The sequence below is a fragment of the Cannabis sativa genome, chromosome 8, assembly GCF_029168945.1.
Source record: "Cannabis sativa cultivar Pink pepper isolate KNU-18-1 chromosome 8, ASM2916894v1, whole genome shotgun sequence".
NCBI lineage: Eukaryota > Viridiplantae > Streptophyta > Magnoliopsida > Rosales > Cannabaceae > Cannabis > Cannabis sativa.
In genome coordinates, this window is record NC_083608.1 from 42,583,256 (window position 1) to 42,655,344 (window position 72,089).

At 32.1% G+C, this 72,089-nt stretch overlaps 5 protein-coding genes across 9 annotated transcripts; 3 read left to right on the top strand and 2 right to left on the bottom strand.

Moving 5' to 3' along the window:
* The first annotated feature begins 7,303 nt into the window (after positions 1-7,303).
* Positions 7,304-17,812, top strand: LOC115700691 (uncharacterized). 3 transcript variants are annotated; one of them, XR_009683875.1, is made up of 9 exons: positions 7,304-7,883; positions 8,359-8,499; positions 8,584-8,697; positions 8,779-8,952; positions 9,611-9,726; positions 10,132-10,222; positions 10,389-14,214; positions 14,515-14,810; positions 15,832-17,812. XR_009683875.1 is itself a non-coding variant. In XM_030628316.2 (7 exons), the coding sequence occupies exons 1-7, from the start codon at positions 7,458-7,460 to the stop codon at positions 10,392-10,394; spliced, it is 1,068 nt and encodes a 355-aa protein (XP_030484176.2). In that variant the 5' UTR covers positions 7,304-7,457; the 3' UTR covers positions 10,395-14,353. The 3 variants fall into 3 exon arrangements, 1 of the variants encoding a protein (XP_030484176.2); XR_009683876.1 differs by lacking the exon at positions 14,515-14,810; XM_030628316.2 differs by lacking the exons at positions 14,515-14,810; positions 15,832-17,812 and having other exon boundaries at positions 10,389-14,353.
* On the bottom strand, positions 17,047-17,751 carry LOC115700282 (putative cell wall protein). The gene has a single exon (XM_030627851.2). It carries the CDS (start codon positions 17,749-17,751, stop codon positions 17,302-17,304), a length of 450 nt encoding a protein of 149 aa, XP_030483711.1. The 3' UTR covers positions 17,047-17,301.
* A 2,610-nt stretch (positions 17,813-20,422) lies between the features above and the next one.
* LOC115699343 (probable protein phosphatase 2C 52) lies at positions 20,423-26,022 on the bottom strand. Of its 2 annotated transcripts, none has more exons than XM_030626696.2 (6): positions 25,651-26,022; positions 22,611-22,961; positions 22,147-22,491; positions 21,955-22,072; positions 21,640-21,863; positions 20,423-21,204 (listed from the first exon to the last, which is right to left on the bottom strand). In XM_030626696.2, the coding sequence occupies exons 2-6, from the start codon at positions 22,869-22,871 to the stop codon at positions 20,737-20,739; spliced, it is 1,416 nt and encodes a 471-aa protein (XP_030482556.1). In that variant the 5' UTR covers positions 22,872-22,961; positions 25,651-26,022; the 3' UTR covers positions 20,423-20,736. The 2 variants fall into 2 exon arrangements, with proteins under 2 accessions (XP_030482556.1, XP_060957937.1); XM_061101954.1 differs by lacking the exon at positions 25,651-26,022 and adding an exon at positions 23,868-23,932 and having other exon boundaries at positions 22,611-23,553.
* A 19,247-nt stretch (positions 26,023-45,269) lies between these two features.
* LOC115701338 (photosystem II repair protein PSB27-H1, chloroplastic) lies at positions 45,270-45,958 on the top strand. Its single transcript, XM_030629108.2, has one exon. It carries the CDS (start codon positions 45,284-45,286, stop codon positions 45,905-45,907), a length of 624 nt encoding a protein of 207 aa, XP_030484968.2. The 5' UTR covers positions 45,270-45,283; the 3' UTR covers positions 45,908-45,958.
* A 21,149-nt stretch (positions 45,959-67,107) lies between these two features.
* Positions 67,108-71,011, top strand: LOC115699650 (uncharacterized). 2 transcript variants are annotated; one of them, XM_030627158.2, is made up of 7 exons: positions 67,162-67,557; positions 67,652-68,364; positions 68,486-68,706; positions 68,863-69,088; positions 69,776-69,861; positions 70,011-70,102; positions 70,198-71,011. In XM_030627158.2, the coding sequence occupies exons 2-7, from the start codon at positions 68,275-68,277 to the stop codon at positions 70,464-70,466; spliced, it is 984 nt and encodes a 327-aa protein (XP_030483018.2). In that variant the 5' UTR covers positions 67,162-67,557; positions 67,652-68,274; the 3' UTR covers positions 70,467-71,011. The 2 variants fall into 2 exon arrangements, with proteins under 2 accessions (XP_060957938.1, XP_030483018.2); XM_061101955.1 differs by having other exon boundaries at positions 67,108-68,364.
* The last annotated feature ends 1,078 nt before the right edge of the window (positions 71,012-72,089 follow it).

A 72,089-nucleotide genomic window follows, 5' to 3' on the forward strand; every position in this document is an offset into this window, starting at 1 on the left:
GGAGGATCTTGAGGCAACATCCAAGGAGGTACGGTCTTTGACCGATGAGAGGGAAAGTCTCCATACTTTGCTTCAAAATCAGGAGGCTAAAGTCAAAGAATTGACCGAGGGTTTGACCAAAGAGGCCAAGGAAAAGATTGCCTTCCAAGAATCCTTTGCTACTGAGTGGGAGATAATTTATAAGGAGGTCAAAGAGTACGAAACTGCTGCCTTAGAGGTCTTTTACAAATTCTAGAATGAAGTCAATTTTGACTACCTCAAGGACAAACTATATGCTGGCTTTTTCAACTATTACGACTCAAAGAAAGTTGAGGAAGAAGCAAAGAAGGCTGATGAAGACTTTTTTACCGTCCAAGATCAAGATAACCCGGCCACTCAGGATTCAGCCGTTACTGCCCAAGACTCGACCGTTCAGTTTCAAGACCCTGGGAATCCTTTGGAGCCAATCTTCAAACCTTTTTTCTATCTTGTTCGGGCCACGAGCCTTTTTATTTGGTACAATATGGCCGACCAAGCGACCTTTAAACTTGGAAAAATATTTTATTTTGCTTGAGACAACCAGCTGGTCAGGCAGCTTTTATCCCGAACACAATCTGCTTCGTTATCTTAATATAAATATTTTCCTTTAATATTGACTTTTGCTATAGCTTGTTTTTTACCAATGCCAATTATTCTACGGGTATAGGTTGTTGGAAGTTATTTTACCAGGATCTTAGATCTACTCACAAGTATGTTGATTTAACAACCTAAATATGAACTTCTAAAACGATATGAAATTAAACACATAAGAGTATCAGAAATCTTACAGTGATTGCAGCGGAATATATATGTCTCCTCCCACTCAGATCTCTAACCCTTGATTCCTTTCTGTAGCAGAGTATAATCAAGATCTGAGCCCGAAAGTCCTTCTTTGTTGTCTCTGAAATCTACACAGCCTTCCTCACTATGATTGAGGTATTACTTGATGTGTGTGGGCACTACTCTAGCACTCATACATTTCGAAACAATGTAGGTATAGAGAGAGAGAGGGTGGCGGCTCAGAGAGAATTTTCTGAGAGAAAATTCTTTCAGAATAATGCTGTGAAAAGCTTTTTTAGAGATGTTAAAAACTGAAGCCTTTGCCTTCTATTTATAGAAGACCACCAAGGGCTATGATTGACATTTTGAACTGAGAAAATCAAGGGAAAAGGAAGGTAAAGGGGGCCGGCCTAGGCAATGTGGAAACAAGGCTTGCCTCTTTTCCAACTTTCCTTTTCCTACACTTGATAGTTTCCCTTTTTGTGAAATGTTGCCAATTCCACTGTTCAACCATATTAATGATAAATCTAATTACTTAATAATTAAAAATAATTATCAAATAATATATTATCATTTATTTTATTAATAATGAAACTAATTAAAGTTTCCTAATTAATAAATATGCCCTTCAAAATCTCTATTTACTGTTTTGCCCTTAATGAGTGCTAAATTCTCAAACTGACAAGTTTATCTTGAGAATTCTTAATTGATTAATTAAAATCAATTAAATGAGTCCTAGAAGTAATATCATCTCAACTAGTGAGGGGACCATGGGTCTATATATCCGAGCTTCCAATAAGCAGATCTTGAATTTACCACTTAAATTCACTGACTTATTAATTCTTCGTTGAATCCACACATAGAACTCAGAATTGCACTCTCAGTATATAGAATGCTCTATATGTTCCACCATATAGACACATTATTAGTTATCCATTGTTATAATCCTAATGTGATCAATGATCCTCTATATGGATGATCTACACTGTAAAGGGACTTAAATTACCGTAACACCCTACAATGTATTTTATCCTTAAAACACTTAACCCTGTATAAATGATATTTCAACTAAGTGAAATGAGTACTCAATCATTTATCTCGTTTGGTCAAGCTCGAAGGAAATCACCCTTTGCTTACTATTCGCCAGATAGAAGCTATAGACTCCATATTTATGTTAGCGCTCCCACTCAATCGCACTACCGTGTTCCCAAAATGTATGTATTGCCCAGACTAAAGTTTTAGGCTTAACTAACAAATCAAAGAACACGAATAACACTCTTGAAATTAAGCCTAACCATATCAGGATTTAGATCATGTGATCTAGGATCAACTTCTGATATTGAATTGAATAGATGTTTACGGTAAGTTTCAAAATCTAATTCAAAGTTCAATATCGGTCCATTCCAATGCATACTCCATGCATCCAACCTGAGCTTTACTTTAACCTATGTTCTGGAAAGAACATAACATTTCTCCAAATGTAAGTAAATTCTGTTGTAGATTGTCATATCAGTGAAACCCAGTGTTCTGATAAATCTAGGAATACTTTATTCACATAGTCATGTTTATTTTCCACTGTGTTGACAACACAATAAACATGTTCTAGTATGTGAAAGGGGTTTGGATGAATTTATAAATCAAATAGACAAGCAATTGATTAAGTGAACCAAAACATACACAAGTGAATGAAAAATTACTTCTGTTACTTTATTGATATAGAATAATCTGGATTACATTGAAACAAAGTTTTATTTAGGGCATAAAACCCAACATAGGTGCCCCCTAAGTGACCAAACAGACTTTTGACTCTTGGTCAGTTACATTTAACAAGTTTTATTTTGTCTCTCTGGCTTTTTGGTTCAGGAAAATCCTTTGTACATGTTTGGTAATTATATAACTTACTATAATTTGCAAAAAAAAAAAAAGCATAAGATTGACACAATTTGAATGATAATTGCTATCTATATCATTTATTAGTTGGTATGTGTTGTTACCATAGTAACCTACCTTTATTGAATTATAAGAAGTTATTACATGATCTACCTGATCTTTATCTTATTAAAATAATGAACATTTGAACAGTATATTTTGCACAAAATACATTACTCAAGAGCAATGGTTTTTTAAACTAATTAACTGTACTTTGAAAATTGTCATCCGACCTAAGCACCAGTTGTCCTCTGAACCTTTGAGCGAGGTTCGCTCATAAGACCATTACTTAAGAGTAATGTTCAAGCATCGTGCAACTTAAATCATCCCCGGACGTTTCGCACTTAGTATTTTCTTAAATGTTCGACATTCTAATACCTTGGTACAAGAACTAAGTCTATATTTTCATTATACCGACAAATTTTGTATGCTCTAGATTTGGTAACTTTATTTACTTGGTATGATCATTCCCAATTAGGTTCGAGTAGACATGCTGCATTGTCCTCTGTGTTTCGAAATACTCTTTTGAGTACTATGTCTGTCACAAAAAAGTTCATTTTTTTCACTTGCTTATTGAAATGTTGAATTACTTTTTGCTTATGAGCTAGTAGTTTTATGTGAAAATTGTATATGCGTAAATATTTAAGCTAGAAATAGTTACAAGAGCTTAAATAAAATTGTAGTAGTATTTGTGTAATTAATATTTTTTTTTTGGGTAAAATTTTCAATCTTATTAGACTAATTATGTCTTATTCCTATAAGGAGCATTATTATTACACATATAGATGATATATAAACATTAATCAACCTTGATTATTCTAATCAACACGTGAAACATAACCAACCTAACTCTGAAAACGGATATTCGAACCCTTTAATATTTACACTTTTTATGAGATCAAATCTCAACCAACATCCATCGACAAGGAAGAATCAATCAATTTGACTTTTTCCTATCTGTTTTTTCGCTTAGTCTAAAATAGCATGTGAAATGAAAGTACGGTACAAGCGCCAAAATATCCACCCAAGAGAACTGCTATTAATAACAATTTGGTTGGCTTGAATTTCCTCTAGAGCCTACCTCGCTTGTACATGTATAACATGGGTCCCACTATGATCATATTCAAAACACAAATCCCACTATCATCATATACAAGCTCTTACGGCCTAATACTTATATCTTGGAAACATGATAGTATAATTAAGTGGGAGTGCTAATCATAAATATAGAATCTATAGTTTTTATATGATGATTTCCTTCGAGCTTGACTTAATAGAGATAAATAATTGAGGTCTCATTTCAGTAATTATATTAGTTTATTGAAATATCATTTATAAGTAGCTAAGTGTTTTAAGGATAAAATACATTGAAAGGTAAAACGGTAAGTTTGTCCCTATTCGATGTAGATCATCTATAGAAGATCTTTGACTATTTGGATTAGAACGATCGATAATTCATAGCGTATCTATATCTTGGTACACATAGAGTGTTCTATATAATTAAGAGTACAATTCTGAATCTATAGTGGCGCAAGAAGGAATTAATAAGTTAGAGAATTTACTTGGGAAATTCTAGTTCTAGTTGTTGGAAGCTTGATTATGAAGGCCCATTGTCCCACACTAGTTGAGATAATACTGCTTCTAGACTCAGTTAATTAGTTTTAATTCATTAATTATAATTCTAAAATTAGACTATCTCTTATTTATGAATTTTCACTAAGCAAGAATTTAATTGTGAAGAAATTAGAGGTTAAAGTTTATTTGTTAATTAAGAGACTTTTTTAAATCTAATTAATAAATGAGATAAATGACAATTTTATTTGATAACTAATTATAATTATTAAATAAATAGTTTTGACATTTATAGGATTGAAATTAAAAAATATGATATTATTGAAAGAAAAGATGAATTATGAAATAAAGTGGGAAAATCGTAACTAGTGAAGGCCACATGTGTGGCCGACCACTAAGTGGATTTTAGCCATTTATCTTATCTTTTTTCAATCCATATAATAAAATGATAAACCCTAGAAGAAATACTATAAAATGAATAAGATGCTTTCATTCTCATCCAACCTATTTAAAGCTAGTTTTCATTCTTTGTTAGATAACTAGTAAATGAGAGTCTTCTTCCTTAGGATTTCAAACTCCTCTTCTTAATCTTCATCAATTTGAACCTTTACTGATGGAGCATCATGCCCACTCATACCAAGTCAAGTACTCAATCATAGTGTGGAAGACGGTGGTTAACCAAACTAAAGGAGAGAAGATCTAGGTTCAGATCTTGATTAAGCTTTGCGACAGAAAGGAACAAGGGTTAGAGATATGAACAGAAGAAGTCATTATTATTTCACTGCCATATCAATGTAAGATTTTTTAAACTTTATATGTGTTTATTTCATCGTATTAGGAAATTCATATTTAGGGTGTTAGATTATAGAATTATAATCAACATACATGTTAATAAATCTAGAACCTGATAAAATAAGTTCCAACACAACAACGAAAAGAAAACATGACAACAACATTAAAATATCATATTTTTATTGAAATTTTAACACACAGTTACTGTTCTCATTAGGGGTGTACGTCGGTAGGTTTAGTCGGGTTATAGTATATTTTTACTAATCCAATATAAATATCGGGTTGCAAATATTTAATTGTAACCCGCCCAATTAAAAATTAAAAAAAGTTCAACCCGCCCAATGATTTCGTCGGTTTGGTCAGGTTAACCCGTCCAAACTGTTCTTTACCTTTTTTTTTTTATAATTATTATTCTTAGTTTCTAATTCAAAAAATTAGATTTAAAAAAATAAAAATACACTATTTATATTTCAAGTTAAAAAAAAACTATAGTCTAAATTAATTTTAAAAACTTTAATATAAGATATATATAATTGAGTAAACATGAAATAATTGAATAAAATAATAATAATAAAGTAATAATATTGTATAGATTTTAAACTTCAACTTCAATATCCAAATACAATAAAAATTAGGGTAAATACCATTTTGGACCCTATGTTTTACAAAAGTTACCAATTGGACCCTTTGTTTTGTTAAATGACAAAATGGACCCTGTATTTTCCAAAATGGTACAAATAGGACCCTGAGCTTAATTTTTGACAACTTTTTTTTTTTAATATAACCAACTTGAAAATACAAATAGATACAGAAAATGTAAACAGTTTTGTCATAACACTTTTACATTGGATTATTATTAAATTTTATTTTGACAAAAAATCAGTTCAGGGTCCTATTTTTACCATTTTAGAAAATACAGGGTCCATTTTATCATTTAACAAAACAGAGGGTCCAATCGGTAACTTTTGCAAAATACAGGGTCCAAAATAGTATTTACCCTAAAAATTATTAACTATAAAGTCTAGATTTTAAGTTAAACACTAAAATGTCCAAACTTTAAATACAAAATAGTTTGACTAATTAATATAATTTACGTAATATATTATATACACTTTTATTAAAAAATATATTAATCGGTTTAATTCGATTTATTCGGGTTAATTGAATGGTTTTGAATAATTTGTAAACCACCCAATATATTTATTGGACGGTTTGAATTTTCATTGTATTATTTTGGGTTGTATTTTTTGTTAGTTTATTCAGTTTGGTTTGGACAGTTTATTCGGGTTGGGCGGTTTGTAAATTTTGTTGAACACTACTAATTCTCATTATACTACCCAAAAAATTCAGTGTACTGGTTTTCATTCTACATTTTCCAAAAGTACTAGAAAATAATAATAATATATGAACAAAACTAGTGAGATATGTGAAGCAACCAAATAATAATAACTCATTAAGAAAATAATTAAATCAAATACTAAACAACATCAGATTTATGTATATATAAAACTAGATTTTTTGGGCAAATAAGCATTGAAAGAGATCTCTCCTTAATAGTTGATCTTCATTCATCGACTTTCATGGAGATCTCTTTTCCTTAGTCGTTGCTGTCATAGCTGAATATTAAAGCAAAGCTTCTCACCAGTATTTATGGAGATTGAAAAAAGCTTTTCGCTAGTGATAGATGACCGACAAAAGCTTCTACATCGCTGATTATGTTGTTGATTTTAGATCTAGAATTGTTTAGGGAAGTTTCACCGATTATGAAGCAGCGTACTTATTTTAAGGTGAAGAAGAAGCCATTTTAAATTTTTTTGAAAAGATCATATTTTTTTTTAAAAAAAATTATTATTTAATTTTGTTTATTTTTCACCTAACAATAAAAAAAAGTAATTTTCAGATCTAATAAAGTTATAATAGAAAAAAATCCTAAAATAAACAGGTATGTTGCCTACTTCTAAATAAAAGGTAAGTTAAAAATATTATTCTTTTTTTAAGGAGAAAAATTAAGAGGTGAAGTGTATAAAAATGGAAGGATAAAGGCTTAACTGCCAGAACTATTTGAGGATAGCTAAAGTGGGCATAAGTAGGTGTGTGTCTTGGAGGTCCTAGGTTCGAGTCCAAGTAAAACATAGTTATAATATATAAACGCTTAAATAAATAAAAAAAAAAAAGTTTAACTGCCAGTAGATAAAATTTTAGACGACAAGTCGTTTTAGTTACGTAAATAAGACAACTCTAGTACCGGCGAGTGATGAGCCACAAGGCCAGAAAATGGTATTGTTATCTCCAAAATCTTAATCCACTAGTCTCTATGTTGTACGTAAAAGATTGTATGATCAAAATTCTCTCTGTTAACTATTTGTATGGCAACTCTTAACACCATCATCAGTCATGGTGGTCATGGAGTTCCTTCCTTCACCATTAAATCCAAAAAGGACTCCAGCTTTACTCGAGTTCTCCTACCGACCAAACTTTATACCAAGTTAGACGCAGAAACCAGAAGAGGGGTCTTCTCTACTCGTAAAAGGAGAAACTGGGTCCTCCGTGCTATCGTTGAGGAACAAGAACTGGCTCCGGGGAAGCCTAACGAGTCAAAGGAGGAAGATAACGCCTTATTGAGTGATGGGTCTGAAAAAGTTGAGCCATTTTCGTCTTTGTTACCCGTTTCAGTCGATGGTGAAGAAGATTGGGATAGATTGACCAGCAGGGCTATAAACGCTGCTATTGTTCTCGGATTTGGGACCCTTGCTATAACTAAGTTGTTCACCATTGACCACGAGTACTGGCATGTGAGTTAATTCGATGATCCTATTTATGAAATTTGAGGTACTTTATTGGGTGTTTTTTCCTTGCTTTTTCCCAAGTAATCATATGGATATTGGGGATTCGAAAATTGGTTTACTTTGATTCCAAAACAAGGGGTATACTTATGATTCATATGTGCTGAAAATATTGTCAAAATCTCTTTCTTTAAGCTTTATCCCAAAAGTGAGACTTTTATGATATCTTTATAATTGATTCTATAACTTTTGTGGTGGGTTTTTGTTAAATAATTTGCTTAAAGTGGCATTTTTCTTTGCTGGGTTTTTCAATTTAGTGTAAATTGTCCAGCAATTATTAGTTATATGGATACTTATCATCAAGAATGATTGAAATTTTAAAACAAAAATGACTCTGGCAGAATCACATTTGTCTAAGTACTTGATAAGTTGGCATCCTTTTGCACATTTTAGCTCTTTTTTATTGATTTTTTTTATTACTCAGGGGTGGACAATTTATGAGGTTCTAAGATATGCACCCCAACACAATTGGATTGCCTATGAACAAGCTCTCAAAGCAAATCCTGTTCTGTCCAAAATGGTAATTAGCGGTGTTGTCTATGCCATTGGAGATTGGATTGCACAAGTAAGACTTTATTGTAAATTGTCATGAAATCATAACTTCTTTTACATTTGGTGATATCTTAATTCTCTTTCCTTCAATATACAGTGTTATGAAGGAAAACCAATTTTTGAAATTGAAAGAACACGCGTTTTCAGATCAGGCCTTGTTGGTTTTACCCTCCACGGCTCCCTTTCCCATTACTACTACCAATTTTGTGAGGTGACAATTGTTATCAGATTTAGATATTCTTGGTTTGCTGTGAATAAGCTGAAAATCCTGACTTTGGTTTGTACTTTGCAGGCTCTCTTTCCGTTCGAGGATTGGTGGGTGGTTCCAGCCAAAGTTGCCTTTGACCAAACTGTATGGGCTGCAATTTGGAACAGCATCTATTTTTTCGTTTTGGGACTCTTACGTTTTGAATCCCCGGTCAGTCTTTTGAATGAACTGAAGTCAACATTTTGGCCCTTACTGACTGTAAGAATCTCTTATACTTATCTTCATAAACTAGTTTAGATAATCATGAAGTGTTTATGCTAAAAAGGTTTATAATGTTGACCAGATCTTTGTTAAACAAATCTATCAGTCACTTAATCAAATGCATTTAGGTTCACTTGGTGGATACATCATTATTTATTGCACATTGCTCTGATGCTATAAAAACATGCCTCAAGCAATAAAAAGAGAAAAGGGGAAACTCAGTTTGAAAATTGACCCCACACTAATGACTTACTAATTGATGCAGCAGCTAAATAGTACTGTCATTTCTTGATTGGCACAATTTCATGATGAATTTAGCAGCCTGGTGATTTATGTCTATGTTTTCTAAAGGGATGATATAGCTTTCTAAAGGAATGATATAGTATTGTTTAGACAGTGGTTGCATTTCATCTATGTCTTCAAAACGGTGTGAGATGTAAATCTGTATATCTCCTTCCAAAGAAATTTATTTTAAAACTGACTAGAACATTTTGGAATGTAACTGTTAAACAATTCATTGCAACTTGTTTTTCTTCAGTACATAATTACGGGGTCTGTATTGTTTGAGTTCATCTGATTTAAAGGTTCATTTGATACTTTGGTATCTGTTTATTTCTTATGTTAGCATTATTATTTGTTGTGCTTTGCTGTATAGGCTGGCTGGAAGCTTTGGCCATTTGCTCATCTGATTACCTATGGTGTGGTCCCTATTGAACAAAGGCTGCTTTGGGTTGACTGTGTGGAGCTAGTCTGGGTAACAATACTGTCAACGTAAGCATCTCATTTCATTGGTTTTATTATGTTCAAAGTTTTCATCACTGCACAGGAATTGTCTGTTTTTCTTTTCCATGTTCCTTGGAGCAACAACAAGTGGAAAGCTTACGTTTTTTTCATTAGTCTTTCAGAAACCAACAATCATATAAACAATAATGTACTAGAAACCATGTATCTTAAAATTATGCAAATCTTCTGAACTGTTTTGGTTCACTTCTTTCTGCTTCAGCATCACATGTCTGTTGTCTGCTAGTGAACTTGGTTTTTCTTATTTGTGTCGTCATCATTCTTAAGTGCAAGTAAAGATTTTTTTGGACATCTTATCTGACTTGATCCTTTTGTTACTGAACATTTTAAATAAAAGAGGATTTTTGACATGTTTTTCTTATTCACCTCCTCTAGTTACTCAAACGAGAAGTCCGAATCAAGAGTATCCGAAACATCAGTAAATATAGATTCTGATTCTTCATCAAGCCACAACAATGAATCCAAGGTAAGGAACAACATTCTGAACCTACAACCTGTCTCAGAAGTTCAATTCAGTTCAGTTCGTTTTTCTTTCATGTTCAAAAACGCCAAGGGCCTCTTAGAGAGTTTTTCCTACATCAATATTTGATTAAACGGGGTTCAATAATTCTTTGTTTCTTTTTCTTGGCCAGGACTAAATTTGTTGGTACACCCGATGATGATTTTCTAGTTTGGATGAACAATGTCATCGTCTTCATCTATTATATAGTTTTCAAAACCGACCAATTCTTTTATGAACGGTGAGAGTATTGCAAAGAAAATATGATTTTTTCACTGCTTAATGCAATTGGAGTAGATTGGATGGAAGAGTGAAGAAAGAGGTAGGCCTTGCCAAGTTGTAAGTTATGGTCTCAGGAGAAGATTATGTTTGGTAAATTTGTTGTATAAAGTTATTTCCTACATGCATTATACATATATATAATTATATATATATATACGCACACATAAATGGGGATATGATATTTTTCATATACAATCTATCAGCTTTGCCAAATTGTCTATGGAACTTCCTGCGTACTGAATAGCAGAAATAGCATATTGAGAAACATATAACAGAAAGTAAATATATACCTCTATCAGATTCAGATGATTTCTATGTTCTTTCATTGGTGGTAATTGTCTAGATCAATAATATTGTCCTTTCTGGCTTGAAATACGGCAACTTAAATTCCAAAAATTCCAAACGGCATGTCGTTTTGGCTCCTCACATTTAAGCTTTCAATACTGCATAGAATGACGGTGATAACTAAACTATGAAGAAATGAATACATATACGTGGAACTGCTTTAAAATTCATATATGGAACCAGTAGCAATTTTTTATATATATATATGGGATATTGGCGGCTAAACCACCTGAACTTTACGGTTTGTAACACTTAACCACATAAACCGAATTTTTGGCGGCTAAACTACCTAAACTCCCATTCCGTTTTGCTCTGTACACCTCCGTCCAAAAATCTCAGTTAAGTGCCACGGTGGACGATCCACGTGTACACACTTGTACACGTGGCAAATTTTTAATGGTCCACGTAATATTAGTTTTAAAAAATAATTATAAATATTTAAAAAATTAAAAAATCAGATTAAAAAATAAAAAATCAGAATTTTTTTTAATAATTTATATATTAAAAAAATACTTTAAAAAACAGAAAAAAAATAATTAAAAAAATAATTATTATTTTTTTTTAATTCTTCTTCTTTTTTTTTCTTTCTTTTTCTTCTTCATCTTTCTTCTGCTTCCTCTTCTTCTGCGTTTTTTTTCCAGAAAGCAAACCCCCCAAAAAGCCCAAGCCGTCCATCCCCTACTACCAGTCCCCATCTGCTGCTAAACCCATATACATATTTCTCTCTCTCTCACTCTCAGTCTCCACTCTGAATGAATACCCCTTTTCTTTGTTTTAATTTTTTCATTCTATAATATTTCCCTTTCCTTTTCTCCATTTCTAAACAAACAGAACAAAACAATATATTTGTAATTTCTAATAATAATAATAACAGCAAATTAATTGGGCTGGAGTGTCACATTCAATGCCAGTTCCACAACCCACAACTCTTTTTTTTTTTTTTTTTTTTTTTTTTTTTCAGATCTGGGCCGAACTGTAAGAACCTGGAAATGTAATGGTAGTAGACCAAGTAGGAGACCGGAGACGACTCAGTTTGGTCCTCCCAGATCCGTCGTCGTGGTTGTGCGAAAATCGCCATTAACGGCGTCGAGGGTGAGCTCGGGTGGGGGAGGGAAATCGGAGTTTAGGGTTTCTTGGTTTGGGGATTCCGATTTTGTGGTCTGACTTTAGTGGGCTGGAGCTCTTGGTCCGTCGACGGTGCTGGCGGTGCAGAAGAGGAAGATCGACATTATCAAGAGAGGAAGAGAGAGATAAGGATTTTGGAAGAAGAAGAAGCAGAAAAAAAAAGAAACAAAAAAGAAAAAGAAAGGAGAAAGGAGATAAAAAAACGAAAAAAAGAAAAGAAAAAAAATAAAATAATATATTTTTTTTATAATTTATTTATTTTTATAATTTTTAAATTATTTTTTATAATATTTTCATAAGTAATATTACGTGGACCATTAAAAATTTGCCACGTGTACAAGTGTGTACACGTGGACCGTCCACCGTGGCACTTAACTGAGATTTTTGGACGGAGGTGTACAGAGCAAAACGGAATGGGAGTTTAGGTAGTTTAGCCGCCAAAAATTCGGTTTATGTGGTTAAGTGTTACAAACCGTAAAGTTCAGGTAGTTTAGCCGCCAATATCCCTATATATATTTATAGGGAACTCGTTAGTGATACTTTTGCTCTCAAAAGCATTTTTATAACCTTTCATTTTTAATCTAATGGTAGTAATTTTTTTGTTATATCTTTAATTACCACAAAATATCACACATAAAATTATTTTTTTTACTCATCTATATTCAATCCACTACCTAGATGATACTCTTGCTAATTTTAAAGAAAATGTAGTTATTATATATTTTTTTTTATTTCTACTATTTTCTTTAAAAAAAAACTCAGATACTTTTATTTTATTAAAAAAAAAATTCTAGACACTTAACCCATAGTAGTAGCTGCCAACCTCACTAAAAAAATAATCCTACACTTGTATAGATCATAGAACACAAAACTCTTGTACAATTTCGTTTTTATATAATTATCGACATTGAAGATTATATAAATTCTATAAATTTGTAAGATTAATAATGTTATTATTACAGTAATTATTAACATAAATATATCTTATATTATTTATAAGAATATAATGCTCTTTTTACTGAATTTAAGTATCAAACTTTTTCTGAAATTTGATTTGCAATGTTAATTGACAGTTCAAGCGAAGGTATTTGAAAAAAATTTGAAACAATTCCAAAATCTAAAATTCTATTCTAATTTCAAAATCCTATTCCTATTGTGATTAAATGATTTAAAGTATAAATTGTAAGTCATGGTGTCTTGTCTTTTGACATGCGAAGTTCGTATTGGTTTTGGGTGTTCTGTTTTTTTCTTTTTTTGGTTCTTTGGCAGTGGTACCATGGCACCAGACATGGCTGAAGCTTTAGCCATTAAAGAGGCGTTAAGTTGGATCAAGAATCATGAATGACATAATGTTGAACTCGAGTCCGATTGTCTCTCAATTGTCCAAACTATTCGAAGTAACATCACTATGGTTTCGCCTCTTGGGGGAGTGGTGATAGACTGTCAAAAGCTTCTATCTATTTTAAACACTGTTTCTTTGTTTTTTCATCAAACAATCTGCTAATATGACTGCGCACAGCTTTGTTAGAGCGTCATATTTTTTTCCAGATCGAGTTTTCAGTGAGAGAGATATTCCTACTGAATTACAATCTTGTCTTTTGGCTAGCAAATTAATAAAATTCTAACTTGCATTCAAAAAAAAAAAAAAGTGAGTTGTTGTTATACAAGGGATGTACTTTTATAGGGTGTATTTATAAAAAATAATATTTAAATAAATAAATTGAAGTGTATTTAAATTAGGGATGTACTTATAAATTGTTAGGATGTAAATATAAACTCCCTAATATTAATTATTTAAATATTATAAAAATAAATTTTCTCTATTTTTGTTTTCCTTGTTATTCCATTTCACCAAACCAAACGGTAAATGTAGATGCGAAATAAAGTATTGAACCCTCCAAGGTTCTGCATTTGCGAAAATAGCCCCAGATCTGCAAAACTTGCTCCAAATTGAACCCCTGTGCTTGGCCAGGCTTCGCTTAGATCTTCATCTGCTACACAAAAATGGCGAAACTTGAATTACTGGACCCGCAACCTGAACCAGACAATATCAACATCAACCACAACACCAAAAACAAGATGGCCAAGAAGAGGAACCATGGCTCAACCAAGCTGTTTGTTTTTGTGGATTACCTTTTCCTTCTCATTTTTTTTGGCTTCTTCTACTTCGTGATTTTCAAGATAATCCTTTCCTGATTTTGATTCAGGTTCGTGCTTTTATGTATAAAGATTTGGTATTTTAGTAGTTGTATGATGATGGATTCGACCCTTTGATTTTGATAATTGCCTATTTAATTGATTAATGCTGGTGAAATTCAAAACCCCTTTGGAACATAGTACATAAAATCAATGGACATTTTCTTGTTCTAAGCGATATCTCAAATATATTTTCTTTCATGAGGTTGACATATTTTTTATTTTCTTGGTATAAGAAGAGCTATTCAAATTGAAGCCCTTATCTTTTATGACCATCTGTATTTTTATTATTTATTCTTGTACCTTGGCAGGCTGGCCTTGTTGAGAGCTGCTTTCTTGTATCTGTCTTCATTTACTACAAGGCTTAATGCATTATAGTTGAATATCAATTATGATTACACATTTTATACCAGGGGATTTTTTGTATTGAAAATTCCATAAAATCTTTCTCTTTAAGATCTGAATTATGGGTATGAACATTTAATTATACATTTGAAGAAAACTTTTGCTTAAGCTTGGCATTGATTGAAGTGATCATGGTAGACCTTTGGAGGTGATTATAACACACAACATGTGGCATTTTCTAATACCATGATATGATATAAAGGTATTTGATCATTAATAGTATGGTCTTAAGACTACTAATGGTGTTGGCAATATTATACAGGGGCCAATTTTCATCTGAACAGTCTTTATAGGTATATCATCAACAACTCCATTTCAATAATTATGGATCATAAGATTCATAACTTTGGATGAAGATGTTTTGATTACATGATAAAATAAGGTTTAGTAAATGAAAAGATGTGGAGTGTTATTAATGCTATGGAAAATGACTTTTGGCAATAATAAGTTTAATATACATCCAAATTTTGCAGACTGAGTTTTGAAGTTGTTATTAGTTTGCCTCTCATATTCAGTTAGGTCAAACAAATTCGGCTCTTAATTCTTAATTCATGAATGGGACTGTGGTTGGTGATCTTTCTATTATATTCATTTATTATTGGCCTAATAGTGCGGCTAATTATGTTCTTCCTCCCCTTCTCCTTTTATCCAAAATAGAACCAAGTTCGAATTCTACTTATTTACCTATTAATATCACAGTATCTCTTAATGTTGTTAGTAATTGTGTCTTAAAACCAAGTTAACTTTGGACTTTTCAGTACCATAGGTAGGCCGCCATGGCCAAATGGTTTTTTGTACAAATGAAAGAAAAAAGAAAAGTGAAAAGTAAAACAATTATAGTCCCTTCAGCAGTAAAGAAATTTTACCTTTTTAAATTCTTAAATTTGAGTCCTCTAGGGTCCCTTCTCCTCATTGTCACCCCAGCTCAAGAAAGCATTAATTAAAGGTGATTTTAATAATTGATGATATCTTCTAAAAGCAAAGTTTCATTTTCTTGTTGCAAGTTACAATTGGCAAGGAAATTAACTATTTCCATTTATTTGTTAGCACTTTTTGCAAAGTTTTTTGAATTCAAATTATGCATCTGTTTTTCAGGCTCAAATAAATAGTACAAGCAGATCTGTTTTTTAGGAGAATAATTTTGACTGTTTGCATTTGATGTTTAAAAATTTATTTAATTGAACACCTTTATATTTGCTTTCTTTTTTTTTCTCTCCTGGCAGGAAGGCTTGACCTGGATGAATTAGAGATGTTTTGCCAGTTAAAGTGAGGTGGTTTTGTCAAATGTTTACTAGGAAAGGTTGTGTTGTGTACTATATAGGAAAAAGAATATCTGATCCTTTTTTTACTTTTTAGTGTTTGGATATTCATGCACTATACTCAGTGAAAGTCTATGTCATTCATCATGACATGTACTTTAATTTTGTTATATATATTTCTCATTAATGAGTGTGCTCAATGTTAAGCTCCATAAGTCAAGCTATATGAGGATGCTCATAGTTGGTTATGTCAAGTCATTTTTTATGTGTTAGCAAAACTTGTACATCTTTGTCTAAAGGAAAAAAAAAATTGTACATCTGGTCTCTTCATAGGTATCATAATCTTTGTTGACAAGCCCAAATCAGCAAATACTAAATCATGCTTATTAAAACTCCTACTTTGGTCTGCTGCTTCTACTTGATTACGATGTAAAACTGCCTTGATTTTGTCCATTATCAAATATTTCAACTTATAATCCAATTGTTATCATTTATTTTCCTGGTTGGGATTTGACTTATGAAGTCTAAGTTCGTAACATGTATCGATCTTTCCCTTTATTTCTTCATTTGTACAATCGGGATAAAATTATAACTATATAAATACATTTGGTTTAGGGTTGATTAAATATTGGTAGGTTTTGGTAAATATAGTGTAAACTTTTAACTTTCTGCGCTTCAATAATAGTTACTTTTTCTTATCGCTATTGATTCTTACTGATATTTTGTTGTACATTTTACACTAAATAATTAATGACATTAATTTTATTTTTGCAATCATTCAAACAATTCAGATTTTTAATGTACTGTTAAAACTAAAAGTGATGTTATTAATTTTGATTACAGCAGAAATATATTTACATAAACACGATGAAAGAAAATAGTGAATGAACACGAAAAAATCAACAGGTTGACATCTAAAAATTTGTAAAACTTTTTTTTAAGTCTCCTTCTATAAATACTGAGTAATAAAATCAAGGTATTATGCTATAAATAACCATGCCATTCTTCTACATCACTCTGTATATTATTAGAATGTCCCATTTTTTCTTTGTGTGTGCGTGTGAGTATTTTTATTTTTGGCTGGAAACAACTTGAAAGCATATTCCCATATTGTTGATGGATTGGATTTGGTATTTTACTTCAAAAGATAAAAGTAAAATAAAAATTCATACAAATGCATAGAGAAGATAAACACTGATATCATTACATATTGCTAAGGAACAACACTACACAAAAGACCATGAACTAATCTTAACTACGGCACACTCAGACTCAAACTAACTTACTACCTTATTAGAAAAGCAATACATTGATCTAGACTCCTTAAACCTCAAATACAGAGTGAGCAAACAAAAAGCTATAGATTGATAGATAACAGGGCTATGATTGTCAAGCCAAGCTAAATTAAGAACAAGAGATCAGCTAACAACATGATCAGGGGTTGCCAGTAGCAGTGACAGAGGCAGAGCCAGAAGTAGGAGCACCGCCGCGGCCAGGGATGGGGACCTCAAAACCAGGGTTGGGGATGAATGTGTCATCAGCACCAGGAATGTACTTACGCTTTGGTCTGCCACTGATATCGCCAATGACACCGCCAATGACACCGCCAATGTGTTTTGGAGGAGCATAAGTGCCGGTGATTGGATTGTAGTTCTTGTAAGAGGGGTGTCCGATACCATGGCCGTGAGGTGGTGGCAGCATTACACGTCCAAAGCCAGGAACCAGAACAGTGCCGTCGTGATCAACCAGATACTCGGGTTGTTTCTTGTCAACTACTGTCTTGGGATTGTTTGGTACACTACGTGCTGCTGCAACTCCGTTAGCTAAGGCTAGTAAGAGAAGAGAAGCCAAGAGAAAGAGGGAGCATTGGGTTTTGTATGCCATTTTCTTAATTTTCAACCTTAAGTATTGGATGGATGAAGAAAGATGAGGAGAATGATTTGGTGGCAGAATGGGAGAGTGTGAACTCTTCTTATAGCTGAGTATTTGAGAAAGTTGGGTGAAGTTTGGCGGTGATTTAAGAAAGAGTTTCTCAAAAGTGAGGCGATTGATAATATTAAAATGAATAATAGGATACAAAGCTGAAAAAGACAGAGATATATGAAAAGTTTTTCACTCACTAATTTTGGAGCAACAAAAAGAGGGTTGATTCTTTGCTAAAAACATGTTTGATTTGTGATGTGGCTTGGTTTGGTTCATGTCACCTACCAAGCATACTATATTTTTCTTTTATCTTTTTGAACATCAGCTGCTCTTACGGCTATTAATGAATCAACTCTACTTAGCTTATTCTATGTGCGATTGCTTTGCCCTTTTAGCAACTTTGGTTTTGATAGAGTTGGGCTCTCTTCTCCAACATTTGACTAGTATGGTGTAAGTTTAAAATAATTACAATAATTTATATTAAACAATAAATATATAATAAGAAATGTTTTACAATCAGATAAACTAGTAAATAAATGTCCTTTTGTTTTATAATTTAGTTTAACTTTTATAGCTTTTCCAAGAGTAAATTTCTCTATATATTATCGAATAAAATTAGTACCTAATATTTATTTAGTACACTGTAATTTAAAATGACACATCTTTAGTGTTATCAACGCAATTTTTTAAGGAAAATATTATTTTAAATTCTGTGTTTTGTAAAGTTTATTCATTGGACATTTTGTTGTATTAAATGACTATTTAAATCCTGTGTTTTTTAAAATGGTACAAATAAATTCGAGCTTAATTTTTATCTAATTAAAACTTAATAATAATATGACATGAAGGTGTTATTACCAGATTAGTTACATTTTTTTGCATCTGTTCATGTTAAATATTGGCTTCAGGTTGGTTATATTGAAAAAATAAATTGTCAAAAATTGAATTGACGATCTATTTTGTACAATTTTAAAAAATACAAGTTTAAATTATCATTTAACGAAACAGAAGGTCAAATCGATAATTTACAAAATACGAGATCTAAAATAGTGTTTACTCATTTATCAATATAATTAAATTGTCTTCTATTATAATAATTTTAAGTTTTAATTTAATTATTTAATTATATATATTTGAGAGCATATTTATAAAATTTGGACTTATATAGGATACTAAAGTATGTAAAATGTCAAACTAAATATGAATATTATAATAAATATAGAGTACTAAATTTGTATTCAAATAAAGGAATGAACACTAAATAGATATTTAATATTTTTTTTTTAAAATCAGAACATCATAGATAAAACAATGACTCTAAAATCTCATGTTGTTGAAGCCTTAGTTGTGAAATAGAATAACAAATGATACTTCTCTATTATTTTGAAATAAGATTTTCTTAGAGTGTATAATGCCATCAACCATAATATTCATGAAAAATCTACTTTTGGGGGTAATCCTTCAAGACATTGGGGTCCTTGGAAGAATTTTGTCCACATTTCATTTGAGCACTGTCATTGTTTGGTTAATTCTTTAACGCATTCTCTTGCTAAATTTGCACTCTTTCTTGATAGTGTTAAATTTTGGTGGCCTGATCTTGTTTATAGTCTTAATTTGATGTAATTTTTGTGTAAAATGAAGAAGGAGCGAAAGATATTTAATATTTTTTTAATTTAAGAAAATAGTAATAATAAAAAAAACAAATTTATGAGTAACACATTTTAATTCTTGGACAAATTTTTGTAAAAATATTATTATAAGATATCTTAAAGCACAGTACGAGATAAGACCATATATTTTAATTTTAACGAGATATTATTTTATTAGTTGTTTAATATAATTATTTTATATATAACTACACAAAATATTTGTAATGAATATCTCCTTCAAGGTTATAATTATGCAAAATATAGACCATTAATACTTGTGAATAATTTAACTCCTCAGCGTTTCAGGAGTATGTATATCTAATGGATAAAGGCATAAATTTTTTTTTTCAACAATGAACAAACATTTCATTAAAAAAATTAAAAAAGAGTAGTACATCATGAAAAAAAGATGAAAAAACTATCCAAACTAGTTCATTATCTACCATGAGTGCATGCAATGTTAATTCATGAAAACGAACATAAATTAGGGACATCTCAAAAAAAATTGGTAAGTAACTAGTAAAAAAGAAAACACACAATTGTTTTAATTTGAAAGGGGCCCAATTTAAAATTTTGGCTCAAACCTCCCAAATGTTTCGGCTAGCATGTACTTATTATTTGGGAAAGTCAATGATTGTAATGTGTTGAGACTAACTATGAAAGATTGTTATCTGTTTTGGCGATTGGTTGGCACTACTAAAATGGAGAATGTGACTGGATATAGGATCAAAATTTGATCAGAACCAGTGTGAATAGCGTGACTTTCTTTTAGTTTTACATTTTACTGGTTTTTAGTTTTTTTATTTCTGCTGTGCTGTTTGTGGTGTCCTTTTGTTTGAAAATTTCAACACTTACAACAACTTGGAATAGCAATCAGGATCAGCCTATCACCAGTAAAACAAAATAAATAAATAAAGGATTATCACTATTATAATTTTTCTTCTCATTTGAGTGCTAATTAATAATTATAACTCGCACGAAAATTGGAGGTGTACGTACCCAAATGAAGATATGGCTAGAATTTCAACCAAATACTATAGTACAATTTGCAAATATATGAACATAAATATGTAGTGAGTCACTTCCCCTAGCATGAACTGTTCCCACTAAATTTTGTGCAAGTTCAACAAACAAATTGATTTTGTTGATGGAGCTAAACAAAGAGTTTGTGACTTTTTGGTCAATCATTCAGAGAATGATTTCCAGCCTTTTTGGGTTGAATATTGCGGCTGAAAATGGAAACGCATATCACCAAAAAAAACCCATTTCATTTGTACACATCAAGTAACAAAATTTTTTAAGTTGGCCTTTCCTCAGAAAATCTTGGTAGCTGAACAAGAGAGTTGACTCTCGTTACACCTTCCAAGCCTAACCAGTTTTGATCTTCAGTTACAGCAGCTTCACTATTCCCTTCAAGCTCAGTTGGGAGTCTTCCATAATTGTCACTTTCTTCTGATGATCTTACTGTGAAGTTCCTTTGCAGCGATGGCTCTGACTTTTGGCCATCGTCTGATTCAACCGCATTACCCGAATGGTTACTTTGAAGGGTTGCTGAAGAATAACACTGATCTTCATAGTCTGATTCAGAGTCCATTTTCCCATCTAGAAATACACATACTACTGCACAGTCATCCATCTTCGAAGTTGGATATTTGAGTTTCCATTCACGAGCAGCTGAGTTAACCAAAATTCTTGCAGCTGAAGACCGAGTTGGAGCTGTGGAGACTATCTCAACCACCTCCTCGTTGCTCAAGACATCCCAGACCTGTAAAAAAGACTAAAAACTTTTAGAAACTACTGACTATATTACAAGCTTTCAAATGTCTGATTTTAAGGGAGATGATAGTATGCATGCATCTATTGATCTTGCACATGCAAACATCCTACATGTTCTACTCATGTGTACATTTCATTCTAATTTCCAAATCAACAATATGATGGAATCTAAAATCACATGCAACGAGAGTGAGATGGCCTTATTAAATAAACACTGTGCTTGGCCCCACCAAAATCAGATTATCAGAACAACAATTATGTGGTGTTCTGTGTAAGCATGTTAGGAATGGCCTACATACAACTATGTTGGGTCATTAAAAGTTAGTACTGCAATATAGTTTATAAACTCGATTTGATTAACAGTAAACAAAAATGTGTGAGGGGACAAAATGAGCAGTATTAGTTGTTTTAGATGCAAGTTTACCCCATCAGAAGCAATAACTATGAACTGATCTTTCTCTGTAAGAGTTCGATGCGAGAATTCAGGAATCGAAATTACTCCATACTCTTTCAAACAGAAATCGCCAAAGGCTCGAGCCATTGCTAGGCCAGGTGCATCATCAAATGGCAACCATACTCTGGGAACTTCAGGTTCATCTTGCAAAGCAAAGACCCTTCCTTTGCATCGTTTAATCCTTTCGGCTTCCCCTATAAAATTTTAACACCAAATCAACAACACTGTACATAAATGAGCTGAAATTCAAAACACTAATGAAATCCTATTCTTGTCTTATCTTACTCGGCAGATCAGGCTTTAAATCAACAGTCAACTGGACTGCAACCATGGAATCACTGCTGTCCTTGGATCCCATAATTGCCCGAGAGTCCCCTATATACCCCATGAAAAGATTTGACCCCTGGAAAGGGACAAGAATTAAAAACAACGTTTAGTTAACAAAAAAGTAAACAAATATCTTCCCTACTGCTATACCTGTTTGACAATAGTGACAGAAGTACTGCCACTGCAGAAGCAATCCAAATTTGGATGAGATCTCAGCTCCTTGTCCATGGCCTTATATGACTTCAGGAAGGCTTCTTTCCACAATGAATTTAGTTTATCCTCTGCTGAGCCAACTTTCTCCAACTCTTCATCCAACTTGTTTGTATTCCCTTTGAAGCAGGTCTTGCCTGTCCCATTTTCCTTTGACTGCAGAGAATGCAAGAATGATAGAAGCTTTAATGGCAGGGCATCCCTAACTTTGCGAGCAACTAGGTGGCCGTGTGGACCATGGCCGTCGAATACACCACAAAAGATTGCCTCTTCCGACATGAAATCCTACCCGAACAAAGGCAGGGAAAACATAAAGTAGCAAATCAAATAATGACTAATTAATCACCTAACCAGCATGAATGAATAATATAACATAGTGAACAAAACTTCTATAAGCGACTTACTTCCCAAACAATCATGGCATCCTGGTTTATCCCTTTCCGACCTTGCTGGGTGAATATGCAGGAAGTTTGACTCTTTCCATTCATGAAAATCCTGTTGGGAATAGAGGGCAAATGCTGGAGACCGATAACATGATCAGAAAATGTTCTTTTCCTTCTCTTTTGCCCGAGGAATCCGACTTCACAGCATGATGGAGAAAACTTATCTCCATTGCTTTTGTTACTACAAGTACTCTTACTACTAGTGGAAACACAACCTCCCATTGCTCAGCTCCACAATGAAGACATCCGGTGTAAATAAAAGGTCAAGATTCTTTCTTTGGTTAATGGATCTCACGTGAAACTTTGGAGTTGCTAGAATGGTCAACCGAGCAGGAAATTATATATATAAAAAATTGAAGAAAATGAATAAGAAAAGCTTTCTAAACATCAAAGATTCCCACAGATTAACACCAACCAGAAGCCACTTTACAATTCAATAATATACAAAACTGGGGTCGTTTTAGTATTAGTCAAATAAAAAACTGTCATGGGAAGATACGTGATTTAATAAACAAATCGGGTAAAACGAAGCAAGAAGATAAGAAGCATATTTAATAAACTGTGTATTGAATTGTTTCAATGGTCTTCACGGAACAAAAAAACGGATACATCAATAGAAATTCAACCAATTAAACAAAAAACATATTTAACAATGTTTGCATGTGAAACAACGAATAGAATATGCTTAAAAAGGCTGTCTTGATTTTCATCAGAGAATAAGTAAATAAAATAAAAATCTGTCTTGACCATTAGTACTTGGTGAGGACTCACATATGATAAAAATCAAGTGGGAAGATTTTGCTTAGTTTAATGGTAAATAACAATGGAATAAATATTGAAACTAATGAAGACATAAAACCCCAAAAGTTCTAAAGTGTGATGGTGTGTACAGACCATAAAGGGACTAAGGCGTTTGGTTGGGATGAATGAAAATATAGGAATAGAAATGGGAATGGGAATGAGAATAGGAATGGAATGGAATAAAATTTAAAATGCATAAAAAAAATTGATAAAAAAATAATTAAATTTTTTTCTTGTTACATTGGAATGGTCATTCCTTTCTTTTTAAAATGGAATAGCCATTCCACTAAAATGGTGGAAAGAGTATTCCATTGGAATGTCATTCCAATACTTTAAAATGCAACCAAACAAAGGAATGGAATGAAAATTATTTCCTTTCCATTCCATTCCATTTCATTACCTCCAACCAAACGCCACCTAAATGTATATAAACAAGGATTAATTCAGGAAACCCATAAGGGATTAGCTTTTGACTAAACTTAGGTGGCGTTTGGTTGGAGGTAATGAAATGGAATAGAATGGAAAGGAAATAATTTTTATTCCATTCTTTGTTTGGTTGCATTTTAAAGTATTGGAATAGCATTCCAATGGAATGCTTTTTCCACTATTTTGGTGGAATGGCTATTCCATTTTAAAAAGAAAGGAATGACCATTCCAATGTAATAAGAAAAAAAATTTAATGATTTTTTTATCAATTTTTTTTATGCATTTTAAATTTTATTCCATTCTATTCCTATTCCCATTCCCATTCCCATTCCCATTCCCATTCCCATATTTTCATTCCTCCCAACCAAACGCCTCCCCATATTTTAAATTACTTGTATAAAATGATTAATTTTCTTATTAACATGAAATAAGAACACAAAAAGACAAAATTCCGACCAAGGGAATCTAATGACGCAGCGGAATGATCACTCCAAGGTGATTCAACTAGCTTATAATGACTAAAATGAACTGATTTGTAAGGATTTTAGTCTTTTCAACACAAACAAAGTAAGAATAAGCAATCTCCTCCCCAAAAGGAAAAATAAATGTTTACTAGACCTTATTGTTTGAGCTCGTCAAAGTGTTCGGAGTCCCGAGATTGAAGAATGGACATTTCAAAATCCGAAAAGACTACTCTGACAAAAACTCAATTGAAGAAAAAAAAAAGGATAACTTTCATGATGGGCATCGTTAAGTCAAAATAATCAGCCTATTTTGACTGATATAAAGAAGTACTGCGGAAACCCAAATGAAGAAAATTGTTTACGGGTTTAAGACTAGAGTGTGTTATTCTTTTTCTTTACTTTTTTTTTTCTTAGTTTTCTCAGCAACCAAACAGGAAACACAGAGAGAGAGAGAGAGAGAGAGAGAGAGAGAGAGAGAGAGAATTCGACTCTTTATTTTGTTGAAGATTTCTCAATGGTCTTCATTTTCAGTTTGAAATTAGAACAAACTTAAAACAAATATAGTGATCAGTGATCACAATATGAACAGTGAAAGAAAAAAGTGAAAATTGTGTGCAAAACTTTAACTTTCCCACTACGAGAGAAAATCGAGGAAGAGTTAAAGCAAAAACGGAAAAGCAGGAAAGAGACGAAAGGTGTGATTTTGTCAAAAAAAGAATCAAGTAAAAATTACGTAATTATAATACATACATACATACAAAAGGACAAAACAAATAAAAGTAAAAGAAGCTGTAATGCTCTGTTTCCATTGAACAAAGTTGCAGAAGATAAGTCACAAAAGATTTTTTTTTTTTTTTTCCTTCTTCAATATCAATTGTTCTGTTTGTTTAAAAAGAAAACTCATAATCAAATCAGAAGAAAATTCAAATCTGGGCTTTCTCTATCCACACCGGAAAATCTAAAACAGAGAATCCTACAGTTAACAGAGCTGTTTACTATCTAATTTTTGATATCACCAAATCTGAAAGTTTCATTCTTTGAAGTTAAAAGCAACGTTACAAACAAAAAAAAAAAACCGAGACTCTTTCACTGTATAGCCCAAAACTCAAAATTTGAATAGACGTTACATACAGATCTTCAATTTCATTACACTGTTTAAAAATCCTACGATTGCAGCAAAACAAACAGATAAGAAGAAAGGAAAAATGGAGGTACATAAAGCAATGTAAAGTAAGATAAATGAGTGAAAGATTAAAACTTTGAGAAAGCAAAAGAATAAGAGAAAGTTAGGAGCATGAAAACTCAGTTACCTTTGTGGAGGCTTTCAGCAAATTGGAATGGATAGGATCCGAGCGGAGGAAAAACAGTGAAACAGAGAGGCAGAGAAGGAAAACAGGTAGAGGGTTGAGCAGGAATATTAATATTGGATTGGTGAAGCATTAATTGCAAAAGCAGAGGAGAAAGTGAAATGGATCAAAGTGTTAAAAGAAAAGAAGGAAAGAGAGAGAGAGAGAGAGAGAGAGAGAGAGAGAGAGAGAGAGAGAGAGAGAGAGAGAATTGATTGATTTTTCTTTTTATTTATTTAGTTTTTGAAGGCAACAGTTACTATGGCAGTGGGGTTGGGTTAGCACTACTCTCTTTCTGCCCAAAATGATGATCGAGATTGTATTCATCTCCCAACTTCACGCTCCTTTCATGGCGCGTTCTCTGACTATATATCAACATAATTCATTCATTCACGCTTTCGAAAAAAAAACACAAAAGATAATTCACATATTCATGTAATTATTAAAAATAATGGGAAAGTATCTAGTACTGGATGGCAATATTATACTGTTACCGGTGCTCATAGTTTTTTTTTTTTTTCTTTAAATAGAATTCCTTCATTGAATCAAGCGTCATTACAAGAAAATGGCAAGTCTTGTCTCACGGCATGTCGAGTATAAGGGGTGTAATCTCAATCCACATAGCACTAACATCGTTAAATAATACATAATTGACTTAACTATGAGTAACTTAATTTGCCTATCTGTAAACAAAGTTCAAACTAGTAACACCACTAGCATGTAGCAACTGCCAAATCTCTGAACAAGGACATTTATGTTCCTACATCCATCACTATCCCTCTCAATTAAATTAATAGCATGAAGACAGTCAGTCTTTACCTTAAATCACACCAGACCTCGTTAAATACCAACTTTAAGACCATCCAAAATGGCTTCAAGTTCAGCTGCATGTGGTAAAATGGCCTCAATCCGAGGATTAGAAGTAGCAAAAAGAAGCTCCCCATCATCATTCCTAATCACAAACCCGCCTCCATATCGATCCCGCTACTGTGAGACCCCTGCATCCACGTTTATGGTAAAAGAACCAACTTCTGGTTTTGCCAACACCACACTCCTTGATTTTGCTGGCCCTTGCTCCCCCTACTGTTACTTTCTTGGAATTCCCTTAAGAAGTTGCCACCCCATTCCAATATATCTTTGACCTTAGGTTGGAAATTGGCATGGTTCACACTGTGATAGGTACTTGACCTCTTAGCCATTAAAACAACGCAGAGAGAGAGAGAGAGAGAGAGAGAGAGAGAGAGAGAGAGAGAGAGAGAGAGAGAGAGAGAGAGAGAAAGAAATGAAAAGGAGAGAAAGAAGCCTCTAATATTATTGATTAAGCATTTGTTACATAATTTGATATATATATACATAACAGTCAAGAATAACAAACACCTAACCGACTAACTAACAAGAGACAGTTGACAGCCAACCAAACCTAGCAACTAACAGAATTAACTGAATTAACAGAATCCTAACAACCTGTCCTAATACGCCCCCTCAAACTTATAATTGGAGGGATCACCAATTGTAAGTTTGTGCCTAAAGGAGGAGAACAGTTGACTAGATATAGGTTTGATAAGGCCATCAACAATTTGGTCAATAGCTAGGACATGTTTTATTTGAACCAAATGCTGAAGAATCTTCTCTCGGACAAAGTAAAGATCAGTTCAATGTGCTAGGTGCGAGCATGCAGAACTGGATTGGCAGTAAGAAGCATGGTGCTCAAATTGTCACACCAAACAGTTGGAGATCTAGGCAGAGGAAGGTGCAACTCAGTAGACAAAGAGTGGAGCCAGTTGAGTTCAGTGGCAGTTTGAGCTAAGCTTCGAAATTCAACTTCAGTACTACTCCTAAACAATGTGTGTTGTTTCATGCATTGCCAGGCTATGAGATTTCAGCCAAAGAATATTGCAAAATTAGAGGTTGAACGTTTGTCATCAGGGTCTGTGGCCCAGTCTGCATCACAAAATGCAGTAAGATCAAGGTGATCATATTTGTTGAGATTAAGGCCATAGTCAATAGTACCACTGAGATATCGTAAGATTCTCTTAACAACATGCCAATGAGATTGTAAAGGATTAGCCATAAATTGGCAAACTTTGTTGACACTAAATTAAATCGCAAGCCTGGTGATAACCAAATATTGTAGGGCTCCTACAATGGACCTGTATAGTTGAGGGTTGTCAACAGGGGGACTGCCATATGCTAATAATTTGAGACCACTGACCATGGGAGTGTTGGAAGGCTTGGTAGCATTCATCTCAACTTTGTGAAGGAGGTCCCTGATGTGTTTGGCTTGAGACCAGTGAAGACCACTGGATGTAGAAGTAACTTCAATGCCAAGAAAGAACTGCAGATCTCCCATATCTTTAAGAGTAAATTTGGCATTAAGAGCATCTGTGTAATGAGAGATTAGTTTGGGATCACTGCCTATGATGATAATGTCATCAACATAAACTAAAATAAATGTCACTAGGAGTGGTGTGTATCTTATAAAAAGACTGTGATCTGATTTTGATGAAGCAAATCCCAATGACAGTAGGCAATGATGCAATTTCTCAAACCAGGCTCGAGGAGCATGTTTGAGGCCATATAAAGCCTTGTGAAGTTTGCAAACAAGGTCTGGAGAGGGAGGAGGGTCTTAAAAGCCAGGGGTTGCAGCATATAAACCTCTTCTTGCAAATCACCATTCAAGAAAGCATTATGTACATCTAATTGCTTTATTGGCCATCCTTTGGTGAGAGCAATTGTATGAACAACTCTAATGGTGACAGGCTTGACAACAGGACTGAATGTTTCTGTGTAATCAAAACCAGGCTGTTGATGAAAGCCTTTTACAACAAGTCTAGCTTTAAACTTTTGGACACTCCCATCTGGATTTTTATTTTTCCTATACACTCATTTGCAACCAATATCAGTCCTTCCAGGAGGAAGCTTGACAAGGGTGTATCTTTTGTTTCTTTTCAAGGCAAGAACCTCATCTGCCATTGCTTTGTTCCAGTGTAATTGTTGTAGGGCATGCTTAAGGGTAGTAGGAATCTCAGTAACACTATAGGCTTTTAGCTTTTTGATTCCATTTTTGGCACGAGTTTGCATGTTGTGTGTGTTGGTAGAGCAGTGGTAGGTTGAGGTGCTGGTGCAGATACAAGCATGAATGGGGTCTGAGTCACTGGTGTTGCATCACAATGTGTAGGAAGTTGACCTTGGTTGTCATCAGGTTCTTGAGGAGGCTCAGGATCAAGAGATGACATTGGTAGGTGACTTGGTTGTGGAGCTAGTGGAACCATTGGGACAAGCAGTTGTGGTGATGAAGTAGATCAGGTACCTTGTGAATTATGATATTCACCACTTCAAGCACATGTGGATCAGAAACACCAGCAACATGTGTGTGAGCTTGGGACATATCAATGTCATTAGGAAATAATGATTCAACAGTATAAGGCACATGAACAAGGGGAACTGTGCTAGATGTAGCAGACATAGACTCAGGAGAAATAGGGTTTTGTGATGTGGGTGAGTGATGAGGGAAGGATTTTTCATCAAAAATAACATCTCTTGAGATGTATAGTCTGCCAGATTGATCCAAACACTTGTAGCCCTTATGCTTAAGGCTATAACCTATAAAAACACAAGGAGAGGATCTGAACTTAAGTTTGTGTTTGTTGTAAGGCCTGATGTTGGGAAAACAAGTGCAGCCAAACACTTTTAGCTTAGAGTAATGTAGGGTAATATTGAATAATACTTCAATAGGTGACTTAAAGGATAGAATAGGTGTGGGAAGTCTGTTGTGAAGATAGACAACTGTTCTAAAAGCCTCATCCCAGTATTTTAAGGGTAGATTGGCTTGAGCTAGAAGTGTGAGACCGTTTTCTACAATGTGTCTATATTTTCTTTCAGCTATGCCATTTTGTTCATGGGTAGTTGGACATGGTTTTCTTTGCAATATGCCAGCATCTTGTAAGGTGTCTGTGAAAGACCTATATTCCCCTCCCTAATCAGAATGAAACATCTTAATTTTAGTGCCTAGTTGTAACTCAACTTCAACTTTAAAAGTATGAAAGGTTTTGATAGCATCAGATTTGTTTTTAAGCAAATAGAGCCATGTGAACTAGAGTAGGCATCTACAAAGTGAATGTAGTATTTATACCCATTGTGAAATGGTGTAAATGAGGAACCCCATAGGTCTAAGTGAATGAGTTGTAATGGTGCAGTGTAACTGGTTTCAGAGAATTTAGGGAAGGGTAGTTTATGAATTTTGCCTAAACTATAAGCAGTGCAAACAAAATGTGTCATTTTATTGATATTAGAGATGTTACAATGAGAGAGTACAGTTTTAACAACCCTTTTAGAAGGGTGACCAAGTCTATTATGCCACAACTCATACTCATTGACAGATTGATTATAATTGACACAGACAGATGGACTAGAAGGCTGTTGAGAGGAGGCAGTGACTATGTTGACACAAGGGTGCTTAGTGAAACTGGATGTTGTACATGGGGATGGAGAGGCAGACAACTGGAATTGGCTAGAGTCAAAAGTATATAGGCCATTGTGATGTCTCCCAGTTAAAAGTATATGATAGAGTGAATAACCAATACTTATAGTAAACAACTTAACTAAACAATTAATATGAGAAATGAATAAAACTAACAAACAACCTTAACAACCTCCTTTCTGTTGTTTGTAGACCAAATTAAATCTTAACTAATTTTAACTGACCACAAGAGCTACTATTATAAATAGATCTTGAAAGGTAACTAGAATTTGCAACTAAAAGTAATATCATGATAAATTTTTACTAAACTAGTTTAGTTCGTCATTGACTTTTTAATGGTACAGTAAATATGATGGTGTATTTTTTGTCACATATTTTGTTATTGCTAAGTAAATATGATGGTGTATTTTTTATCACATATTTTGTTATCGCTAAAAGCATTATTTTTTGGGTGGCCTTCGATATTTTTTTTTTGAAAGATAATTTAATTTTGAGTAAATACTATTTTGGATATCGTATTTTGTAAAAGTTATCAATATGACCATTTAGTTTGTTAAATGACAAAATTGACCCTGTATTTTTCAAAATGGTACAAATATGATCTTGGATTAATTTTTTGTCAAAATAAAACTAATAATGTAACGTCCTCGCTTCAAGCCTCCATTGGGCCCTTACACCCACGGAATGAATGGCTCTTATACACGAGTACGTCACTCTGGCTGCTTCTTGGATCGATGACTGACCCTACAGACCAACACGAGTGTTTCCAGCGTGCTTTGTCCTCACTCGCACGTTTCCTGGGAAAACTTCCCAGGAGGTCACCCATCCTGAAATTGCTCCCAGGTCAAGCACGCTTAACTGTGGAGTTCTTTCGAGATGGGCTACCGAAAAACAAGATGCACCTTGTTGATATAGGTAGTACCAATCAATCCATTTAAGCTCTCTTCAACTGTGTAGTCACATACCTACACAGTCTCAGAATCATCCCACTTGACCTTCCCCAGGCGGTGTGGGATTGCACAGCTTACCCGGTGTTTCCACTTACGGATCACGGGACTGCGGCTGTCCTGATCACCCCCGCTTACGGGGTCCAGAGCGTCTCGTCGACCACACTTCCATTTGGGTCGAGGCTGCGATACCATTTGTAACGTCCCCGCTTCAAGCCTCCATTGGGTCCTTACACCCACGGAATAAATGGCTCTTATACACGAGTACGTCACTGCAGGCTGCTTCCGGATTGATGGGCGACCCTACAGACCAACACGAGTGTTTTCAGCGTGCTTTGTCCTCACTTGCACGCATCCTGGGAAAACTTCCCAGGAGGTCACCCATCCTTGAAATTGCTCCAGGCGAGCACGCTTAGCTTGTGGAGTTCTTTCGAGATGGGCTCTTAGAAAAACAAGATGCACCTTGTTGATATAGGTAGTACCGATCAATCCATTTAAGCTCTCTTCCATTGTGTAGTCCCGTACACACACGGTCTACGAATCATCCCGAACAGCCTTCCTGGGCGGTGTGGGATTGTACGGTACCCGGTATTTCCACTTACGGATCACGGGACTGCGGCCCATCACGATCACCCCGCTACGGGGTCCGACGTCTCGTCGACCACACTTCCGGTGGAGTCGAGGCTGCGATACCATTTGTAACGTCCTCGGCGACGAGCCTCGGGTGGGCCTACCACGGAATGAATGGCTCTTATACACGAGTACGTCAGCTCACAGGCTCTTGGATCGATGGCCGACCTACGGACCAACACGAGTGTTTCGGCGTGCTTTGTCCTCGCTCGCACGCTTCTGGGAAAACTTCTCGGGAGGTCACCCATCTGAAATTGCTCCGAGTCGAGCACGGCCTTGTGGAGTTCTTTCGAGATGGGCTGCGAAAAGCAGATGCACCTTGTTGATATAGGTAGTACCGATCAATCCATTTAAGCTCTCTTCCAGCGTGTAGTCACATACACACGGTCTCGGAATCATCCCACTTGACCTTCCCCAGGGCGGTGTGGGATTGCGTACTACCGGTGTTTCCCTTTACGGATCACGGGACTCTTGGCCCATCCTACACACGATTGAAGAGAGCTTAAATGGATTGATTGGTGCTGCACATATCGACGAGGTGCATCTTGTTTTTCGGTAGCCCATCTCGAAAGAACTCCACGGTTAAGCGTGCTTGGCTGGGAGCAATTTCGAGATGGGTGACCTACGAAGTTTTCCGAGAAGCGTGCGGTGAGGACAAAGCGCCGGAAACACTCGTGTTGTGCAAGGTCGATCATCGATCCAAGAAGCGGCGAGTGACGTACTCGTATAAGAGCCATTCATTCCGTGGGTGTGGTGGCCCGATGGAGCTGGCGGGACGTTACAAATGGTATCGACACTGACCGGCCGAGTGTGGTCGACGAGGACGTCGGGACCCAGAAGGGGTGATGTGACGATGGTGATCCGTGATCCGTAAGGGAAATGCCGAAAGCTGTATGCGAATCCCACACCGCCTGGAAGAAGTGGGATGATTCGAGAGCTGTAGGTAATGGGACTACACGATTGAAAAGCTTAAATGGATTGATTGGTACTACTATATCAACAAGGGTGCATCTGTTTTTTCGGTAGCCCATCTCGAAAGAACTCCACGGTTAAGCGTGCTGAGCAATTTGAAGGATGGGTGACCTCTGGGAAGTTTTCCGAGATGCGTGCAAGTGAGGACAAAGCACGCTGAAAACACTCGTGTTGGTCTGTAGGGTCAGTCATCAATCCGGGAAGCAGCCAGAGTGACGTACTCGTGTATAAGAGCCATTTATTCCGTGGGTGTAAGGACCCAATGGAGGCTTGAAGCGGGGACGTTACAGTAGTCACATACCTACAAAGTCTCAGAATCATCCCACTTGACCTTCCCCAGGCGGTGTGGGATTGCACAGCTTACCCGGTGTTTCCCCTTACGGATCACGGGACTACTGACTGTCACAAATAATAATTCGATCTAGAGATATTATGACAAACTGGTTATATTTTCCGTATATGTTCATGTTAAAAATTATTTTCAAGTTGGTTTTATTAAAAAAATTATTAAAAATTGAGTTCAGAGTTATTTTTACTATTTTGAAAAAATATAAACTATTTTATTATTTAACAAAATAAAGAGTCCAATTAATAACTTTTGTAAAATATTGGATCTAAAATAATATTTATCATTTAATTTTGAGAAATGCTAAAGGGCGCCAGTGGTGTCTAACACACTCCTATGTGTTAATATCGCTATTGGTCCAACAAAATATCGGGTCATATATAATTTAATATAATAGCTTTTAGGGAGTATCGCTAGCCAATCGCAACGCGACATGTCGCAAAGGTGCTTAACACTACTGGTGCCTAATAGCAATACTCTTTTATTTTTTATAAGCTTTAGTCTTCAAGATTAGGTTTTCTCTCATTGGTTGAATAAAATTAGTGATTTTTTTAACAAGAAATTAGTGAATTTATTAGTATTAAGTAATTATATTAAACAATCATTCACACAAAGGTAATTTTTGTATTAACCCAAAGGAAATTTTATTTACACTCCAAAAATTTTTAAAGACACCCTATTTTAATAATTTTTATTTTATATAAAATTTATATATTTAATTGTATCAGTTTTTTTAACTTTTTTCTTCTAATTTATATTCTTAAAAAATATACCTATCAAACAAAAATAAATTATATTTTAAATATTATGATAAAAAAGTTAAATAAAAAATTATATGAAATTTTCTTAAAAAAAATAAAAAATATATATACATGAGTTAGAAAAAATTATAAAAATAAAATAAAAATAATTATTGAAATTAACATGAAATAGTGAAAGGAAAAAATTTTAAAAAAAATCTTAAGAATAATTTTTAATAATTATTTAAATTTATATATTTTTTTAATAATCGATGTATTTATAATTTTATGGTTTGTAAATAAAACTACCCTCCTAACCTAGAAGTCACACGCCATTAGGCAGAGGGAAATTGGTTTGGATTTTAAAATTTTAAAGACATAAAAGCACACCGAACTGACACATATACTTTGGGTCCCGTGACGTGGCACTCTTACTTTTTTTTAAAAAAATATAAATAAAAAGGAGCTACGCAGACCACAGTCACTTCATCCGTGCTAGCCTTTGCTTTTTGTGCTTTTATTTTTATTTTCTACTTTTCCTATTTTTTTCTTTATTTATCGGATAAATAATCAATAATTTTGTATCTACAGAAGTATGGAAAGTTAATGGGCCTAACTGGGCCTCGTTTAAAAAACATTCATTGGACCCCAAAACATGCCACGACGTGATCATCATATCTGCCCCGTACCATTTTCATTGGGGTAAGTTGAAAAATACCACTTTTACTAATTAATTAATTAAATTTACCTCTAATTTTATATTTAATTGAAACATACCTCTTTTTATATGTATTGTACGAGTCACATAGAGAGTATCTTAAAGTGACAGGGACAAAATTAGTACAATATTTAAAAAAAGAGATAAAAATGATAGACTTTAAAAAAAAAAAAGTAAAAATAAAAGAGGACAATATAAAAATAGTATAAAGTGTAATTTTCTCATTTTTATTTTCATTAGTATAGGGGTGGCAAAACGAATTTCAAAACACGAACGCAACATAAATTTTATGGATTAAAGTCAGAAAAATTAAATGCGAATTGAAAGTAGGTCGACACGAATTGACACAAAATAAAAATAAATTAAATAGACACAACTTCCTTAACACAAATTTAATGTGATTTTTTTTAAATAAATAAAAAAATAATTAATAACAATATAATTATGTAAAAATATATATTTAGTGATTTAATATTAAGTTAAAAAAAATTAAATTTAATTTTTTATAAATAAAATTAAAAGTATTTTAAATTTTTTAATATTATATGTATAAAAAAACAACATATATATAAGGGTGTACTCTTAATAGGTATTACCCTTGAACATGTAATATTAGAAAAATTTGACTTTTTAAGTTTTATTTTTCTATTTAGTTTGAAAATTTTCTCATTTTTACATTATATGGGCTAGGTTTATTCCATCGACTAAAAAAAATCAAGAAAACAAGTTTTTCGGAAAAAAATAAAAATAAAAAATTGAATCTAACTTAAATATTTTGTATACAAATATATTTTTGATATAGTGTTAAAAGTAATATGTTTTAATATTTTTTTTAATTAAGTAGTTAAACTAAGCATAAAAATTTAAAATTTTCTTTTATTATTCGCCATTGGATCAAAATCTAATAATGTAATATTTTTAAAATTGATATTTATAGTTAAATTTATTTAGAATATTTATTGAGAAGTGTTCTATATATATCTTTCTATTATTATTTTCTTAAAAAAATAGAAAAATATATGATATTTCTAAAAAAATTGTTATGGTTAATGTAAAATTTTAATTAACAACAAATATTATTATGTTTTCTTTTTATAAATAACACTTAAATTAAATATATTTTTTTAATAAAAATAACATAAAAAACTATTATATAACTAAAAATATACATAATCAAAATACTAATTAAAATATAATTAATTATACGTACATTGCATGTAATATTAACCTAGTAATTATAAAAAAAAAAATGTGAAACTCAGTCTAGACGAATTAACCCGACAAAACCAATAAAATTATTAGACGGGTAAAACTCTTTTTAATTTTTAATTTGGTGGATTACAATTATAAATTTGTAAAATAATATTTATATTGGTTTAGTAAAAATATACTATAATGCGCTCCTAATATAAATGACACACCTAGTATCTTGTTGGTTGCATGAAATATAAGATTTGTTTTAAGTTTCATTTTATGTAGCTAACAAAATACTGATATGGAACTTCCGTAATTGTACAAGGCGGAATTGAACCAATGTCTTTAATTTGATAATGATTTTTTTTTCAAATTAGTTTTCTTTTTTTTTTTCAAAATAGTGTTATTCTTCGATAAAAAGAGAGAAAGTATCCGAAATAGTAAGTTTTGTATTATTATTATTATTACTAGGAATTAGGAGGGGGTAGGTGGGAGTGCAACAGGGGTGTACTGCTATTTATTATTTACTATGTGATTGTTACGTGCCAAGCCACGTAGTGTTAGTTTTATTTAATATTTTAGTTTTTTATTTGAATTAATAATTAAAATAGTATAATTATTTGAACGATTTGTTTTATAAAAATAAAATATGTGTCAGTATATTTAGTAAGTAAAATATAGTTGTGTTATAATAATGTATGTTATTAATAGTAAAATGTACATTAATCTTCTAATTGAAAAAAGTTCTATTATCTCATTTCATATCTAATAATAGCTACACAACTATATATTTATAGACTTTCACATTCTTTGCAAATTACTAATAAGCACCAATAATATCTTCATATTCTAATATTTTTCAACATTCTCCTCTTTGTGGTAAAATTAAAAATTAAACTAAAAATAAGCACAAACATATAAGGTAAATACTAATTACAGCCCATTTTATCTTTTTTTTTATTATTTTTTTAAGCCCAAGCCCAAAAATCTCTAAGCCAACACAATCAATCTTCTTTTATATTATCTTTTCTAAATATTTTATCTATATTTTTCTTTTTTAAAAAATAAATAAAAAAATTATTAATATTCTCCCAAGATAGGTTTGTTAGAGAGATATGTGACTAAGATAATTTTTTTAATTTAAAAAGAGATTATTAATATTTAAAAGATTGTTTATTTAAAAGATTGTTTAATTTTTTGGGTTTAATTATTGGGTTTATTTTTTAACGGAGATCAAACCTAATCGTTAAATTTAACAGAATATTCTTTTATTTTTAAGTATATTCTGTTAAACCAAGAATGTTAAACTAAGAAATGCCGTTAGATAGGCACTTTTAATATATAAAGATTATTATTATTATTATTATTATTATATCTTTTAGAAAAAAAAAATTAAGCAAACCTAACTAACGCTAGTTGAATTAGGATCTCAATTTGTGGCATGAGCTGAGGACTAATTAGCATAGAAGGTGTTTATATATGTTTTTGTTTCAAGTGCAAGGAATGATGATTGCTTCTAATAATGATACCAATTATAATTAATTTTAGCTACCTTTTTATATAAAAATGAAACACAGCCAAGTACATCATGTTTGAAAAGGTAATCTACGACGCCCAATATATAATCACTGTCGTGCAGACCCATTTATGATTGCAATTTCATTTTTTAATTCATGGAGGTTTTTTTTTTTTTTTTTTTTTTTTTTTGGAAATCTATCATATAGGTATATGTTAAGTGTGATCCACTGAACCCTATCTCGTGGAATATATAATAACTCATACAACCAAAGTGATTATTGCCATAATCATTTATCAGATATAATATGTCACCCGTTCTGATGACGTGAAAAGCTGACTTTTTTTTTTTTTTTTCTTTTTTTATGTAAATCAACAATTGAACTATCTTATTTAGATAGCTAATTGAAGTAAATATTAATTAAGAAAAGTAAAAATGGAAGATAAGATTTTGTGGGCTTTATATGAGAAACATACGGTCCGCTTGACACTGTGAATGCTTATGGTCCTTGATGACTATGCAATTATACTTGCTTTCTTTGTTTTAATGGATTAGATGACTTCCACAAATTCAATAGGTGATGTTGATGACATTTTTTCTTTGACGAAGAATGGGAGGTTAATGAATCTGCAGTGCAAAAGTTTGGTGACAAAACATTGATTGGTAGAGTCCTCTTTAGGAAACCAATTAATGAGAACTTGTTTCCAATGATCTTTTCCAGAATGTGGAAGTTTTTGTCGGAGTGGACGATCAAAGTCCTTGAGAAGGAAGGGAATAGTACTTTTGTTAAGATTACCTTCAATTCTCAAGCAGATGCAAAAGCTATATTGGGTAAACAACCTTGGAGTATTCAATGGGGATTGTTGATCCTTGATGCTCATCCAACAAATGGCCAATGGAATGACACACAGTTGATAAGGTATTCAGTTGAGTCGAGATGAGAGGGTTTGCTATAAATTCTTTCACGATGAACAATGTTCGTTGGATGGGGAATTTGGTCGGAGAAGTTACTGATGTCCAATGAACAAATATGCAGAAGGTGTTGATGAATGGCTATGTTCAAGTTCGCATTGGCTATTCCATGTTGACCAAAATATCTTTGTTGGCTGAAAGTGGGAGGGGTTAAGAATTGAGTACAACTAAAATTCGAGTGTTTGCATGTGCTATATATATATGCTTTAGTTGTGGAAAATGGGGTCATGAACAACTAGAGTGTGTAGGGGAGCAATTAATGGAAGATGATGGTAATGAAGGTTTAGTGTCACGATATGGAACATGGCTGAGTGAAGATGATCTAATTTCAAATTGCATCATGGTACATTCACAAGACCAAGCTCGTCGGGGGTGGAGACAACCGTGCATAGAGGCAGAATTGATGTGACAGTCAGTAGTTCCGTGATCCGTAAGGGGAAAACTGTGCAATCCCACATCGCCTGGGGAAGGTCAAGTGGAATGATTCTGAGACTGTGTAGGTATGGGACTACACAGTTGAAGAGGGCTTAAATAGATTGATTGGTACTACCTATATCAACAAGATGCATCTTGTTTTTCTGGCTATCACGAAAGAACTCTACAGTTAAGCGTGCTTGACCTGGAGTAATTTTAGGATGGGTGACCTCCTGGGAAGTTTTTCCCAGAAAGCATGTGAGTGAGGACAAAGTACGTTGGAAACACTCGTGTTGGTCTGTAGGGTCAGTCGTCAGTCCATGAAGCAGCCAGAGTGACGTACTCGTATATAAGAGTCATTCATTCCGTGGGTGTAAGGACCCAATGGAGGCTTGAAGCGGGGACGTGCAACTGACTTGGTGAGGATGGCTTCTCGATCGGAGATAGTGATTGAAGAAGTGACGGTTTCCCCTAGTACTAATTCCATCGTGGAAGAGAAGAAAAGTGGAGGGTGTGAAAGTAATGGGTACAAAACTAACAATTCACATGACTACATGACAATGACGTGCAAAGTTCTTTAGTGGATAAGATTGGGCCTATCATTAATAAGAGTAGCACAACCACTACTATTAAATATAATACAAATTATATGGGCTATCTTGGTGATAATGGACACAAACCCATAGATTTTGATGGTAGTGGAGAAGAACATGACACAGACCCAGAAAAGAGAAAATGTTTTACGAAGGAGCTGGTGGAAGAAACAGATCGACGATTAGGGAAGACCAGCGATGGTGATAAAGGAAAGGCAATTTTAGAGGAAGGATTGGAAGGGGAAACCACCACGTTCAATAGTGGTATTTTTCACACAAACAAAGGGGAGGTGCAAAGGGTAAGGGCGAATGAAGAACATCTCCATCAATAACAGAGCTCGAGGCCAATCAAAGAATACTACTGTTATGACAGGAATAAGCAAAGGTATTATATGATCAGAACTCTGGTTTTGTATTTGGGAATGATATTTCTACTGATGGGGTGGTGGGGATAGTGGGTTTCAATCAAACGGTTGGTATTTATCAATTATCGAATTTCTCATTGCTGACTAATTCTAAGAGAGCGGTGAACCTTGCAATGCAAGGCCGCCGAGAGCAATAAATATATCAGTTGGAATGTCCAAGGAATTGGGAACCCCTGGACATTGAGAGCATTACAATCCCATGTGAAGGAGTATGATCCTTGTATCTTTGTTGGCTGATTTATTAAAGTGGGAGAGGGTTAATAATTGGGTACAACTAAAATTCGAGTGTTTGTTTGTGCTCTGCTTTAGTTGTGAAAAATGGGATCATGAACAACCAGAGTTTGTAGGGGAACATTTAATGGAAGATGATGGTAATGGGGGTCTAATGCCACGATATGGAACATGGCTAAGTGAAGATGATCTAATTTCGAATTGCATCATGGCACATTCACAAGACCAAGCGCACTAGGGGGTGGAGACAACCACGCACAAAGGCAGAATTGACTTGGTGAGGATGGCTTCTCGATTAGAGAGCGTGATCGAAGAAGCGATGGTGATCGAAGAAGCGACGGTTTCCCCTAGTACTAACTCCATCGTGGGAGAGAAGGGAAGTGGATGGTCTGAAATCAATGGGTACACAACTAACGATTCACATGACTACATGCCAATCACATGCAAAGTTCCTTGGTGGATAAGATTGGGTCTATCATTAATAAGAGTGGCACAATCACTACCATTAAATATAATAAAAATGCTATGCGCTGTCTTGATGATAATGGACACAAGTCCATAGATTTTGACGGTAGTGGAGAAGAACATGACTCAACCCGATAAAAAGAGAAAATATTATATAAAGGAGCTGGTGGAAAGAAAGAGATCGACGATTAGGGAAGACCAACAATAGTGATAAAGGAAAGGCAATTTTAGAGGAAGGATTGGAAGGGGAAACTACCACGTTCAGTAGTAGTATTTCTCACACAAACAAAGGGGAAGTGCAAAAGGGTAAGTGACGAAGGAAGAACATTTTTTAAAAAATAACATTTTATATTTTTATAAAAAAATTAAATAAATCCGTATAAATGTAAAAAAAAACATTAAATCTATCAAAATGTAAAACAATTTACGATTTTGGTGTATTTATGAAATCATTCATTTTTTATTCACTTTGTTTTACGATAGTGTCTAGCAAACGACATGATTGATGTAATTTAGTTAAGGATGTGATATATCACTATTTACACGGGTAATGATATAAGGTTTATGCTCCAATAATACTAATTACTAATTAGTATTTTTCTTAAAATATATTATTTTTTTTAACAATAAACTAAATTTTTATTAAAAGTAATCAGAGCAGAGTAAAAGCAATGATAGAAAAACATCCATTCAAATTAGTTAACCATTCACTCTAAGTACATGCATAACTAATTTATTATGAGATAAAAATGAATTATGAATGCCATAGGAAAATTAGAAAGTAAATTAATAATAAAATAAAATTTAAAACTTAATAGTAATATTCAAAAGAATTGAGTGAAAACCCCAAGCCCAAACGACCAATCCAAAGTTATCCTAAGAGTTACTCTTTCAGCTTAGATAACTAGGAAATTTCTTACAAAACAACATAACACATAATAATAAGAACAAAATTCTACAAAGAAAAAAAAATGAAGTGAAACATGATACAATAAAATAACAATAAGATCACTGGGAATGGAAATAAGATAAGAAAAATAAACATGTGGATCTTAGATCGATTGAACAAAATCCTACTAACAAGATAACTTATAAAACAAATTTGAAATTAACATTATTTTTGAACAATATAATATTTTAAATTAAAGTTCTTGAACTAAACACAAATTTTATCATGAAATTGCTTAATACTTTATAATCCGCCACTAATATATAAATGTTTACTTATCAAATGTAATTTAAAAGCCCAAAATAGTTAAATATAAATAAACAAAAATATGGTAAGAACAAATTATTTAAGGAAAATTTAATTTTTTACGCTTACATTTGGTTAATTTTTTTTTTTCTAAATAAATAATAACTAATATTTGTAGGATATGACAACTTTTATGATATCTCTAAAATACCTTCATTTACACCATCGGACCACCCATTGAACCACCCATCGGGCCACCAATCGGACCACCCATCGGACTACCCATCGGACCACCCATCTGCTACCAATTTTTTTTTTTTTTTTTTTTTTTTTTTTAACATACAAAAGTAGTATCAGGTGACTATCGAATCCCATCGGACTACCAATTTTTTTTTTTTTTTTATGTTTTTGCACTAAAAAAAAGTATGAAAAATTTGAGAGGGGTATTTTTGAGTTTTAAATAAAGTGGTCATATATTTTCAATGGTGATATGTATTAGTTTAGGAATAAAATATTAAGTATATGTAAGTATAGAAAATCAAATTTCTCTTATTTAATATATATTTGTATAGATATAATGAATATTAGATAAATAGATTGAAAATAAATATTTGTATATTAATAGTAATAAATATATTGAAAGAGAAAAAAAGGTAATAAATAAAGTTTGAAATTTTTATAAATTTTAAATAAATAAACAAATTAAAATTAATGTGTTTAATAAGATAGAAATTCATTTCCAAAAAAAGAATAATAAGATAGAAGTACAATAGATTATTTTTAAATGGAATTTTTAAAACATATTGTTATTATAGAAGGGAAATTTGATTTTCTATACTTAGAAAATCAAAATTTTTTTCCCTAAACCAAAAATTTAAAACCTAAAAAAACTATTCCTTTTTTTTCAAAACCCCAAAAATACCCCCTCACAATATTCTCTCTCTCTCTCTGCATCATCTCTCTCTTCCTCTATCTCACCCCAACCGCCCACCCTCACCCGAACCACCCTCACCCACCCACGTCAACCCCAACGCCGATCACCACCCTCACCCCCGTCGACCACGACCCCAACCCCTCCGACCCCAACCCCAACCCGAAAGAGCAACCCCAGTCCGACCCCAACCCCAGTCTCTGAAACTTTTTTTTTTTCCTGCGATTTGAGAGAGGGAAGAAGACAGAGGTCCGATGGTCGGACCTTGGGGGTCCGATGGGTCCGACCATCGGACCCCAAGGTCCGACCGTCTTTTAAATTTTTTTTTTTTTTTTCTGCGATTTTGGAGAGAGAGGAAGAAAGAGGTCCGATGGTCGGACCTTCGGGTCCGATGGGTCCGACCATCGGACCCATCGGACCCCAAGGTTCGACCGTCTTTTAAATTTTTTTTTTTTCCTGCGATTTGAGAGAGAGGGGAAGAAAGAGGTCCGATGGGTCCGATTGGTCGGACCCCATCGGACCCCATGGTCCGACCATCGGACCTGGGGTGTGGGATTCTTGGGACCGGCTAGATAGAGAGAGAAAGAGAGATAGTTTTAGTTTGGGGGTATTTTTGGGGTTTTGAAAAAAAAAAGTATAGTTTTTTTAGGGTTTAAATTATTGGTTTAGAAATCAAATTTTTTTATTTTCTAAGTATAGAAAATCAAATTTCCCTTATAGAATAAATTACTATGGTGCATTTGTAGCTATTTTTGAATCAATGCTATAACATTTCTTACAAACTTTTTCTCTGAAAAAATTGTACGTGCTCGAGTGAGGGCCTCAAAGAAATTTCATCCTCAATGCAAGGTAATGATGAGGGGAAATTTTATTTCCATCCAAAAATTTTGTAAAGACATCCATTAAAGAAAAAAATTATTTTATGTAAAATTTATAACTTTAATTATATTAGGTTTTTTTTAACTTTTTTCTTTTAATTCATATACTTAAAAAATATATTTATTGAACAAAAATAAATTGTATTTTAAATATTATAACAAAAAAATTATATAAAATTTTCTTAAAAAAAATATATACATGAGTTAGAAAAAATTATAAAAATGAAATCAAAATAAATATTGAAATTAACATAAAATAATGTAAAAAAAATATTTAAAAAATATATCAAAAATAATTTTTAAAAATGATTTAAATTTATTAATGGGATTTTTACGTGTAGCACCTTAATTTATATCTAAATTTTAAAAATAACGTTAATATCTAATTTAACTTTTCTTTTAACTATTATTAACGTTTTTTATGAAGTGGGCATGTTTCAATACCTGACTAAATATTTGCTGGAAAAAAAATAATGCTTGTCATTTTTTTCCTTCTATTTAAGCCTTGATTCTTTGTTTCTTTATTATATTTTCTCTTTCATATTTCTCACTCTTTTTTTATTTTTAAAAATAATTTATGGCGACATTATTATTCGATTGACCTTAAAAAAATATTATTGTGATCTACTCTTCAATGTGAACATTTCAAGATATGGGAAGCATATATTTTTTCGTTATTTCTAAAAAAAAAAACCATTTGGTTACTAATATATTGATTAGTTACTATTTTAACATTTTTTTTTAAATCTTAATTAACATTCATTTTTAAATAGGATGGAAGGTAACAAAGATATTGTTACACAAAACAATAAAAATACATCTTAATCAACATAATATAAACTAATAATAAAAATATAGTTTTAAAATAATTAATCTAAAAATTGAAGATTATCTATGGAATATACTTTTATTTAAAGTGGATCATTTTATGAAAAGTAACCAATTTGTATATCATCGAAATCATAATTAATTTAAATATTACTATAAAGTATACTAAATAAAACTATTTCATATCTATATGCTTATTTGTTATACTATATGAAAACTAATTAATTTTGACTGTAAACTTTAAAGGTAACTGAAAATATAACTTTAAAATAACTAATTAGCAATTTAAATGTTTACAAGTTTTACCAATAAGTTATGTGAGTTTTTTTTTAAAAAAACTTTATTGTAACTTATTAATTTATTAAATAGACTAAGTAACAAAAATATTTTTGCAAAAGCAAAATTAAAAAGTAATGTAAAAGTATTTAAAATAACAAATTAATTTAGTATAATCTAAAAATAACACATAATAAGTTTCAAAGTAACAAAAATGTATATAAAATAATTGGTAAATAAAAATAGTAGCTTATTATATTATTATATGACAATCCATTAGTTTCGAAAATAAATATTAAGATTACCTAAATGTATTTTAAATAATGAGATAGCATAATATAACTTAAAAATAGCTAATTGATTATTAAGATATTTATAAATAAGATTTTAGAGGTAACCAAATTGTATCTCAAATTATATAATTTAATAATAAAGTTTTTTTTTTTTTTAATGTAAAAGTAACTAATAGTTTATTATCAACATCATAAGTAATCAAAATTTTACTTTTGAAAATCCAAAAAAATAATAAAAAAAAATCAAAGTTTAGGATTAATTTCATTTTAGGCATATTATTTTAGAATTAAGGTATTTTTTAATGACGTGGCAAGGTGTTATTATAATTGAGATTTATTAAGGTATTTTTGTAAATAATTTATATTTTAAGTATATTATTAAAAAAATCCCTTTATTAATTTGTAATAATAAAGTGTATTTATTATTGTATGGAAGGTAAATAAAACTCACTATACCAAATTACATATCTATATCTAAGATCTAATTGGTGCCATCTCATCCATAAGATTAAAAAACCAGATAAGGTGATAAGAACACGTGGCAGACACTCAGATGCCCCCCATTCCTCTACAAACTCACACACTCTCTCTCCTCCGCCGATCTTCTTCTCTCTCTCTCTTCCACTCTCCCCAACCCAAAGAAAAACACACAATGGCCTCACCAACGCTCGTAACTCCCACCTCACAGCCCAAACCCCTCTCTTCTTTCAAACCCAAATCTTTACCCATCACCGCGTCCTCCACCACCGGTGCCGGAAGTTCAACAGTTCCATTCCGCCGGCGGGAGTTCTTATCACTCGTGGCTGCCGGAAGTGTATTTCCGGCGCTGATTTTCCCGATCAGACCGGCTCTGGCGGGTTCGGATGATGAGTACGTGAAAGAGACTGAAGAGGTTATCAGCAAGGTGAGAAACACCATTAGTATGGACAAGAAAGATCCGAATGTGGCGGCGGCGGTGACGGAGCTGAGAGAGACGTCGAATTCTTGGGTGGCGAAGTATAGAAGGGAGAAATCCTTATTGGGCCGGGTCTCGTTTAGGGACATGTATTCGGCCCTTAATGCTGTTTCTGGACATTACATTAGTTTCGGCCCAACAGCCCCAATTCCAGCTAAGCGAAAGGCTAGGATTTTGGAAGAGGTCGAAACTGCCGAAAAGGCCCTTTTAAGAGGCAGGTGAACATAAAATATTTCAACGCAAGCGATTTTTTCTCTTTTTCTTTTTTGTGCTTCTATTTTTATATTTTTTTTTGTTTGATAATATTTTACTATGTTTAAAGTTGAATTGTGGAATTTGAGGCCATAGGAGGATATTTTTACTTGTTGAATTACGAGGATAAAGTAAATTATGTGCCCAAATTACCACTGCAAGAATTATCTTAGTTATATATTATATATATTAACCTCTTTATATATGTATTTGTGGAATGATTTGTGAATATTCCTTTTTGTAAGTTATTAAAAAAAAAAAGTATATTAGTACTGTTATCGTCATTAACTACATAATGCATTATTTTAAAAAAATTACTATCGGTGCAGAATGTGAGGAATCATTTTTGCCAAATATATTTATTTTATTATATATCGATGAAAAACATCACGTATTATTTTTGCCTTGTACCAATACTTTGGCAGGTTGCCAATTCCCCAAACCTAATGACATAAGTGATAGCAATAAGTTAGTTTGTATGACGAATTGACTCTTAGGTTTTCAGACCCAGGATTGTTTTGTTTCATTATAAAATGAAAATATATATTTTTTTATATGGTACATTCTTCTCTTTAAATTTAATCCTACTTATATAAATATATAAGAAAAGGTCAAGTACTAGACTTGTTCGAAGATGAAGTTAGTTGCTTCAAGTTCCAAACAACATTTCTGTGCCGAAATTGATGCCATAAAACAATCCTAGATGTTGGGAACTTTCTTTATACCAAGTAAGGTCCATCACTCCCTAGAATAACATTACTTCATGAATCTTAACCTGTATATATGTATAGATAAATATATATATATATACATTTATAAGTGCACACGTCTATTTTAAGTGTCAGCAATTCAATAAAAAACTCTTAGTAGACGAGTGGGTGATAACATGATGTGCTTTTATCTTTTTTAAGCAATGGCAATTGGGACAAGCATTAATTTACATATCTGTAATGTCAACACTAAGATTGAAACACTTGGTATATTAGACGGGACAACAAAGTAAATGAAATAAATGAAAATGAATGAATTCTTAGCTTATAAGAGCAATTTATGGGCGAGAAACACGGATATTTAAGGCTTGACCAATATGATGATATAGGTCTTGAAAAAAAGAAGAAATTTATTTTTATATATATATACATATGTAATGTAAGGATAATTATGGGTTGCTGAATTATTTGAAGTCGGATCCGATTAGCAACGACAAATTACGTTGGCAGATTAGTAGAAATATAAAAGGATAACAGTGATTGACTTAAAATATAATTACAAAGATTGTGATAATATCTTCAAATTCCAAAACGACAGTAGTCTGATCATCCATTGAATTTTATTTAATATCTTTTATAATTTAGGTCAATGTAATGTAGCATGTAGTCTAACATTGTGGGTTACCAATTTTCTGTTCCATGCATATTCTAACAATGTCACAAAGAAAAGTTATTCATAATTATTAGGAAGAAAACCATTAAGTACTAAAAAAAACCATTAACATGAAATGGGCCTTTTAAAACACAAAGTGGTCATGGTTTGGATAGCTTTATGCATCTTCCTATACCATTTTCAAAAATATTATATTTTGTTAGTTTTAATAATAATAATAATAATAATAATAATAATAATAATAATAATAATAATAATTTATATTGGCCATAATTATAGCTTTTGTTTATTTATTTATTATACTTTGGATTTAAATAAGAGAAACTACTTGCACTCGTGTTTTGACCGAGGAAGATCAGTCCTTGTTAACTAAGGAAACTTTCGAACAGTCTTACATGACAAATGTATATTAATTTTTACATTTTTTAAGTCTCTATAGATATATTCCATTAAAAGGCACTGCAATAATTTAAGTTACAATTTTTTACATTTTTCATGGTGTTTTTTCTTCATTTTCAATCCAATATAATATAACATATAAATATATTTTGTTAGCCTTAATTAACAACACCCCTTCAATTACGGGTAGAATGGAAAGAATTCTCTGCATTTGAATTTAATTTGTATATTAACAGAGTGGACCGTCAAGACTTGAAGGTACTTAATTGTGACCGTACTTTCAAAATTAAACTAATTAAGTCCCTAAATTAACTATCATTATAAATATTTGAGATAAGGTGAGAGATACCTCTTTTTTGTATCTATTAATTAAAAAAACTCTCATATTATATTTTATTAAAATGTACGCACTTTTGTAAGTGAATTGCATAACATATCCTCATTCTCCACTTAAGTATAGCATATAATTTCCATTAATTTAAGGGTATAATAAAAACATATTCTATAAAAGTAGTTATATCTTAAAAAATATAGAAATAAAGGTAAACATTAAAACATGTAAAGTAAAGTGGATATACAATGTAACTTTTTCTAAATATTTTTTTAGAATAAAGCCTGTTATTATAAATCAAACGTATTCATTTACAACAACATATATAGTATAAGGGAGGGGGCATCCTCTAACTAAACAGAGACTTCATCCAACTCTTAAGTATATTTTGTTAAGCCGTGAGCGATTTTATTAGCATCTCTACCCACATGAAAGACAACTTTAGAGAATAAGGATAAAAGATCCCAACTTTTACAATAATGTCTGTAAAAATAGATAACATAGGTGAAGGTTGATTGATTGTTGTGGAGACTTTACGTGAATCTGTTTCCACTTCATTGATAGACAACTGTAATTGTGTGGCCCAAAGAAAGCTGTGAAAAAGAGACATCGCTTCCATCTCATGAGAGTTAAAGCACCTTGTGAGAGGTTTTGAAATTGCAGCAACCACACGTCCCAAGTCATCTCGGACAATAGCTCCAACACCTAAAATTTTACATGCAATATTAACAGTTACATCAACATTAAGTTTTAGACCTCCACTAGCAAGTGGCTTCCATGGTTCATGAGGACCAGGGGAGACAATTGGAGGGGTCGAGGTTGTAGCAGGATGAGTACAAGCTACTCTATATTGCAGTAGATGAAGAAAGCTTTATAGCTAGTTAAGCACGATTTCCATGAACCACTTTATTTCGTTCAGTCCAAATTGACCACATGACACAAAATTATATCTATTTCAGCCATAGAAAATATAGTTGACAGATAGATTAAGTAGTCTCCTTGAATTGAATTAGCCATATGAAAGTAAAAGCTAAAATCTGAGTGTTTCCAAACAGCTTTCGCATACTTACAACGAAACATTGCCTGACCAATAGACTCCCAAGCATGGGAGCATAAGGAACAAGTAGCAGATGTAATAACTTTTCGTTTGACAAGTTTGGTAGCTACCGGCAAAGCATCATTCATAACTCTCCAAGAAAAGATTTTAATTTTAGGAGGTAATTGAAGGGACTAAAAAGTTTTCTTCCAAGATTCATGATTTTGTGAAGAAGAGGAATAGTTTTGATCGTCCAAAGCAGAACCGAATGTTACCCTATTTTCACATTATAAATGCCTGTGTCATGGAAATGCCATATAAGGTGATCATGTTATCCAAAAAAAGTCAAGGGAATGGTGATATTATCAACATCAATTGCTGAGAAATGTTACAGCAACAGAAGTATATCCCACTCTCTATTTGTGTTGATATATGTGGACACAACTATTGTTCTGAAGTATGATTAGGAATCCAAGGCTCATTAAGGCATAACACTTGGATGTTAGTACCTATTTTCCATTTGAGACCTTTGATAAATAAATATCTCTTAGCACAAATACATCTCCATGTCATAGAAGGTTGATTGCCAATACGAGCATCTAAGAGAGTGTTGTGTGAAAAATATTTAGCTTTAAGTAAGCGACTGAGTAAAGATTTAGGCATGTCAAAAATATGCCAAATTTGCTTAGCCAATAAAGCTTGAATGAAATGAATAAAATAACGAAATCCCAACCTTCTAGCAAGTTTATTCTTACATAAGAATTTCTAACTTTTCAGTGAATCTTTGATCCATCAGCATTTGATCCCCACCAAAAATTAGCCAATATGGAGTCAATTTGTTTGCAAAATTTAATTGGTAATTGAAAACATAATATGGCGTAAGTTGAGATTGATTGTACCACTAGTACTTCCTTACCACCAAGTGAGAAGAGCTTTTCATGCTAAGAATGAAGTAACTTCCATATTTTCTCTTTTATTTAGCTTAAAAGCTTCTTTTTATCTTGTCCTGAATAAGATGTGGCAGACCCAAATGAGTCTCATGGCATTCTTTTAGGGGCATTTCCAATCACCTACAGAAATAAATTATCATTGCTAGTGTTGTATTTGGACTGAAGGCTATTACTGATTTTGAAGCATTCAAGAGCTGACTAGAAGCACGATGATAGATGTTTAAGATTCTCTTGATTGCATTCCACGATTGCTCATTGGCTTTGACAAAATAACAGACTGCCGTCGGCAAATAATAAATAAGAAACACTTGGAGCATGCCAGGCAATATTTTGTGACCTTGAAGATTTTTGATTTGCTCTTCATGTTTCAATAACCTTGAGAACCCATCAGAATAAATAAGAAACAAGTATGGGAAGAGTGCGTCTCCTTGTCTAATTCCTTTAGATGGTTGGATAAAACTAGTAATTTCACCATTTAGAAGGAAAGAGAAAGAGGTTGATGATAAACATGTCATTATGAGTGAGATTTAATATTGGTGAAAACTCATTTTTATCATGATCTCTTCAAGAAAAGATCATTCTACTCGATCAAATGATTTGCTCATGTCAAGTTTTAATGTTGTAACTCCTCTTGCACCTGCTTTCTTATTCTTGATACTATGTATTATCTCAAAGGCCACTAGTACATTATGTGTGATGAGTTTATTAGGGAGAAAAACACTTTGATTCTCTGAAATGACTAATGGCAACAATCCTTTAAATTGCATCGTAATCGCCATAAATGTTTGATTCTATTTTCTTTTATTATATTAATTTAGTTTCCTAATCTTATTCTTGTATAAATAAGAGTTTACCCAATTGAAATAAACTATTCTTCTTCTTTTTGTATTCTTTATTTTATATTATGTGTAATAGTTTTATAATTCGTTATTAGCACGAGTTTCTGTCTATAGTAAATATTTTTTTGTTAAAGTTCTTCAGTTATTTTTCAGGTGACGGTGCACTAAATATATATATACTCATTTGACTGAAATAATTTCAAGAACCTTTTTTATTTTTCTTGATTTGATTGGATAGTTATTTGTTGTATTAGGTCATATTATTAATGATCAATATTTAATGGACTTAGCATCTGTGTGTATAAAGTTTAGTTGAAGCAAAAATGTAGACTTTTCTAGTTAACTGAAACTGTTGACGAGGAGGCCCAATCTAACTTAAGTTATGTAGCTAAGTCATATCTCTAACTTTATAAATACATACTATCTCATCATAATTGTATACCATTTTGATAATAAGATAAATAAATTTACTTCTGATTTAGATATCTAAAGAGAAAGACTTAGTTGATAATATTGTACTATCAAATATTATAATTGTTGTATAGATCAATCAAACATGCATACCTAATAATTATATTCATTATTGTATTCTAATTAAATTATATACAAAATTTGTATATGAGTTATTAATTTTTCTAACATTGTGTAGTTGTGCTATTATTCAACTACAATATTTGGTCATGTCATTGTCAGTTTTATAAATATGCTGTGCTATATTTTGTTTTGTTTCATAAGTCCAAACTAGAGTTTATGTTCAGACTTTCACACCTTTTCCAGGGCTTTAAATGAGGAAGAAAAGTGAGCTAAACTTAAGCTTTGAACTATTTCTTGCATTCACAAAAATGTATTGCTTATGATTTGTCAGATTTTCTTCATTGGGACAAACCTAGACTCGTGTGGGCAAATAGGGATCGTGTAGTGGACATTCAATTTCATTCATTATATATTTTTCAATAATAATTCCAGTAAAGAGAAAAATTCATCAGATTAAATTATACCATCTAATCCATTCTACTTTAACTAATATTTTGTTTTTTATGTGTTAATTTTTGCTTTGAGATAAGAACAAGGTGACAACTCACAAATTACAATAAAAAAGAAATGTGAAACATGTGCGAAAATGACATCAATCTAAAAAATTATGAGCAAATAATCTTAAGATTTGGCACCAATAAACAATTCCAACCTCCACCTCTTATTAAATATATATAGATTTAATTGTTAACATATATAGATTTCATTGTTAACATAAATATGAATTACATTAAATATTTTTGGAAGTATATGATGTCTCCAATTCCAACCTCCACCACCTGTTATTGTCAGAGTTATTGTCAGAGGTTGGACCACTCTTTAAAATTCAGTAATCAGATCCAACCAAAGTCGCTACTTCTCGTTCATCTTTATCCTGCTCCACACCGTACTGGATAACGCACGTGTTCAAAATCTCAAGCCACATGTCTTTCTTTAGTTTTTTTTTTGAAAGGGAGCCACATGTCTTTCTTATCCATCTATTTTTCTATTATTCGTTTCGAAAATTTATAGCATAAACAATAAATATTTAAATTTTATTGCTTATAAATATTTAAATTTTAAATTACGGTAAGAATATTTTTAAAAAATTAATTAATATAATTTTGTCAATATTTAATTTAATAATTTTGTTAAGTGGTGACTAGAATGTCACATGTTATACTTTATATTAGTCCAATGCAAGATGATTTTCTTTTAAAATACTTTAAATTAGAAAAAAAAAAAGAGTAAATCTTTAAATAATTTTGGCCAATTATAATTTTAATTTAATCGTAAATTTTACTTTTATAATGTTTTCATTTTTTATAAAAAATATGACACTTTTTCTTTTTTTTTTTTTTAAAAAAATAATAATAAAAATATATTTTTAGTAATTGTAATAGGTAATGGCATCACAATAGTAATTCTTTTGTTAGATTTATGTCCTAAAGTAAGTATTTAATGGATAATGTACTACTACAAAAGAAGGTATTCGCGACGGTTTGAGAAATATTTTTTGGATTGTCGCTAATAAAATTAAATAACTTTTTGAACCGTCAGGAAAAATTAAGTATTCTTGACAGTTAAGAACACTTGTTGTGAAAATTTGTGACGATTTTTAAGTTAAAACGTGATTTTTTAGTTAAGGTTATACTTGACGGTTTAAAACTGTCAAGTATACTATAGCCGACGGTTTTTTAGAATATAATTTTTTAGTCGGGTACAATCCTGACTAAATATAACCCTCTATCGTCACTTTCTTTCTTCTTCATTTTAGCTACCATATCTATCTCTTAAACCCAGCAGCTAGCGGCGCACCTAAACCCCAAAACCCATTTGATCGCCATCTCTTATGCCTCCACCCACCCGGCCATGAAACCCACTCTCTCTCTCTCTCTCTCTCTCACACACACACACACACACAATCTCCCTCTCGTCTCGATCTCCCTCTCTCTTGTCCTAGCTCGTCTCTCTCCCCTCCACCCACCATCGCCCTCTCTTTTTTTCAATCTCCATGTCTCTCTATTATAAATATTTATTTCTTATAGCTAATTGAGGGAACCTCTCAACTACTTGAGGGAATATCTCAACCACGTGGAGAGTATCTCTCAACTACGTACTTTGAGAGAATATATGTAACTACTTTTTAAATTCAAATTCAAATAAATATTATCTTTGAATTAATAAATTAATCTAGAAATAAATCTAGTGGGAATAAACCCTATCCATAGGCGCCTATCAGTGTGTCATAACAAAGTGATAGCGACCCTACCTCTATCTTAACCAGGCAATGGTGGTGTTTTATCTGCATATTTTTTTTTCTTTTTTTCAATTTATTTAATTAATATCTATGAAAATAAATTATATATTACAAAATAAATTATTACTATTTTGACAAATTAAAATACATTTTTTTAAACATCAATATACAAATTTTATCTCTTCAAAAAAAATATACAAATTTTATCCACACTCTTAACAATATTTCAAAGTGGCGATCCAAGGACCATGAACCTATAATACTAAGCTCCAATAAACTAAATTATTTATTGAATCTCATCAACCAAATAATCATATTTATTAATTCTATGATTACTCCACTATAAATATAAAATTAAACTCTTAGTAATTATAAAATTATATTTACTGAGTTTTACTGCAATATCCCATTGATATAGTCGATTTCAGTGGTTAGCCCTCCTTGTGTTAGTTCATAATTAGTTTTGGTGAAATTACTATTTACCCTTCTAATTACTTATTTATCCTTAAGTACCGTTAATTCACTAGCAAAAGTATAATCAAGATCCAATTTAAATTTTTACACAACTTTTCAGTTCCATAATTAACACTTAAATAGAGTCAACATTTGATCCGTTAGGAAAGTGAGAATTCCATAATTGTAGATCATGTTCCCAGCCATCCATATTATTAGATTCTCAAAACAACTGTTGTAAGAATCATCTTCTCTTAAAAACTTTAACGAGTGAATTAAAAAAACTAATAACATGAACATGAGTTCATGATTACTCAGGATTTAGGCCGATCTATTATTGATCATCCTTATGATATGAATTAGGCTATTATAGTAAATGTCATGTTTGATAACGACAATTTAATTACATATCAGTGCATGTCATATATAATCTCTATTATATACAACACATTCACTTAGATGTCATACTACAACAACAATCCGAATCGAGATTGCTTGCACTCAATAACAAGCATCAGTGAACTGCACTAGCAATTGTTGATTAAAGATTCCATAACTTTAATATGTTTATGAATTTTTTATTCATAACTAAGTGATCTTAATTCTCCGTATAATACAAGTCGCAATCTCATGTATGAATAATTTTTTTTTTTTTGATATTTATATATAAATCATTCAATATGAAATAATAATAATTTAACATTCAATCATATATGAAAATATTCAACTTTTATTTATAAACAAATTAATATCTTTTTAAGCTTTTCAAGGCACAAACTCTAATAATTCAGATACTCTATTTGCTAGACTCTTCTTGTTGTCTGGACGAGATGTCTTTTTGGAACTCGGATGGCCGGACTTAATAAATTTAGTCCATTATCCTAATTGGGCCTATAAATTGGACATTTGGTAACTAAATTTGGATCATAAAAATACACGTGTCCCTCTTCTGGAAACATAAATAACATTTTTTTCTTAGTGAAAAGAAAGAGATCTAATCCAGCACTGAATAAACATTTATGGTACTTTATATTTTGTTTAGTACGTTATCCATTGAGTTCACCAACATAATTAAAGGTCCGATCCAATCAATCTAAAATAGGCCGATCCACATAATATATATATATATATATAGATATATCTATTCTATATAAAGTGTGTTTATTTATTAGAATTTTTGGTTTATGAGAAATTCATGGGTGACTTTTTATTTATATTAAAATAAAATGATTTATTATTAAAAATAAAATAGTTTATGAGAAATTCATGAGTCACTTTTTATTTATATATAATAAAATAAATAAAATAAATTTCATTAAATCCAAAAAATACGATTGGGTTTTACTGTTGTACATCTACAATTTTTCTCTTCTTCTTCTCTTCTAGAATTACCATTTTCCTATAAAAACACTCATTAAAAGAAAAAGTTATATTTTAGCACATACAATATAATTAAGAAGCCATAAAATTTATAATTTCGTCTTCTATTAATAAAAATAAAAGTAACTTAAAGCATTATTATAATTATGCTGCTTTGTACATGCTGCGGCAAAAAGGAATGCCAATCTTATTAATTTCTCCATGTTCTAGCTATTAATGCAAACTAGAAAAAGAAAAACATTTACTAAAACCCACCAAAACTTATCATAATTAAACCTGAGGCATTAGATGCAAAAAAAAAAAAAAAAAAAAAAAACAAATCGGAGTACATTACATCAATGTTTTTGATCACGTGCTCATTAATTAGAAGCACAATTAAATACATTAGCGAAATAATGACTAACATCCAAATTTTAGAGTTGACGGAAACTCTGCAACTGAATGAGGTAAAGACTACTACAATATTTATTTTATAAAACTTTTGTTTCAATATCTTACTATTATTAACACCATTTGATTTGGATGTAGAAAAAATATTTTTGGATTGAAACGACAATAAAAATAACTGATATCGTCCAAAGTTTTTATTACTTGTCATGTGACGCATGTCATAAAAAATAGATTTATACAATCGCAATGAAAAAAATTATATGTGACAAGCCAACATGCGGCCAGGAAGGATTTCCTACACCACGATATATTACAAGAAACATATGATGTTATTGAAATTAAGTTAATATAAAAAAAGATGCTAACAATCTTATTATGCATTTTACAGTGCTATAGCATATGTTGAACTTGATGACAATACAAAGAGCCTATCTGCTGTCATGCATGTTCGCAGATATTGTGGAAAAAATATTTTCATGTACTGCTGCCCAACTAATGAAATATACTGTAGAGGTGTAATTTTAAAAAAATAAAATAGTTTTACATGTCTTTCATAAGTTGATTTTTTTAATTAAATAAGCTATGCACACCATGTCTAATCATTTTAAATGAAAATACATCACGGTTTGCAGGAACACCACCGCTTTGTCGACACTACCATATTCAATTTATCAACGAAAAAATGGACAATCCAGATATATGCGGACCCGGCTAGAATGAAAAGTGCAAAATACAAAAATTACACTATTGTCTCTATTGAAGCAAATGAAGATTGAAATCCACCAATGACTATCATTAGTTTTCTTATCTACAATTTTTAGACAAACGCTATCTTCAATTATCAATAATTTAGAGATTGATTTTTAATTTTCTTTTTATCTTACACCCATTTAAGTAATGTTTCTTTAAGTATTGGAACATCAATTTTTAATTTATTTTTGGGTTAACTTAAGAACATATTTAAATCATCAAGCTTTCTTAAACACTAATATATTGCATTCGGTATTCACTTTTAATTGACAACATTATAAACTATAATATTTAGATACACATAATAATAATCTCACCTAATAACTAATAATATTTTTTCTTTAATTTTTAATTGTATCACTTTCAACTAATATAGAAAAAAACTAGCATAAAATTTAGTATATGTGCCTCGCACTTAGCTTTTTGCTAGTATATATATGTGGGTGCACTTTTAATGGGTATTACACATGAATGGGTAAAATTAGAAAATTTTGAGTTTTTATAGTTAATTTTTCTATCTAATTAAGAAAATCTCTTATTTTTATATCATATGGGCTGAGATTGTTCCATCGGTAAAAAAAAATTAAAAAAAAAAATTGCAAGAAAAATAAGAAAATAAAAAGTTGGGTTTGAGTTAAATATTTTTGTATGAACATATTTTTGATATAGCGTAAAAAGAAATATTTTTTGATATTTTTTTTAATTAAGTAGTTAAATTAAGTATAGAAATTCAAATTTGTGGTTTCATTATTCGTTATTAGATCAAAATTCGATGGTTTGATATTTTTAAAATTAATATTTATAGTTAAATTTGTTTAGTAATCATTCGTGACTAACACCCATTAATTAATGTTCCATATATATTGCAGTTTGTGAGAGTTAATTATTAAATAGTTTAAAAGGAAAATCTTTGTAGGATATATTTTACCACTATATTACCACCACCGATAAAAATATACCTGAGAAAATGATTTTTTTTTTTTTGAAAGACTGAGAAAATGATCTTAATTCCCAATTATTAATTAACATAATATTAGTGTAATCCCCAACACTTCTACTCATCTACGTTATCTTCGCGTTTGAAACAATGCAATCTATTATTGTAAATTGATGGTAAACTTATGATTACAAAGATTTCAACTAGGGCTAGTAGCCTAGTACTACTATTGTACTATAGTAGGAGATTACTCCTATTCTTGTAGTTCTTAGGAGTTTTTAACAAGTAACTTTAGTTGAAAGCTATAGAAAAAGAGAAACCAAATTAAATTTTACACATTCTTTCGAGGCGCCGTCCTTTGTCGGCACATATATTATAAGCCAATTAGAGAGAATTACCAATTAGATTTTATTTACTATTACTACAAGGTAATTTTTTTTTTTTGAAATGACTTTATTAATCAAAAAGCCCAAAACAAAGGGTAAGGCAAATTTGCTGTCAAAGCTGAGATACACAAAGAGGTAAATCTCCAAACCAGAGTGTTCAGCCACATTCAAAGCCAAAGCAGCCAACTTATGAGCCACTTTATTACAATCTTTTTCTGACATGGATAATAGAAAGACAATCATTAAGAAGATTAGAAGATTGAAATTCATCACGAAGAGCACTCCAATCCGTCACAGCCTCCAACGATCCATTGAGATACTGCACTATCCGAAGGCAATCAGTTTGTATGATAAAAGGAGAAGGGGGGATCTTTTCAGCTAACTGAAGACCGAGATGAAGGGCCAACGATTCAGCAAGCTCAACATTGAAATGGCCCTTCAACCTATGAATGGCAGCTGCAATAACTTTTCCATGATGATCTCGGATAACAGCGCCTAAACCACAGTAAGACCCTTCTTTTGGGACACTTGCATCACTATTTATACACACATAGCCTGGATGAGGGTTCTCCCACTTGATCCGATTGGCCAACTGCAAGTTTGAATCGAGAGGGTTGGAAGTGTTGCAGTTATGGAGCTGTTCAGCCACTTCACCTCTAGCCAAATCAATCCAATGTTCTGTACTCGGGATGAAGAGTTGGAGTCATTTCTTGTTCTTCCAGTTTCAAATTAGCCAAGTTAAGACAACAAACGATAGCCAATCATACCTGGCCAACTTGCGATGCACCTCGAGCAGTTTAGTAATAGGGTCCTCGATATTCTGGTGCAGAAGCCTTTTATATGAGAAAGCTTTCCATATGGCGAAATTCATAGGACAGAACCACAAGCAATGGGCTATAGTTTCTTCATTGTTTCCACACCAACAGCAGGTCGTTTCTATATTCATTCCCCACCCTTTGAGGGTAACCTTAATCGGAATCCAGCCCTTACAAACGCGCTAAATGAAATTACGGATCTTCGGAGGGACCTCCAAATGCCATATAACTTATTCCACCACTTCTCCATGTTTTGGCAAGAGGAGCTTTCAGTCTTAGACGGGGTCATATCAGCAATTTTGTAGCCACTGCTAACCGAGTAAATGCCATTGGGACTATAGTCCCAAACAAGGTCATCATCCGCATTTGATGTACAAGGGGTGAGGCCAAGAACAATAGGAACATCATCTTCATGAAAAATATTGTCGATCTTCTATACATTCCAAGTCACATTGCTTGTTTTTAGATAATTCACTGTCGCTCTAGGAGCAACTATTGCTGGATTATGAAGAGCAAAAGTTGTAGGCCGAGGCAGCCACATATCTTCATTAATTCTCACCATCCTGCCCAACTTCACCCGCCAACAGAGGCCTTGTCTAATAAGCTCTTTACCCCAAAGAATACTTTGCCACACATAAGAGCAAAAACCACTAGGTTTGGCCTCTAGAAATGAGCCATTAGAGAAGTCGCAAGCCTTAAGGACCTTGCCTAACATAGATTGCGGGTTTTGGATAATCTTCCAACCTTGTTTCGCCAAGAGGGCTTTATTAAATCTTGTAAGATCCTTAAAGCCCATGCCTCCCTTGGTCTTAGCCTTACAAAGTTTGTTCCACTTTTCCCAATGAATTTTTTGCTTGGTATCCGAGGTGCCCCACCAGAATTGAGCCATCATGGAGTGGATATGTTTTATCAATTCCTTAGGTAGCCGAAAGCATCTCATAACATAGCATGGAATTTATTGAGTCACAACCTTTAGGAGCACTTCCCAACCTGCTTGAGAAAAAAGCCCAGCCTTCCACCCTTGGAGTTTGTTTCGAATCTTGGTACAGATTGACTCAAACACCTCCTTCTTCCGCTGTCTCACATAAGCCGAGTGGCCGAGATAGCGAGTATGACATTCCACAATCTGCATATCCAAATTTGCCGCTAACATGCTGCGCATCTCAAGTTTAATCTTACAGCAACACAGATTTCCGATTTTTGGAAATTGTTATAGTGAGATTTTTCTCACCTAAAAACTCGAGACCAGACTCCTATCTAAAAGGACACGTGTACTCAATTTCCCAGAGGAAAGTTGAAATGTCAATAAGAGACTCCTCGAAGTATGGACCTCGCCTGAACCAGACTCAGCGAGATGATGCGAATATGACCAAGTCTAATTGCATTCGCATGACTCGCATTATGTAGGACCAAGGAACGACTTTAGCCCGCATATATCAAGATATATGCGAGTATCTTCGCGATCCTCCTGCAAAAACATAGAGATCGATTCTCTATATTGCGAGCTGGTCCCGATGACCTAACAGCCTCGATAAACCGATATAGACTCGCATGTCTTGGTTCTATCAGCCTGATATATGATGTCTGCAAAAGTGACTTACAAGGACGCATGCATCTCAGACTCGACTAGTCTCGAATGCATCTTAAGCCTGCGAGCTTATGCAAGAATATGAACAACCAACTCGCACTAGAAAAGTCGCATACATTGCTGTATTTAGTAGATTAAACTGGAAACTATTCTTCATTTATTATGTTTACGTTTTTATCTTAATTATTGTAAATCAATGTATAAATGGATTGACAATGAATGCAATCCTTGTGTAAATGATATGACACTTGCTTTGTATATAAAAGAGTGATCCACCATGAAATAAAGGAGACAGAATCTTTGCAACAGTGGACTAAGCAGACCGAGATCTGACTGAACCACTATATTCCTCTTGTGTTCATTATTTTTCCAGTCTTTTGCTAAGTATTTGTGTTCCTAATTTAAATACTTGCCATTTTGGGAAGAGTACTCGCACTTATTTCATATTTACTATTATTATTGTTATTTATTTTTGGTGTTGTAAAATTCCTTCAACAATAGAAATTAATACGCTGACCAGAGAGGTGCGTGTACTCATCAAGGATACCTTTGAGTGCTCTTCCTTCTTCGACATTTGCATTTAAGAACACAAAGCTATCATCGGCAAAAAATAAGTGTGAGAGTTGGAGTCCATCTCTTCCAAACCTTATACTATGGATCCGATTAACCCTTTCTACTTCATAATTTAGACAGGAAAACCCTTCTGAGCAAATAAGGAACATGTACGGAGATAGCAGGTCACCTTGCCTCAGACCTCTTTGCAGAGTGATGTTGCCACTAATATTACCATTGATCAGGAGAGAAAACGTAACCCAGCGGAGACAATTCATAATTTTAGAGACCCATCGCTCATCATACCCAAACATAACATCATAGCTTCTAGGAAAGGCCACTCCACACGGTCGTATGCTTTCGACATATCTAGTTTTAAGGCCATCTTCCTCTCGTTCCCAAACCGTCCTTTCTTCAATCAATGGAGGCTCTCAAAACCAAGAATTGCATTATCTTGAATTAACCGCCCCTTAACGAAAGCACTCTGATTTTCTATGATGACCTCATGTAAGCTATCCTTCATTCTGCCCGCACTGCACTATATTTTTGCTATTTTGAGATCTTTCAATGCGGTCGTGGTTTAAAAAATTATAAAAAGTGCATGTGCGATTTGGTTCAAAAAATTTAATTTTTACAAAAATTGAATTCTTAATATATCTATATATTATTTTTTATATCTAAATGAATTTTTAATAAAAAATAATTATTTTTTTTCAAATTGTTTAATTGGATTTAAAATTTTAATTTTTTTTTTTCAATCATTCAAAATATATATTTTTTTTTTTAAAAAAAAATCTAAATTAATTTTTAAGATTTACTAAAAAAAAAATGTTCAATCTTTCTTATTTTTATTTTAAGGGATATCATTTGATATTTGTCAAAGTTTATAAAGCAAAATTGTTAATTTACAAAGACAGGCTAATATTTAAACGAATAATAGGACGAAACCAAATAGAAACACTAAATTTCTACAAATATAAAAATTTAAGAAGAATTTTTAACAAATCGTATATTTTAAGGAGCATAAATAGTAATGTCAAAAATTTAAGGAATAAAATTATCAATTTTTGAGTTTGTATTTTGTATGGTAGATTGTGAAGCCATAAGCTAACTTATACAACAATAAACTAAGCATCACTTTACTTGGGTTGATTGGTTGATTGGTTCGTAATTTAAAAATTGTATTTTTAAAAAAGGGTTAATTGCGGCAAAATCTCCAATAATTTCATTTTACTTGCAATTAACCCCCAAAACCTAAATTTTGGCGGTAAAATCCCCAAAACTACAATACCGTTAGCAAATTACAACTTCCATCCAAATATAGATGTTAACTGCTAGGTTGAATTGTCCACGTGGACACAGTATACACGTGGCACAATTTTATTGACCCATGTAAATAATTATATTAAAAGAATTAAAATTAAAAATAAAAAAAGATATATTTTTTATTTCAACCATAACATATTTTTTTGAAATAAAAATATTAATATTTTTCTTTTATTCTTCTTCAGTCCACCACCACCATCCAAAGTCACTGTAAACACCACCACCACCACAACTGAAACCACCTTTATCCGTAGCCACCGTAAACATCACCACCCACCACTACCGAAACCACCACCATCCATAACCAACGTAAACACCACCACCCACCACTACCGAAACTACCACCACAACTTATTTTTCAAATCCATATCAAACAAAAAAATTAAATACTAAAACCAAACTTAAACTAAATTTAAACAAATTTAAATCGAACAAACAAATAAACACACACAAATATATACACAAAATCTCAGTCCCAAAACTCAAATTTGAAAACCCTAAATTTATTTTCCCCACAATAATTATCTTTTCTCATATCTGAAAACAAATAATACAATAATACCCAAATAGGGATATCTATACACAGATCTTGATGATTGCAAAAAAAAAAAATTATAGAAATCCCTATATCTAAAAAGAGAGAAAGAAAGAGAGAGGAGATCAGGCAGAGAGAGAGAGAGAGACAGGGGATCGAGATTTACCTAGCTCGGTGGTCCTCGACAATGGTGCCTGGCTCGGTGGTCCTCGACGACGGTGACGACACTTGGGTCAATGGTCTGTGGTCCTCGACGACGGCGACAGCACCTAGGTGGTCTTGAGATTGGGTATTATCGGGAGAGAAAGAGAAGATGGCTGAGAGAGAGAGAGGGGATCGAGATTACCTGGGTCAGTGGTCCTCAACAACGATGACGCCTGGCTCGGTGGTCCTCGGCGCCGGCAGATGATGGTGGTCTTGGGCTGGCTACCTGCATAATCGAGAGAGAGAAAGAGAAGAGGGTATTTGCAAAAATGAAAAAGAAAACAAAGGAAAGGAAAAAAAAATGTTTTGGAGTTTTAAAAAATTGAATATGTGATTGGTTGAGAATCTCAAAATAAAAAAAAAAAAATAAGAGAATAATTGGAGAGTTTTTGAATTTCAAGATTTGAAAACATAAAAAATATAAAAATTGTGTTTTTATTTTTTAACCTAAAATTTAAAATAATATTCAAATTTTATTTTTAAAAATATTCAATCAATCAATAATTCTTATATGAACCTCTACCATTTTAATTTTTAAAAACATAAAACAACTTTCAAATCCTAAACCAATCACAGTTGATAATGAAATTATTAAAAATTATATAAGGGTGCGTTAATGTAATTTTTTTTTTTTTATTATTTTTTTTTTTATGAATGGTTCGTTAATGTAATAATACTACAAATTTTAACCTACGGTGTATAAAAGTAGTGAGGGTGTTACTGTAATTTTAGTCCAAGTTATATTTGAAAGAAAATTCGAGAGCTACTAGACTCTGTCAAAGCCAGTTTGTTACTTTGTTGCTTTAGAGAAGAGAAGAATGAACAGAGGTGGTACGTCGTCGTTTTTCTGCATAAATAATATTATATTGTAATAATGTCCCTACTCCCACTCCCTGCTGTGACGCTCACGCGGTTTGCCAAGTCCCAAACCTTTCCCTTTCTATTTGGCCTCAAACCTACGAAACCAAGGAATAAATACTTTGTTAGAAAAAAAAGAATAAATACTACTCAACTTTTTTTTTGTTTGAAAGTAAAATTTTCCAAAATTATTTATTTTAAATAACTCAGATTGGCTATTCCACATTTTTTTTTCATACTTAAGATATTTTTTATTCCTTTAGCAAAAAAATATCTTTTTATTCCATTTTTTTAAAGAGAAAATACTTTGTGTGTATTATTTTTTTCTTCTACATATTCAATTTTATTGGACTACATACACAGGATCAAATGTATCAGATTTGTGCGGTTTTGTTACTCTCCAAGGGCTATAAACGTATCTTTTTTTTTTTTTTTTTTTTTTTCAGAAAAAAAACCCAAATTACTATGAAATTTTTACACCAAAAATACAAATTACACACTTTATTACATATAAACCTACACACGGTTAAAGCAACTTTTTTACCTTTTCTTTATATTTTATTACACATATACCACATACACATCACATCTATGCACTACCACGTCAACTCACCTATCAACCATCATGCATCCCTCAATCACTTCCCTCTCTCTTTTTCTTTTGTTTTCCTTTGATTTTTTTATTTCATTTCAGTTTTTTTTTTTTTTTGAAATAACAAATAACCTCCATTGTTGAACCTTTAACTCCCCACGATTCCTCAACCATTTTCCCTCTCATTTTTGTTCTTCCAAATTTTTTCAACTCCCACTAAACCATCCCATAACCTTTTTCTCTCTTTCTTTTTGTTTCCCAATCTTTATATAAAATGGATGTGACCCGTTCTTCTTCATCTCCTTCCCCTGTTCAAAAAAAAAAAATTCAAAATGGGTTTGAAATCACTAGCTAATAAAGCTAAGGGAAAACGTCCTTTTATTGAGGAGGAAGACTCTGATTTTGCTCCTCCATTAACGAAGCGTGGGAGAGCTCCTCCTAAGAAGAAAACAAAGGTCCGTGTGCAAGAAAAAATGGCTGAAGATGTTTATGGGAAAAACAATAATGTTGGTGCTGCTGTTCGAACTGAGGTTTGTTTTCGGTTTCATTTTCGTTTCCCCCCATTTTAAACATTTTCTTGTATTTCCATTTCATCGTTTTGGTTTTTTTTGGTTTGTGATATTTTAGGTTTTTCATTTTAAAATTTCGTTTGGTTTTCTTTGGATTTTTAGGACTTTAATTTTGTTTAATCAATTTTATTTTGTTCTTGGGTTTGGCATTTTAGTTTGTTTCTTATTACTTTCGTTTCATTTTTGTTGTGTTTTATGTTCTGTTTGTGTTTCTAGTTTTTTTTAGATATTTTGAAACATTTGTTTTTGTTTTAGTGTCTCTAATCAGTGGGTTTTAGTTTTTTTTTTTTTTTTTTTTTTTCTAGTTTTTTAATAGTTTAATATGTTTATGTATGATGTGTTTTGGGAATATTATTAGGTATAGTTGTTTGCTGTTCTTTTTTAGGTAACAATTCGATTTAGATGTTTGTAGTTTATATTCGTAGAGTTGTTTCTGCTTGTCAGTTTGTTTTTAGTTTTTTTATAGTTTTATTATAGTTTGTATACTTGTTTATTTACAATTTATATTTATTGCTGTTAATAAACTATAATAAAACTAAAATGAAACTATTAAGAAACGTTTAAATTTATTTCAGAAACTAACTATTTCTCAAAGTGTTTTCTCCTTTTCTTATTTCCAAAATAAATTCTTGCAAACAATTGAATTAAACTAATATAAAATAATGATGCAACTGTAAATCAACTTGAAAAACCACAACACTTAATTCAATTTAATATAGTTGTGGTCATTGTGCTTTTTCATCAGTTTTATTTGAATCAGATCAATTGAATTAATAGTTGTATTTTTCTCGTTTTGGTTTCATTTTGGTTGTTTTGCAGTTTTGAAACGAGCGCGTATTTTCATCTTCATGGTTCGCTCTGTACAGCTGAAGGCTTAGTGCATGTGGTATTTTTGTAAATATTTGTATGTGGACTGTATAAATGTTTAATGGGCCGGCCCAAAGTATTTTTGTAATTTTTTTTCCTTTTTTGTATTTTTTTGTTTTTTTCCCAATTACTATTTATAATAATGCTCATTTTTTTTTTCTTATAACTAAGTTATATTGCCTTTTAGTAAATACAAATCAAATAAAATGATTACATGATTTACAATTGGAATGGGGCAAGTCCATATAATTTATACCTATAAATTTATAAAATAAGCACTAGATGAAAACTACTATTGAAAACATACATACGGCAAATAGTTTTTTAAATTTTAAAAATAAAATAAAATTCATAAGTGAAGCAACTAATGAATTACTACGTACGAAATGATTTTTCTTCTTTTATTTAAATGTGTTAATTTTTTTGTCACGTTATAGATTTTATTTATTAATTTTTTTTTTTTTTGAAGAAAGTTATAGAATATTTTAAATAGCTTTCGTCCTATCATACTCAGCCCAGCTAGTGATTTATGTGCCGTTAGGTTCTTAATTTCTATTTTAGTACATCAAGAAGAGGGACCAGAATTTTAACTTTATTTATTTCATATTCTACCTCAAAACCATAATAAAATGAAATTTTTACATAATTTTCACTTATTTTTTTCTACTAAATATTACTTATTTTTCTACCATCTTTGATTTTATTTTATTACCATCTCTCAATTTTTGATATCTCAATTATGTTTGGTATAAATGGATTCAATTCAATGACAACTGATCAATTTAATTATAATCGACTGCCAAATATTAAATATTTAATTATGATCGGATCGAATTGAATGTTATTTTTAGATATCTAACTAGATTGAATAGATGTTAGATATTGTGTCCGAAAATCCAATACATCCAACATATAATTGAAATAATTAATATTTTCATTTAGTTTTAATAAGTAATTAGATTTTATATTGCTATAAGTAAAATATATTTGTATATATAAAAATAAAAATTAAAATTCTACATTTTTTTTTTTTGAATTAGATATCAAATCATATCCAGTTCAATATATACTAGACTTTGGATGGATCTTATCTGATTTAAAAAAAAAATATTAAATCTAAAATATTAGATAAATCTAAATTAAATCAATAGAAGAACATTGAATCGGATCTGGATAGATTATTGGTCTAATGAACACTCCTAATCTCAACTAAAATAAATATTTAAATTAAAAAGATAAAAAAAATAGGAATACATAGAAATATAACTAAATTTAATTAAAATAAATAAGTAATGAAATTTAAAGTATCTTTCAGAGGCAGAGAGAGACCATGAGAAAGACAGATGAGTCTAATAAATGATAAATGTGGTATTCTGATGCCTTTGATTATTATTTGGGTATCCAAAACCTCTCTCCTATGCCTTGTTTCTCTCTCTCTCTAAAAGAACCCAAATCACTTTTTTTTTTTTTTCCCTGTCCATGTTTTGATTTGAGTGTTCTCATTTTCTGTGTGTTTGTTATGGTTCTGCTGTAGTTTTCTCGGGAAAGTTTGATTGGTTCTGACCAATTGTTATATATTTTGTACTTTGAAAAAATGGTATTGAGTTCGAACGCTAACATTTAAGAATCACTCGTGATCCCGTCAATCAATCACTCCACAGAACCTAAGTGTCTGTCGAAACAGGGAAAAGGCCCTTTCTCTCTTTGGTACTTTTCTCTCGTTTTCTCGGTCTTTCTTTTGCCTTTTTTTGGTTTGAGAAGCAAGTGAAATTTGAGCTTTCTTTTCTTCATTTTTTGCAAGGCTTGATTGGTGGGTTGATTAGCTTGATTTGAGGAACAAGTGAAATTTGAGCTTTCGTTCATTTTTCCTTCCGGTACAATTCAGTTCCGTAAAAAAAGAACAAAGCAGAGAAAACGCTTGAGTTTTCTTTAAGGGTAGTGAATTTTCAAGGAGAAAGAAAAAAGGGGTAAGTGAAACATTAGTTTTTTCTTTGTTGGGTTTGTTTTGTTTGATCGGAGAATTGGCCAAAACTTGGATATTCCGGTGTACGGATAGGTGTTGGACTTGGCCAACATTTGCCAACGAAGAAGACTAAGCGGAGAAAAGATTTTTGAGTCTTCCGTGAATTTTGCTGTCCTAAACGTCGAAAAATAGAAGTCTTTGCAAGCCTATTTTGCATTCTCTCTTTCTCTCTCTCTAACTAAAAGGGAAAATCAAATCCCGACAATATCTCTCTCTTCCATCCCCTTTTTTTTCTCTCTCTACAAACCTCTTTCTTTTGTCCTCTGTTTTTTGGTCTTCTTTTCTGGGCTTCCTCTGTTTTCAGGGTTGGTGAGAGAAACATTAATTTCTTTCCCTCCCTTCATCTCTATCATCATCCTCTCTCTCTCTGTCTCTCTCTCTCTCTCTCTCTATCTCTAAACATGATTTTGGATAAAGGGTCAATGCAATCAAATCTTGAATGTTTCCTCCATTGCACAACACCGGTGGTTCAATCTCAATTTCTACCTAAGGTTTGTTTTGTTCTCTCTTTGACTCTTTTCATATTTCAATTCAAGTCATTTGTTTTGTCCTTTTCCGTTCTCGAAGTTCTCTTCTCACAAAATTTGTGATGATTGGTTTTCTTTTTTCCAGACTGAGATTCGCAACCTGAACAGTCTATGGCACCCATGGGAAAGAGAAAAGGTCGAGTATTTCACATTGGCTGATCTGTGGGGCTGTTACGATGAATGGAGTGCATATGGAGCCGGTGTTCCGATTGCCTTGGATCAAGAAGAAACGCTCGTTCAATACTATGTCCCTTATCTTTCAGCTATTCAAATTTTCACAAGCAATTCTTCCATTAACAGTTTCAGGTAATCAAACTTTCACAAAATCTTTGGTTTCATTTTGTGATACAATGAAAAAATCATACATGGGTTTGTTTCAAAATTCCCCAATAATCACATTTTGGATCCATTGAATGAAATTCTTTTCTTGTTTTCTTTCTTTTTCTTTTTTTCTTTTCCCAGAGAAGAGGCAGAAGCGGGTGAGTGTGAAACAAGAGATTCTTATAGTGATTCACTTAGCGATGATAGTGAGAGCGATAAGCTATGGAGATGGGATGGGTGTTCTTCAGAGGAAGGAGGGTTTGAGCAAGATAACAATTCTATTCATCTAAATGATAGATTGGGTCATCTTTATTTTCAATACTTTGAGAGATCAACTCCTTATGGAAGAGTCCCTCTAATGGATAAGGTACTTACTACACACAAACACATAGACAACACACCTTTTAAGTTCGGTTTCATATTCGTTTTGGTACAACCTAACTTCTCTCTCTTGATTCTTTTACTTGATTGGCGTGTTACACTTCTTTGTATTTTGTTTTTTCCTTGAATATTAATTCAAATCAAAGACTTGTGAAGTATATGAAAACATTTGTGGATTTATTTTACCCCAGAATCAATAGAACTCTTTCTTTTTCTTGGTTAGATCACATCTTTCATAGAAACTGTATATTACCCTTTTTGACTTTTCAACCATGAAGAAATAAATATTTATGCTTTATAATCCTTTTGTATAGAAATATTTCACTATAAGCAAGAGTTAGTTTTAATAGACAATGAACTTGTACGAATAATGATGATAATTATTGATCATGAGCATCTGTTCTCTCGTCTTTATTATTATTAACTTTTTTGTCTTATTGACTATCTTTTTTAGTTTCATTTCCTTACACTTGTTTTTTCATGATTCACAATATATTTATATGATAACAGAGAATAATATCATAAATATATTTCCAATTCCACTATTTCTGATGATATGTGTTTGTGACGGAATCTGCTTATTAATCCCTGGGGTCTTTTTTTCAAAATGATATTTTTGTTGATTCCATATATATAATTGACCACAACATTTGATTCTTTGCCTTTTATATAGATCAATGGATTGGCTCAAAGATACCCTGGTTTGATGTCACTTAGAAGTGTTGATCTTTCACCAGCTAGCTGGATGGCAGTTGCCTGGTACAAAAAAAAAAAAAAAATCTCTACATCTGAAACTAGTTTAGCTTCTCTATTCCCAGTCTTTCAAAAAATCTCTATATTGCACGTGCATGTTTCTATATACTAAAGCAAAATAGTGTATTGATGGTTTTGGATCCATATATATTCAGGTACCCAATATATCACATCCCAATGGGTAGGACCATTAAGGACTTATCGACTTGTTTCCTTACATATCACACTCTCTCATCTTCTTTCCAAGGTAATAATAATAATTTAATTACTATTATATGAATATATTAATGTACATTTATGTAATTAAAGGTTTGGTCTGAAATTCCATTAATGCTATTTCAGACATGGATGTTGAAGATGAGATTGATGAAAATAATAATAACAATAATGTGGGGATGAGGAAGAGAAAGGAAGGAGATGGGATTTCTCTACCACCATTTGGGTTGGCCACTTATAAGATGCAAGGCAATGTGTGGGTCTCGGCCAAGTGTGGCCGGGACCAAGAGAGGCTTTTGTCCCTTTTGAGCGTGGCCGATTCTTGGCTAAAGCAACTACGGGTCCAGCACCATGACTTCAATTACTTTACTGGGTCTGCGATTATTCGTCGATAAAAAAAAATGGGGCAAAACAAAGAAGAAGAAAAACCCAAAAAAAAGCTTTTGCAAAAAACCTCTACAAAGAAAAAAAAAAAGAAGAAAAACCTAATGAAAGGGACTGACCACTAAGAAAAATATCTTTTCTTTGGGTCTATAGCTATTTGGGTTAATTTGTAAGTTGTGACCCCGGTGAGAGAAGAGTTATGGGCCATTTGTTCACTACATTGGTGGCTCTTTTAGCTATATATATGGGTGCCCTTATTTGACTTTTTCTTTCTTCTACCATAGAGAGGAGGAGTGAGAGTGAGTTGACTCTTTTTTCTCTCTGTTTTTTAAGTGCTGCTGTTGGAGCGGTGAATATGTTCTTTTCTTCTTCCCCTTTTGTAGAAAAGATGGGTGAGTTTCATGAGAAATTAATAGGCTCTTGAACCAACGAGTTTGTATATGGATTGTGTAATATTGCTTTTTTTTTTTTTTGTCTCTTGACCCTATATATATGTTAATTAATGAAACCGTGGGAGAGATGAAAAATATATATACCCTGCTGGTTTTTGCAAAAACTTGTGTTGTTTTATTTAATTTGTCTTTCATGATTTGGAGTATATGGTTTTTGGACTTTGGAAGTTTCATAATATATCTAGAGACCACACAACACACATGAATTAAACAATCCAAGACATAAAAAGTATAACCAATAGTTTTTGTTTTTGGATATATTGGATAAGTGGCCTTCGCAGCTGGGTCCAGAGTCCCCAAAGGCATACCAGCTGTTAACCAAGAAATCAACCAAAATATCACTTTCTTTCTTTCTTTCATTTTTTTTTCCCAAACGAGGATAATAACTTTCAAAAAAAAATTTGTAAGCTAGTTTACTTATTTATTCTTGAACCAACTAATATATATTTATATAGATATTATATTTCATTTGACTTTATTGTTCATAAATTAATTATGATGTACGTGAATATCCGCCAGTGTCTCTCGAGTCTTTGTTGTATTTAATACAAATATTAATTACTTAAAGTCAGTGATCTTAATTTTTTTTACACAGAATAGTAAAAGTGGTATAGTGTTATATTTTAACATTTTGGAGAAAATTAGTTTTGAATAGTATGTTAAATTTATGCCAAATTTTAGTATGTTTAAAATTAATTTTAATTAAATTTTGATACGATATAATCTTTTGACAAATTTAGCATAAAATAAATATATATTTTTTAACTATAATTTTTTCATCCATATAGACTTTAAATTTATATTTGATCTCATAATTATTTTTCAAATATTTAATTTATTAATAACCGTTAAAAATGTATATGGTAATTGTTTATTTATTTATTTTTTTTTGTAATAAATTTAGCACAATATTTTTTGTAAGAAAATTTCAAATAAAAATTTTGTATAATTTTTCTTCTAATTTTATAATACAATACTCACAAATTAAATCAGATTTGACTGTCTTAGTAAATATAATATTTATTCAAGAAAATAATATATCAATGTATACATCATGTATTACAAGAAAAATTACTAGTGAAACTAATTATATGACAATGTTCTATATTATGCTTCTAACAATTAAAATATAAAAATACGGAAAAGTCTATATTTAAAAAATTTTATTTATGAAATGATTTT

What these genes read in the sequence shown, in the direction of transcription:
- LOC115701338 (XM_030629108.2), top strand. Translation starts at nt 45,284, where the DNA reads ATGCCCCCCATTCCTCTACAAACTCACACACTCTCTCTCCTCCGCCGA.
- LOC115700691 (XM_030628316.2), top strand. Translation starts at nt 7,458, where the DNA reads ATGGCAACTCTTAACACCATCATCAGTCATGGTGGTCATGGAGTTCCT. An exon ending in TTGACCACGAGTACTGGCAT is followed by an intron (nt 7,884 to 8,358) that starts GTGAGTTAATTC and finishes TTTATTACTCAG; the next exon opens with GGGTGGACAATTTATGAGGT. An exon ending in TGGGTAACAATACTGTCAAC is followed by an intron (nt 9,727 to 10,131) that starts GTAAGCATCTCA and finishes CACCTCCTCTAG; the next exon opens with TTACTCAAACGAGAAGTCCG.
- LOC115700282 (XM_030627851.2), bottom strand. Translation starts at nt 17,751, where the DNA reads ATGGCATACAAAACCCAATGCTCCCTCTTTCTCTTGGCTTCTCTTCTC.
- LOC115699343 (XM_030626696.2), bottom strand. Translation starts at nt 22,871, where the DNA reads ATGGGAGGTTGTGTTTCCACTAGTAGTAAGAGTACTTGTAGTAACAAA. An exon ending in CTGTCACTATTGTCAAACAG is followed by an intron (nt 22,073 to 22,146) that starts GTATAGCAGTAG and finishes GTCCCTTTCCAG; the next exon opens with GGGTCAAATCTTTTCATGGG. An exon ending in TAGTTATTGCTTCTGATGGG is followed by an intron (nt 21,205 to 21,639) that starts GTAAACTTGCAT and finishes TCTTTTTTACAG; the next exon opens with GTCTGGGATGTCTTGAGCAA.
- LOC115699650 (XM_061101955.1), top strand. Translation starts at nt 68,275, where the DNA reads ATGATTTTGGATAAAGGGTCAATGCAATCAAATCTTGAATGTTTCCTC. An exon ending in GAGTCCCTCTAATGGATAAG is followed by an intron (nt 69,089 to 69,775) that starts GTACTTACTACA and finishes CCTTTTATATAG; the next exon opens with ATCAATGGATTGGCTCAAAG. An exon ending in TCTCTCATCTTCTTTCCAAG is followed by an intron (nt 70,103 to 70,197) that starts GTAATAATAATA and finishes ATGCTATTTCAG; the next exon opens with ACATGGATGTTGAAGATGAG.